The sequence below is a fragment of the Musa acuminata genome, chromosome BXJ3-10 (genome assembly GCF_036884655.1).
Source record: "Musa acuminata AAA Group cultivar baxijiao chromosome BXJ3-10, Cavendish_Baxijiao_AAA, whole genome shotgun sequence".
Taxonomy (NCBI): Eukaryota; Viridiplantae; Streptophyta; class Magnoliopsida; order Zingiberales; family Musaceae; genus Musa; species Musa acuminata.
In genome coordinates, this window is record NC_088358.1 from 28309478 (window position 1) to 28377862 (window position 68385).

Genomic DNA, 68385 nt, shown 5'->3' on the forward strand with positions numbered 1-68385 from the left:
CACGACACAGATCGACCTGCATAGTTCTGTGCTGTATGACATTGTTTTGTGTGTTCTCGAACAGTTCCATGTTGTGTGACGCCATCTCATACGGCCCCGAGTGACACGGCACGATCCGTCGTCTCATAGGAGTTCGAGGTGCCACGTTGGCACGCATGTGCCACATCGACTCCAAGGCTCTACGCTGGTTTTGATGTGACTCCTAACCAATGATTAGAGGATGGTACTTGAATATATCCTATCGGATACCACCGTTTCTGTCCGGCTCAGATGATTCAGAAACTCCCGGTGGCAAAAGATGATGTAGTTTGAGGCATCAAGAAATCAAAGTTGAAGGTATCATATAGCCACAACACATGGTTTGCTCACCAACAAGAGATACAAAGCTACAGCAAGGTCGCCATATATGAGTTACAAGCTACTCCCAGTGTAACAAAAAGAAGCAGCATGAAAAAAGCACCATTGTTTTGCGAAAGCAAAGATCCTTGTAAGTGTGAAAACCTATTAACCTGTAAAATACAAAAATAAAAAAGCCATAAAAGACAACACCATTACCATGCGATAGCAAAGATTCTCTTAGATATGAAGAATTAGATGGTACATAAAGAAAGAATGTAAAGCGATGAAAATTGTTTATATCCAAAATGAAAGAAAAATGATCCATTATGTGTTGATTGAAAACTTGTGTCTGCATTGCGGACAGTCGTAAAAGACCATCTGCTCTTCATCAGCTGAACGTAGCTGCAAATTTAGATGATAAGTGATTGAGAAGCATGAACATAAAAACAAACATATTTGCAAACAACAGATGATCGACAAAATAACTTGTCAGAGAAAGACATGATCAACAAAAAGAACAACTTGGACATATAATCATATGAACAAAATCAATAAGGTGGAAATTTACCTGTTTGGTATAGTATTCAACAGATGATCGACAAAATCAATAAGGATGATGACACTGGGGACACTCTTCGTTAACCTTATCACACAAGAGTGAATCATGGTTTACATGTGACATTCAAATGAAGACACACGGTTGGTCTTAAGTTGCAATGCACAGGATGAATCTTCAGGTGCTGTCTTTGGAACACTTCATTATCAACAGGTGCTGTCTCAAGGAGTACAAAGGGTCAATCTTCAGTTCTCTTCTAATATCCTGAAAAAGTAAAGTTGAAAATAGATGATATATGTTTTAGTTAAAGGTACAAAAATGTTGCAACCCTTCAAACATATTTATGAACAAAATCTGTATTAGAAATATCATTTGTAAATCACAAGTGGATTATAATTTTAAATACAAGCTTAACCATTATACTGACAAGTACAAACAGGGTTGGGTGGGTTTTGGGGGGTGGACCTACGTATCACGAGTACTGACTACCATCTTACTGCAAAAATATGAAAATTACATGGCAAATCTGAAAATTGTAGGGTATGAGATGGTATAGAGTATAGATACAACAATGAAGAATATAGAAAAAGGTGACAAAATTTTGTGATGAAAGAAAATGAAATTATCACCATAGATATCTGTGATCCTCATTTGATGGTTGGCATATGCAGCATAAATCATGTACATAATAAAGAACCATACTAAGCGTAAACAGAAAAGAGAGCTGAGTACGTACAAGATCCAACTCGAATTCATTCGATTATGAACCTTATCTTAAAACCAGTAAATGGTGAAGGTAAAAAACCTGAATGGAATAGGTGTGCTTTAACTACATGGATAAGATACATGGGCATCAAGAATAACATAGCATGAATGGGAGAGTAGGGGAAAAGATCATTACATGGCCGTACCACTAATTTGAAAAATCTGCAGTTTATGAGACATGCCTCAGCTTTTATAGTGTTCCATGTTTCCCTCCCTTCAATCTCTTGCAGACAACTTTGGATTTATAAGTTTGTATTGAAATTAAAAAAAAAAAATCTGACATTAGTATCTCCATCTTTACTCATTCCACAATGCTATGCATAAGTATGAACACACCACAGAAGAGAAGAAGGAAGAAAGAAATAATTTACGGTCTCCAGAAAATAATTCTCAGAATTACTAAACATAAGAAAAATATTGTAGACAGGAAAACTGAACAATGCAGCACAGAAGAACAAATTTCACCTAATTAGGAGGGAAAACAGATTGAACTAAGTCCGTTGGTTGTTTGTGCCTTTAAGACGAAAATTACTCCTAATAGTGAAGGTTGCCATTCCCCTAAATCTTTAGAAATTTGAAAAGATGACCCAATGGTTGCTTTAAATTGAAACTCCTCTCTGTCACTAGACTTTTAGGATTTTTGGCAAGTCCTTATTTGTCTGGATAAAGATTTGCACCAACTCTAGAGGAATAATGTCAGACCAATAATGATAATGAAACTTCAGTAAATTATATGATGAGTTAGCTAGATGTCCTACTTGTGGCATTTTAACAGCAGTAAAGAAAAAAATCTAGATAGCTAGATGTCATCTTTGAACAGACAATCAGATGACAATTGTCCTAATTGTGGCATTTTAATCATAACTCATCAGAACAAGTTATCTGAAAATTGGCAAGAATATCTGCAGAAATATTATGATGAATGGTTACGTATTTCAATGAGAAGGTAAACCCCTAATTACCAACTACCTTTTCACGTACTCCAGCAAAATTGATGGATGCTACAAATTTACATGCCAATCAAGCAATTGTTCGTCGAAGACGGACAAATTAAGTTACGCAAAGCAGATTCAACGAGTTCATCTATTTATTACAGGTTCCATCGGAAGCCGATGTGCAAGCAGGACGGCCCCGATTTCGGGATTAGAAGAAGGAAAAGCGGAAAGAGAAGCATAGAATTACTTATGGCGTCGCGCTCGAAGCCACGGAGAGGGTATCTGTCGAAGTGGAGGGAATCGAAGGAGCGGAGGGTGCCACGCATGCTGAAGAACAGGAAATCGCGGGCGTGGCAGAACGACACCCTCTTTCTTCTCTTCTCCTCCTCCTGGTTGCAGCGGCGAAGAGATGGATGGCGGTGACGGTCACCTGAGGGGCCGCTTCGAGGTTGCAGGCGCAGGAGGGTCGAGGGGGGCGGAGCGCGGAGACTTCACGAGGTGTGGGAGCCACTTGGGTGTACGCTTCATGTAAGTACAAAATGACGGGTATTTATGCATATTTACCCTATCATTTTCAACATTTGTATAAGTAACCTCCATGAAATCATTAACTTATAATTTTTTTCTTTTATGTTCCAAATACTATATATTTTTTCGGTAAGTCGTATTGGATATCTTTTTTTATAACATTGGACAAAATTAGGAACTCAATTATTTTTGAACGATTTTGCAGAAAAATCCTAGTTTTTTTTTTGTTTTTCCTAAAACACTCCATTCATTTAAGTTTTTTCTTCTAACGGTGCTCATAAGTCAAAAGAATATTCAAACCGTCCCTCTCCTGTACTGTCACCTCCTCCTCCTTATTGCTTGTCAATCTCCTTTACTCCTCCTTTGAGATCATTCTTCCTTTCTATCATTCCTCTCCATCGATGATAGGGTCTCGCTGTCGATGGATCAAACAAACCAACTAAATATAAGTTAAACCCTCTAGAATGTCATTGATTGATCCTTAAATGTTGCAATTAATCTTGCATCCGAATACAACAGTGAAGCGTCTATTATATAATTGCATATCTTATTATGTCTATAAAAACAAGCTTGCACTAATCCTGATTATATATATACATACTAAAGAAGGTGAAAGCGGAGTACAAACACACTTACGTATACAATTGAAGACAAGATCACCGAATAAGTGCATTGCTACGAGGACCCGAGTTCTTGAAAGCTTCTTCTCGATAAATTTCACTCGTCATCATCACCGATGATAGGATGATAGGGAAAGTAATAACGTAAGTATTGATTTGCTGACTCGTAACTATCATAAAGATGATGATATGGGTAGGAAAACCCATATGCCTCTCTTCTCTATGATCGACGATAGGGATACAATCTTCTGTTGTCTATCATCTATGATCACATGAGCCAACCATAAGGGGCATTAATCTCTGGCCGCGAAGCCCATTTTCCCTTCTTTTGATCGTCTGGCATAGGTGGCTGTCATATATTTATCCCGGACAGATATCAATCATGACAAATGACGCTCCTACAATTATCCTTTGCTGATAACACACAACAGGGAGATATACCAGCCAACAATCTACATAAATGAGCTCCTAAAAGATGTACGAGATGACCCTAATTAGCCATCAACTCGGTGTACAAGCTAACACATTGGGATTGGTTTGCCCTGCCCCGCTCCAACCAATATCCGAGAGCGTGAGTTTTCAAGCTGAGGTTGTCGTTCAGGACGGACCAAGCCATGTTGATTTCCTAGTGAACGGTATCGAGGTTGTAACAACTGGATCTTAAGAGGATGGAAATGAAAAAGAAAGGAAGAGGAAGAAGGAAGGAGATGCTTCAGGTGACTAGTTATTGTGCAGTGGAGTAATTGGTTGCGTCTGTGGCATCATCTTCTTCCCCTGCATGTGCAGGATTTTGCAACAACCAATCTATCCACCTCCTTCAACTGTCCCCAACCCCCAACCTCCGCCTGTCCTCATCACTTGAGCCACTGCAACATAGATACCGTCTCCATTAATGATGTGATGCAGAGAGGATTGGATTGCGAGAGATCAGCAAAGGGAAGTCACGGCCAGCTACAGCTCCAGGTATGAACACCCTTTCTTAGCACTCTCCTCATGTAGAACACCCCATCCGCCCCCATTCATTGCCCTCTCTCCAACTCTTCTTTATATTCTCTCCTTCCCATTCCCTGCCATGAGCAATCAGAGCCATATACTTCCTGTTTCCGACCTCCTCCTTTTGTCTACATCTCCCACTCAGGGAAGATAGACAGAAGAAGATGCCGAGGGCACCTTTTCCGGAGTTGTCGAGCTCGGTTAGGCTCAAGTATGTTAAGCTTGGCTACCAGTACCTTGTGAACAACTTCGTGGCCTTCTTGTTGATCCCGGTGATGATAGCCGTGTCTTTGGTGCTGGTCCGGCGCGGGCCGGACGAGATCATGGCCTTATGGCACTCCTTGCAGCTCGATCTCACCCAGGTCCTCTTTTCTGTCTTCCTTTTAGTCTTCGTCGCCGCTGTCTACTTCGTGTCTCGTCCTCGGCCGGTGTACTTGGTGGACTACGCTTGCTTCAAGCCGCCGACCACCTGCCGCGTGCCTTTCGCTACGTTCATGGAGCACGCGTGGCTCATCAACTGGGACGAGAAGAGCGTCCAGTTCCAGACGCGCATCCTGGAGCGCTCCGGCCTCGGCGAGGAGACCTGCCTCCCCCCGGCCAGCCACTACATACCCCCCAATCCCACTATGGAGGCTTCCCGTGCCGAGGCCCAGCTCGTCATCTTCTCCGCCATTGACGACCTCCTCAAGAAGACCGGCCTGTGGCCCAAGAACATCGATATCCTCGTAGTCAACTGCAGCCTCTTCTCGCCGACGCCATCGCTCTCCTCGATGATCATTAACAAGTACGAGCTCCGCAGCAACATCCGCAGCTTTATCTCTCCGGCATGGGCTGCAGCGCCGGGCTCATCTCTATCGACCTGGCCCGCGATCTGCTTCAGGTGCACCCGAGGTCCAACGCGCTCGTCATCTCCACCGAGATCATCACCCCCAACTCATACACCGGCAACCAGCGGTCGATGCTTCTTCCCAACTGCCTCTTCCGCATGGGAGCCGCCGCGATCCTCCTATCGAACCGCCGCCGAGACGCCCGCCGCGCCAAGTACCGCCTCCTGCACGTGGTCCGCACGCACAAGGGCGCCGACGACCGCGCCTACCGCTGTGTCTACCAGGAGGAAGACGCCGAGGGCCACACGGGCATCTCCCTCTCCAAGAACCTCATGGCTATCGCCGGGGAGGCGCTCAAATCGAATATCACCACCATCGGCCCGCTGGTGCTCCCCATGTCGGAGCAGCTCCTCTTCTTCCTCACGCTGGTGGGCCGGAAGCTCATCAACCACAAGTGGAAGCCGTACGTCCCCGACTTCAAGCTGGCGTTCGAGCACTTCTGCATCCACGCCGGAGGGCGGGCGGTGATCGACGAGCTGCAGAACAACCTGCAGCTGACGGCGGAGCACGTGGAGGCGTCGCGCATGACATTGCACCGCTTCGGCAACACCTCCAGCAGCTCCCTCTGGTACGAGCTCAGCTACATTGAATCCAAGGGGCGGATGCGGCGCGGCCACCGGGTGTGGCAAATCGGCTTCGGCAGCGGGTTCAAGTGCAATAGCGCGGTGTGGAAATGCCTGCGCACCGTCGAGACCCTGGTCGATGGCCCCTGGGCCGACTGCATCAACCGTTGCCCTGTTGACATCCCGGATGTCGTCAAGCCATGAGGTCATCGTCACTCCACGGTTGACGATAGTCAAATATATCAAACTTGTGGGTCTCAAATAATCATTGTGATCATTATGATAGACGTAAATATAAAAATGATGATATTATATTTCTTATATATTTTAATCTTCAATTTGAGGATCAATCATCATAATATATGTGGAAATCCTCTCTCTCAATAAATTCTTTATTCATGGTATCAAAGTCTAATATTTCCTCCCTCTTCTATTCTTCTCATGACCGTTGCAACCAACGCCTGTGTCCATGACTAGTGCTTAGAGTCGATCGCGACCTGCTCTTCATGTTGATGGTCTCTGCTCATATTTGTTCTTTGTTATTCTGCTCGACAATCTTCCTCACAAGTTGGATTTGCCGAGACTACTTCAGTAGATCTGATTTGTTTGATCTCTTCCAGATCTGATCTATTTATGATTTGCTCCACCTCATCTATCATATCCCATCGAATTTGATCATAAGAAAACACCCACTATAGATCTCTTCCTCCAAATATCAACAGTATTTGACCAACGACCGTTGTTATTTCATTTAGAAATAATAGTTCTTCTTAATTTACTAGGCTTATATTCATTAGTTGTAATTCCTTTCAAGTTATCTAAACACAGTAATTATACATCTCGACAGATATAGTTTACTAACCTTCTCTTTGGATATGATACACTGGGCAATATCGATGGCTCCCTCAATTATCTACCCGAAAATATTCAAATACTAAAAGAACTAATATTAATGATAAATCTTAATCATAAATTATGATTATATTAAGATCATCTTATTATATAAGTTATTCAAGCATAGCATCACTAATTTGTTTGTGCAGTACTACAACAAAAGTATGATATGAGTTATAAACCGTATTCATCAATCACTCTTATACTTATATGTTAAGTCTTTTATTTATCATGATGAAAACAAGAAGTATCATTATTGATTATATGTAAAATCTAAAATTTATTATATATGACTTAACTTTAAATAGATCATTCCATTAATGATGAATAAGTTATTGTCCATACTCCCAAATGACTTAGGAGACAAATATAAGGAATTGAGGTAGCAATTCGAATATATGACTAACTAATACTATTTGAAAAACTATATGACAAGCTGATTGTTCATGAAATGTATATGAAATGAGAAGAGAGGATGATAAGATCAACTATCATAGCTTAATTTAATTTAAAAAATCTAAAGACAATAATAATCAAAGTAACAAAAGTTTTAATAAAAGATCAAACAAGATGTTTTTTCGATGCATGAGTAATATAGAGAGTTATCATCCTCCATTATACTATCAACTCTCCAACTATGATAACAACTTTAACCCAAATAATTCAGGAAATAACTTCAACAATAATTACTATAACTATCAGTAATTCTAATTTTTTAATAATAATAATCAATAAAAAAGTCTTCTATTAGCTCTGTGATAAAATTGGACATATAATAAAAATTTGTTGAACCTACTGTTACACCCAACCGGCCTTAAGCAAACATCACGACTACTCTGATCGCTCATCTAAGCTATTGAATTGTTGACTATAGTGCTTTTTATCATATCACTTTTGATCTATAGAATTGATTCATCTATTTTGACTATGAAGCAAGGAATGTATTATCATTGGTGATGATAATGGGATCCATATCACTCACATGATATTTTATGTGCATCACAAATCAAAAAGAATTTTATTTTTATCTCTCAATTCTATAAACAAAATAACACAGTTATTTTCTGACTCGTTTCTTATAAAAAAATCTAAGCATGAGGCATCATTGATTCAATGTCGAATAAAAAAAAAATTTATGAGTGGTCATCAACTTGACATTGCCACTTTAGTCATCCATCATCTTTCATTAAATAATAGTTAATTTTTTATTACTCTCTTTTAACTTTCTAGTTAAGTGAAATTATTACTCATTTTGATGTTTGTATTAGTAATAAAAGTGACTTACTATCTTTTAGAATGTCTTCCATATCTTACTCTAAACTACTTGAAATTATTTATATTGATGTTTGAGGATTTTTCCCAATCATTTTTTATGATAATTTTAGATTTTATATTATTTTTATATATTACTTCATTAAATATGTATAGTTCTATCCTCTTAAACATATATCTGAAGTTACTATAATCTTTACTCATTTTAGAAAAATGATCAGAAATATTTTTAGTCTACCATTAAAACAGTCTGCTCTAATGGACAAGGTGAATTCTAAGCTCTAACAACTTACCTAAGTATACAACATCTCGAGTCACCATCGTACATACCTTAATTAGTTAGCTTCATCGAATGAAAACATTGACACATAGTTGAAATTATTCTTACCCTTATACATTAAGTTTTTATGCTACTAATCTTTTAGTCAATACTCTTTCAAACCATAGTCTACCTCATTAACCATATGTTTATCTTAATTTACAATATTGGTATATATATATATATATATATATATATATATATATATATATATATTCAAGATAGTAGACAAATTTCACTTATATGAATCTATTAATATAACAGGGCCATGACGCATCAAGATTTGCGTCCATCGCGCTTCGAGACGTCGCAGAATTCAGATCGAACGGTAGAGGATTTTCTGGGCCAGTTCGGTCTTCTTAAGGACCGAGCCGAGCCTCGTCCATCTCAGGCCCACGAATCTTGGCTACATTGAACGCCCGCTCCCGTTTAAGCTGGCACGGCATCTCCGACCAAGCGAGCGGCGAACAAACACAGTTCCTCACCTTTGTCACCAGCCCGTCGGTTCCGAGCCGGAAGAAATGGAGGATGGCGGCGCCGCGAGGGAGCAGCGAGGCCGGGAAACCCTGGAGGCGGTGCGGTCGGTGGTGTTCAAGCCCTCCATATCCTAGAAGCGGTTCCCGAGGGTCGCCGTCTACGGCTTCAACGGGGAGCTCGACCTCATCGGCCTCCTGGACTCCATGTCCTTCACCGGGTTCCAAGCTTCCAACCTCGGCGACGCCATCGACATCGTCAGCCAGATGGTGAGTCCCCTCCCGTAGTCCCTCTCTCGGTTCTTGTAGTTTGTTGGACGGTTGCCGCAAGATTCCTTTATCTCTGGGAGGAGATTCAAGATTGATTGGAGGCTCTCCCACGAGGCGCCTGCTGATGATTGCAACGAAGGCGAGCGCGATCCCGCCTACAGGAATTCGGTCGAGTGCAAGATCTTTCTGGGCTTCACTTCGAACCTCGTATCCTCCGGCATTAGGCAGATAATTCGGTTTCTTGTACGGCACTGAATGGTGAGTGATATGTCATCAGCCCTATTTTCCATATTCTTGAAGGATTCTTTGGCTATTATCGATTCTTGTCGCATCTCAAGATATTCCACAACAACATCTGCAGTTACTCATCTTTTGACGTGATTCTCTATGTGCGACTCTGTTTATCTGGATAGAGAAGCCCCCAGGGAATAAGTTTGTACTGCAGATTCTTGAAGTAAACACGAGCACTGACCATAAAATTGTGTTCTACGTATGGCTTTATCGGTTACAATTGTGAAGTTTTATTGGAGGTAGAAGACCTACGTTGAGTGTAATATGTACTTTGCATTATCCCCAAGTAGGATGCTCATATTTTATGAGTGAGAGGCTTTGTGCTATAGGCATACCACTAACGTCATCTATACCCTAATATGATGGCCAAGCTCATTTGGCTAATATGCAAGCAGGATAATAAAAAAAATATAGTTCCATGGTGAAGAAATATTATACTGTGTTGGATGAGATGAATCAAGCTGAACCATTGTTGTGGGGTTATTGCCACTTGGTCCAGTGTTTCAAAACATAGTTCTTGTTTTCAGTTGGGGTGTAAGTTTCTAGTTGTGCAATCTTTGCTTTGGTCTACAATTTTTTTTAAACATCAAATGAAATGAAAAAGTTGGGGAAAAAATGGGAACATAGCAAATTTATGTTCGTTCCAAATTAGTATAAACCCAAAAATTTATTGACAGTAACCCAATGTTTCTGAGCTGAAGACCCCCTATCTATCAGATGACACCCATGTGGCTCAGACACAGATATTTCGTATTGTATAATGAAAATCCACCGATAACCTTCTGCAGTTAACTTGAATTGAAATGGGTCTTTGAACTGTAGCAGACAAGGCTTTTCATGATTTCATTTGATTTAAGTCTAATTTGCCTGAACCATTTTTATTTATTTGATTCAGACTGAAACAAAGCTATTCTATATCCAGTTTGATTGGGCTTTAAACTATCTGAACTCAGTTTATAATTAACCAAGGGATCATATTTTATTAGTTTTACTCTTCTTTTATTCTGATATTCTTGTCGATTCTTTTTCCTACCTTTTTTTTCTCAGAAGAAATGGAACCGGGATGTAAACTTGCAAGCCAACAGGAATCTGACTTTGTCATCTTATCAGGATAATAATCTTTGCATTACTTTACTTGAATATTTTGTCTGCCTCTTTATTTAAAAATTGTTAGTATGATTAGAGGCTTTCTTTAAACCCATTCATTAATGTCTGTTTGCTTTAATAGCAGTGTGTCATGTGTAGGTAGAAGTTTTGGTTACAACTGCTGGTGGTGTAGAAGAAGATCTAATCAAATGTCTTGCGCCAACATATAAGGGTGACTTTTCTTTGCCTGGAGATTATGTGTTCAGAAGGATTGAATAAGATAGGAAACCTGCTAGTGCCTAATGACAAATTGACAATTACTGCAAATTTGAGGACTGGATTATGCCAAATATGTACCAGATGTTACATGAACAGCGTACAGAGGTAGGGCTGATCATTTTAAAGGTTTCTACTCTGTGCTTTTCAAATGTTTGTAAATAAATGGTTGAAGCTTTGGCACACAATTCCCTACTTAGTGGCTCATATTCTTATTTGACCTAATCAATCTCTAGTGGTTTCATGTGATTTTTTGCATGCATTGATTACTCATTAGCTATCCAATGTATGCAATTTCTTCTTAATTCCATTCCTGTTAAAGTTTTGACACGGTTTGATAGTGAGGACGTCATTGTTTTGTAACAATGCCACCGTAGAAGGAATATTCTACACCTTCTTTGCGTGTATATGTGCACACATGTGAAGACCATTCTGATAAACTTTTTAGAGTGAAGTTTGCTTACATCTGAGCTTTCCCAGACCTCACAAATGAGGAGCCCTAGTGCAATAGACTACCTTTGACTATTGACACTTACGAGCCACCTGTTGTACATGAATGCATAACACCTTCATCTTAGCCTTTCTATAGTTACAGTGATAAAGGAGTTATCTGCTGCACTGGTGCTAACAGTCAAAACTCCTGTGGCATAGTGAAACCATTGTTATAAAACCTGTGATATTAATGTCTAATGTTAGATCATCTGAAGTTTGAAACCTTTATATGCCAATTTAACAATAAATGTTATGTTACTAGGAGCCGATAAGTAAATCCAGCACATGGTTTTCTATTCTTTTTCTCTCTGCCTGGATGACTGGATGCACAAGTTGTATTTGTTTACGGCCTACAATGGGTTTAGCTTATGAAAATGCATGGACAGAATGATGATGTTATTGTAGACCAGAGCTTAGATTCCAAAAGTTGTTTGTTTGGAGGATTCTATTCAAACGTAAATGACGGCAAACTTCTTTTCTTTAGGTGGGGATTGACCTGCTTGCTTTGCAATTCTGTTCCTTGGATATGTTTAATCACTAGCAATTGTTGCCTATCTAATGGAATGAAAACTTATGCTTGATTTTCTACGTACATCATTACACTGTTTCCTTTATTATGATTTATGAACAATTGTTCTTTTCAATGAGTGGATCTTCTCTTATGATCGGCTACCATTAATTATACTATGCATTAGGCAGTATGCAGAACTTGCACATATCCTAGATCATTTTGTAACTCAATCAATCGCATTTAACATCATTTTTGGAAATTAGCATATACCTATTGCTGCTAGTGTTAAGTGGTAATCAAAACACATTACACTCTGTTAGGACTTACGATTTTGTTATTGTTATTGTAAACTATTGTTTGCAATTATGCTACTCTGTGGCATGCTTGCTTATTCAGGTAATATTATAGATAAGTTAAAGCTCCAACATGGTAGTTTGTAGTTTTCTCAAATATCATTTTTCTCACAGAATGTGATATTTGTTATTGCTGACAGAATATAGTTTGGACTCCATCAAAAGTGATTGTGCACCTTGGCAAAGAAATAAATGATGAAAGTTCATACCTGTATTGGGCATACAAGGTATTAGTAGTTGTTAATGATAATTTACAACAGATTCGCTTATTAGCATGTGTCTGTTGTTCATTAAGGATGGCATACCCTATAGCTTTGGTCTTTAGCTATATTGACATGCACGCATTGAGTGCTTATATGCCTTTATACTGAGCAATAAATGGTGAATGGTGTTTTGATAACCTTCTGTCTTAAGCTCATGTTATATTTTTCTACATGCTTCTCTTCTCTACATGCTTGGACCATTATGGTACTGAAAATTGTTTGTTCCTTCATTAATAGGTTAGAGATGCTAGCTAATCTCTTGTTATTGATCACCATGATATATAAATAAAATATTATTGTTGTTGCTATTTCCTTTTGTTCTCAAGATGTGTTCACATATTTGTGTCGTGTTGTTTCAGTATTCCACCTTGTATTCATGTTTGACGTTGTTTTTGGGTAATCTAGTGAAACTTTTATTGAACATTCAGGATATGTCTTATGCCAGACAGTCTATGCCACCAAACAGTGTTTTGTTTGTCTTATGACTCTCTAGACCTTGGCAATTTTCAACAAAGAATCTATAGTAAGACAACCGAATAATTTTAGATTGAGACAAACCATTATATGTACAGAGAATAATAGTTCTCTATTTACATTATCACATGGTTTATTTCAGTATTTTAATAATATTTAAATCAAGGTTCGTAATATCGTATCATATCGATATTTCGACTTGAGTTCGGTATCGGTACGGTACGGTATACCGAGCGGTACACCCAGGTGTACCAAGTACTGTAGCAGTGCTACAGTGCTACAGTACACTCGGACCGGTAATAGGCGATCCGCGTATCAGCAACCGGGTAGTACAGTTCGGTACTGCAGACCTTGCTTTAAACCATGTTGGAACTTGAGTTGAACAAAATTTCTGTCTATTGGTAGTCCAGTCTATGTTAAGAAAATAATGATATTTCTCTATGTACTTAATCACATGGTTTATATCAGTATCCTACTCTATTCATTCCTAAACCATGTTGGGACTTCATTAGAATGGTGTTTCTCTCTATTGCCCGGCTTGACTGATGGATATATGCTCCTGCTGTATTCCATAATTGCTAATGCGAGGAAAGTGCAATGAGTTATTTCTTTGCTTGAGACTTCCAATGAGTTATGTATACGAGGAAAGTGCAATGAGTTATTTCTTTGCTTGAGACTTCCAATGAGTTATGTATACGAGGAAAGTACACATTGGAAGGCTGCAGAAACCCCTTTTGTTTTTCATGCCTCACTCAAGACCACTAAGGAAATTGTAGAGCATAAAAGTGCCCTGATGAGAGAAGCTTATCAAAATTAACAAGAAGGTAGAACTAACAACTGATTGCTGCAGAAAATAATCTCCTTCAAAGATATCTTTCGTGCGGCGGGATCATGCAGAATGGAATTCCATTTCCCACCACATGGACGGACAGCATTGAACATCAAGACTACCCAACCTTGAGCGACGGGCCAACGCACCCATCTCAGCAACCCAAGTCGCTGCTTAGTGTGGCTCCGGATGAGGCAGAGCCACTTGGTAGGATAAATGAATTCTTGGCCTGCCATGGCCGGAGCCACTCTTCGGGGCACGCAGGTCGGATGGTTTTCACTTGCGTTGTTTGTGTTGCAGGAGCATGCGAACACTTGCGACTTCCGTCATCGCAGCCAGCAAAGCCTTCGCCTTCCACGTCGTAAGGTTAACAGGATCCGTTGATTCTATTGTTCCTCCTCTATCCACCGTTCATTGCATATAACCGCTACTTCTGTTGGTTTGCTTTGACACGGTTCTCCCCTTTCGCATTACCTTTTCCGGCATGTCCAATTCTTCCCCACAAGAACTTTTCGCGATGCGACGCCGCGTGATCCCCTTCGCCCTTCTCCACCTCCTCTCCCTCGCTCTTCTCGCATCGTCACAACGTCGGCTGGTCATCCTCAGGGAAGACTACGCCGACTTCTTTTCCACCCCCGCCGCCTTAGGCACGGCCGATGACTCCCACGGCTCTGAAGACTCCGCTAAGTGGGACGAGTTCGGAGACCTGGAGTCATCCCTCACCGCCGCTGGAGATTACGACCCGGGCTCATGGCTTCCCATCATCGAGTCCGCCTCCTCACCTCTCTCTTTCGTCAACTCCTCCTCTGACCCACGCGAGGCTCTCTACTACTCCGGCGTCCGCCACATGATCTCCGCCTCCGCCGCCTTCTCCGACCCCGCGGACATGGAAGCTGCCGCTGCCGAGATCGAGGCCGCGGCCTCCGCTGGCCTCCCCCACGCCCAGTCCGCTCTTGGCTTCCTCTACGGTACCGGCCTCATGCGCCCCCAGAGCCGCCCCAAGTCCTTCCTCTACCACCACTTCGCCGCCAAGGGCGGCAACATGCAGTCCAAGATGGTCCTCGCCTACACCTATTTCCGACAGGACGTGAGCCCTAATCTTTCTCTTCCCTTTTCTTTTACCGTTCTCTCTGATCCACTGGAGAAGAATCTGTTATTTTTCTTTCATTTAATGCAGATGCACGAGGAGGCAGTGAAGCTCTATGCGGAACTCGCGGAGGTGGCCATCGCGAGCTTTCGAATATCGAAGGAACCGCCTATGATCGAGCCTATCCGGATCCACAGTGGTACCGAAGAGAATAAAGAGGCACTGAGGAAGTCACGAGGGGAGGCAGATGAGAATTTTCAGATAATCGAGTACCAGGCATTGAAGGGCAATTCATTTGCCATGTACCAGATCGGGTTGCTGTACTATTATGGGTTGAGGGGAGTGAGGAGGGACAACACCAAGGCACTGCATTGGTTGTTGAAGGCCGTGGAGAAGGGGGATCCGAGAGCAATGGAGTTTCTAGGGGAGATGTATACCCGAGGGGCTGGAGTGGAGAGGAATTACACCAAGGCTTTCAAATTGCTAACTCTTGCATCCAAGCATAAGCTCTACTCTGCCTATAATGGTTTGGGATACCTCTATGCTAAAGGTTATGGAGTAGAGAAAAAAAACTACACTAAGGTACAGTCCTGAGCTTTAATCCCTTGGCATACATACATTCCTTTGTTCTCATTTTCAGTCACTAATTTGGAAAAGGAGATTAGGCACCTAATATTTTGCTGGAATTGGAAGAGAGTGGTGCAGAACTCTTGTTCCAAGAACTTGAGTTCCCATGCAGGTGTTTGTTTTTTGTTTGTAGATCACAAAATCTAAAAGTTTTGTTGTTTTTGTTAAGCTAGTTGAAAAGTAGCAAAAATGCATTGTAGTGATTTTCGTAGTTCTTTGTGGATAAATTACAAAACTCTAAAGTTGGGTTGTGGCATTGTGCTGGTTGGGCCGTGTTAAATTATCATGGTTCAGGTTGATTCTTTATCTTTGTCATATCTGTGTGTATTACATTAGTTGAAAATCTTGTCTTGAATTGGATAGTCTATGATAAGGTATGCAAAATCGTACCGTACCGATGTTTCGAGATTGGCTCGGTACGGTACGGTACCGTGTACCGAGCGATACACCAGGGCATACCGAGCGGTTTTATATATTTCTTCTTCTTACTGTAGCAATGTAGCACTGCTACAGTGTAGTACGTTCCGTCCGGTAGTGGGCGGTCCGCGTACCGGTATATCGTCGGACCGGTACGTACCGCCCGTACCGGGCGGTACCATTCGAAATTGCATACCATGGTCTGTGGTATGTTCATGTTGCTATAACTGTATCTTTTGCTTTCCATAACTGCGTTTTTTTTGTGATGAGTTGGTCTGATTAAATTACCAAGCTTTTGAGATCCTTCTCCACTGAAGTCAAGTTGTACAACTGGGCTTGAGTTCAAGAATATTAATTTGACAAGGCATCTTGGTTTACTATGTTCTAGTGCTTATTAACCTTTTTTAATTGAATTTTACTGATAGTCATTATCATTCTTAAATTTTAACTTATTCTTGCAGGCAAAGGAATATTTTGAGAAAGCTGTGGAAAATAAGGAGCCTGGTGGTTATTATAACCTAGGTGTGTTGTATCTTAAGGGCATTGGTGTGAAAAGGGATTTAGAGACAGCCTGCAAATTATTTCTTGTTGCAGCTAATGCTGGTCAGCCAAAGGCTGTCTACCAAGTTGCAAGATTGTTCCAGACAGGCATAGGCCTCAAGAAGAATCTTCAAATAGTACTATTTTTTAGTTGTATCTCTTCTATTTTTTGATTTATGCATCACTATTGTCCTTATTTTATTTTCTATTTTACTCATTAATTAGCTGAATGCTATCGTTAGATTTTTGAATTGAATGTTGCATGATACTTAGGCTTTAAATATTATGTTTTTTTTTCTTCTGGAGTATGAATTTTTTGTCAATAATAACTTATGTGTCAATATGTCTCATTTTTATATAAGTTCCATAGAAATTAAATTTATTTTTTATTTACGTTTCGTCCATGTATGCTATGCAAAGCTTTCAGTTTCATGAATATCCTTATTGTGGAACATTTTTTGATACTTGATATTTTTTATAAACATCAATTATCTTTGGGTGTATTTTTGGTTTTACATGAGTGTCACTTTTATATCTGAAAAACATGCCATGTATGTCACTTTCATATTTTGCATATGCATGTAAAATAATTAGAATCACTAGACTACCGATTATCGTCATTGAGGTTGCATCTAAGTTTAAACATATGTTTAGCATATGTTTGTCTACATATAAGGTTGTAACAAAGAATTATTAAAATGTTAAAATCAGGGTTTGCCTTACTGGTCTGAACTGGTGTACCAACTAATCGATGGTATGGTATGTACCACCCTATACCAATGTACCGTATGTCAGTACACAGTAGGGCATACCGATGGCACAAGAAAATGGCAAAAATAGCTCTAAAAATTTCTGAAAAATAGAATAAAAAGTTATAGTAGGGGTTTTAAGTTAGAAATAAATATAAATTTAGCAAAAATAATCTAAATTAGGAAAGAATAGTGGCACATATCTTTTTCAGGTTTTGAGAAGCAGTTTTGTGGTATGTTTCAGGTCGTCTTTACGTTGATATTGAATTATCCATAAAGAAATAATTTGAATTGTTAGATTATGAGTTAAGCAACTTAAACTTTAAGATTCAAATGAATCAAGTAATCGATCGATGGATATACTTGGTTCTACCACCAAAAAGAACGACGGGATTCCACGGGCGATGAATCTGAGTCCTCAATCCTATGTATCTGTAGATTAATTTGATATGTTTGTCGGATCCAATCATGAAATTGATCCCATGACATAGTATACTGATATGTCATATGTTATTGGTGTATCAATGTGGTGATGGTTGTAGCCTGATCGTCGTGAACAACACGTGTTTGAGGCGGCTTCTAAGGCAAGTACGATTGTAGCATGTATTGGTATGAAGGTTGAAGAATCCCAGAACTTTTACTTTCGCCACTGATTTGCTGCTCTGTATCATAATATCGATCACCGTATTATTGTTCGGAGAAGAATGATCAACTATCATCATACCGCTCTGTGTCTACATTGTTGAGGCTTTGTTGCATCTGCTCAAAATCATCCAATGTTTTTTCTTTTCGTGTATAAACTTGACCAGTACCTCATCAAGCTCCATGATCTAAATCTTGGATGATACGCATAAAATATTGCTCCTTGGTCCATGTGCACCACTTTTAAACTATGTAGACAGGACCATTGACTCCCTAGAGTTGTTGCCATCATCGGTCGAGGCACTACTGTCCATATTGCTGCCATGTTTTTGGATTGAGCGGGTTGCTAAATGCGATTGAAAATGTGTCTCGTCATCTTACTCGATTCTTTCTAATGGTGTAGTTGATGTTATTGTTTTCCCCTTTGCCTTTGCATGTTGGGTTAACGATTGTGATGGTTGGGTGTCCATAATTCTTCGAATAGTCTAACTCAATGTTGTGCGGCTCCTTTCATCACGTTCTGATCAAGGGGGATCTTCCTCTTGTTGTGTATGTGCTTCCTCTCTTTCTATTGCCTCGGTAATAAGACACAAAGGACGTGGAGGATCTCCTGCCTCATCAAGTAGAGGATCCTCTTGGTTCTTCATTGCTTCGACCCACTCTAACATCGACTATGAATCTTCGTTGTAGTATTGGAGTTCGATGGGATCAACTATGGTTCCTCTGACTCCTTGTCTAGCTCGGCACATCGTAACCTTAGCTGCATATTGTAGTAGACATATATCAGTTTATCCAATTGTCTATATGATAGTTTGTTGTGGACCTTTGTGTGAATCAATACAAACGTTGAAAAATCGTGTTCGCAACCACTCGATATCGTTGTCTGCGAAAGTACATGGACAACCTTCCTTAAATTTGGTATATCCCCTCTGAATTGTAGCCTCCACTCAATTGCAAAAAAATATAAATAGGACTTTATTAGCATAACAGATAATTAATGTCAAATATAGTTTATAATCAACCTGTGTGTAACTTTCCTTTATTAGGATTCATATTGTAACGACATGATATAGCTACACTATCAAAGAAGCCGTCGATAGTATTTGGCAAGAGTTGATATATAACATTTCTTAGTGTCAATAATAAATTTGATCGCGTTCCAAGACTATACCAAAATTAAATGGTCGGATTTAGATAATACACTATAAGACAAATAATTTCGTTAGTAAGAATTTTTTATATATTAAAAAATTATGAATTAAATTACACTGAATATGAATTTACTTGCATTATGGATATTTTGGTTCATATAAACTTCGGTCCTACAATCGATGATCTGTAAGTATTGCTCATCCTTAAAATCATCTGTGAATGCTTTCTTGACCTCTAATCTTGTTGTAATTAATATATGTCTAAGATAAGGCATTTAGGGATGTTTGTTCATACTTGTCTTATAAAGGACATTATAAAGTGGTTCCACTCTTGTTATAATTTCATTACGGCATCCTAAAATCTAGAAGAAAAAATGGTCTTTTATACCTTTTTTCCATTACTCGATCTCGAATACTTGGAATCGAACCTTTCTTATAAGGTGATAATTGTCTTTAGACCCTGTCTCTTTTGTTGTATTGACTTTAAGACAATGAAATTTATAGCAAATCGATTTGGCGCCACCCTCCCTCGACGATCCCGATCCAGGAGATAACAGCTAGGAGGCGACTAGAGTAGCGGAAGAGGCGGTCTCCTTCATCGCCTCGTCTGTGATTCTGTGGCTTCTTCTTCGCCGCATTCTTCACTGAAGGCCGGAGATGTCTACGGCCTTCGTCGCGTTCTTTGTCGAAGGCCGAAGACGTCTGCGGCCTTCGACGTCTTCACCGCCTTCTTCGCCAAACGCCACAGGTGAGGAGATGAAGGAGACCACATTCGTCTCCTCGTCTAAGGCGATGAGGAGAAAAGGAGGAGGCAACATCACCGAGGTAGCATACGCCTCCTTTTTAATTTTTTTTTAATTTTAAATGTTTTATATTTTATATATTAATTTTTATATAAAAATATATTTTTATATTTTTTTTATATATTATATATATTTTTTAGATGTACCGCTCGGTACAATGGTCCGTACCATACCGAACAAAGCTCGGTACACCGATACGATACGAAATTTCAATCCTTGTTAATTACAACATTAAAAAACTTAATTTAACCCTAATTAGTTCTATTTTACCACTATAAATATGTCAAACACCCTAAGAGTCATTAAATACATAAATTTTATCCGAATATAGGTCAAATTATGATGAAATCATCATTAAATACACTAATCACACCATTAACATAGTTAATTATTCTCTAATTATTCCTATTACACCACTATAAACATGTTATATACTTTAGTAGACATTAAAGATATTTAATTGATCCAATATGGGTCAAATTTTAATTAAATCAATATTAAATACATTAATCACAGCATTAACATAGTTAATTAATTCATAATTAGTCCTCTTTCATCATTATAAACATGTCAAACATTGTAATGAGTATTAAAGATATTGAAATGACCCAATATGAATCAAATTTTGATTAAATTATCATTAAAGCCACTAATCATAATATTAAAAAAATTAATTAAAACCTAATTAAACCTATTATATCATCACAAACATGTAAATCACTTTAATATACATGAAATACAAAGATTTGACCCATCAAATGTCTAATTTCAAAAAAAATAGACTAAACACACTAATCACAACATTAAAGGCCTTAATTACTCCATAATTAATACTATTCTACTATCATCAAGACCTCAAACAACATATTAGATATTAAGAACATAGGATAGGCTTAATCATCTCATAAATCATTAAAAATCAAGAAAAAAACCAATACAGTTGATCAGAGAGTTCCTCTAACCTAGGTTTTAATTTCTAGCTGACACAAATTTAGGCAATAGAGGATCTTGTTGAAAAAGCCTAAAAGCTTCTTGGAAGTCACCTTTTATATCTCGCTCCAATATATCATATCTTTTCGTTTGCTGTACCCTTTTCTTACATGCCATAGAAAACAATTAGTATGAAGAACTTACTACAACATGTTCTGACTTTGGCATTTTTTGTTGTTTTAAAATTTGTTTTAGTTGTTTCTTTTTAAATTTCAAGTCATTTCATACTCAAGCAACTGTCAAAAGCTACATAAATAACCAGCACATCTGTTTGTCGAGACCTTTCAGCTTCTTAATTTTCTCGTTCTTAAACAGATCGCACCTATTACCTAGAAGTATTACCTTTTTAATTCTTTCTTGTCTGTGAAAGTCACTTTTACTTATTTGTAACATGTCTCTGAGTACTGTGCAAGCCTTTTTAAAGATCTGCAACCAAAGGAGGCAAACTGATATTGCTATAGCATATACCTTAAAAAACACTAATGAATTAGGAAATGTACCCTAAAAATAGTGATGAAAACATTTTTTAAAAAAATTACTGTTTCATATGATTGTAATATTGTATCCATTTCACAATTATTTGATTCCGGTGCTTCCGTCCTTCCAGTAGTAATTATAGCATATTGGAAATTAGTTGTAAGGGATCATGAAGAATTTGTAAATCTGGTTTCAAATTTTTTTTCTATTTGAATTTAGGTAATGAGTCTGTATATAGCTGTGGATATCTTCTAGTTATTACTTATTATAGCAGTTCTGTATGTATTTTCTTGAGACATGCGCTTTTCTTATATTTGTTATGTTAATAATCAGTTATTATGTTGATTCAGGCTACACATTTGTACAAAACAGTGGCAGAGAGGGGTCCTTGGAGCTCCTTATCAAGTTGCGCTCTGGAGTCTTATCTGAAAGGAGATGTGGGTAAGTCACTTCTGTTATATTCCAGAATGGCAGAGCTGGGATATGAGGTGGCACAAAGTAATGCTGCTTGGATCCTTGATAAATATGGAGAACAAAGCATTTGCATGGGCGAATCTGGCTTTTGCACAAACACAGAAAGGCATCTTCGTGCCCACACTTTGTGGTGGCAAGCATCAGAGCAGGGTAATGAACATGCGGCTTTGTTGATTGGCGATGCTTACTACTATGGCCGGGTAATGATATTTTCATGAAAGACTGAACTTTGTTGAACAGTTCCGATATGAATCTCTTTTTTTGCAACACCTTGAGCAAACTGTCATGTAAAATGACATCACTTCTGTATCTTTGAATTCTGTCCACCATGCAGAGATCACGTCTAATGTGAATCTTAAAAATACACCTTGAACAAACTGTTGTGTAAAATGACCACTTCAGTATCTTTAAATTCTTTCCACCATGCAGATATCACTTCTCATGTGAATCTTAAAAGGACACTTGGAATAAGTTTAGCTGCTACTGTGCTTGTATGTCTTGCCAATGAATGATCATGATTGACAAGTTCTTTAGCTTATAAATTTGTGAGATTCTTTAGATGTCATTACACAAAAGGTATATGTAAAAATTTACATCTTTTGTTGATTGGTACTATTAAGTATTTTGAAATGCATTTAGTTCTGTTATGGTATATGCAAAGTTATCTATCTTGTTGGTTGGTACTACTATAATTTGCACTTAGTTTGGTTACAGTTGATTAACTAGCTTTATATAGGTTTGTCATGTGTCCAGGTTTGGAAATGTTCATTTCTGTTATTAATCATGCTTATGCTGATGCTATTGTTTTATTTTGTGAAAGCTATAGTAGACAGGAAATACACTCAATTGAACATACTTTGAAGCAGATTGAGCTTTTTCCAGTATGTGCAATGTCATTTTGTGATGTTGAATAGACATTTTACGTTCTTTAGCTTCAAAGTATGACTGTTTTCCATGAGATAGAATCATTTTGGATGACACTGAAACAGCAGCATTCCCTGTGACTGTTTATCCTTTCACTTCTGATATAAACATATGCATCATGTTTGTAGATGCAGCAGTTGCTATCATTAGAGTTGTATATAGAAAAAATGATTTTCAATGAGACATTTACTGCATTGTTTGCAATAAAATTATTAGTTACACTTTTTATGTAAATGCTACATCAACTTTGACCATGACAAAATTGATTTTCATTTGTTGTCGCTCACTGTCTGTATCACAGGGAATTGCTAGAGACTATGAACGAGCCGCAGAGGCATACATGCATGCTCGGTCGCAATCGAATGCTCAGGCCATCTTTAATATAGGATACATGCATGAACATGGTCAAGGACTTCCACTTGATCTTCATCTGGCTAAAAGGTACTATGATCAGGCCCTTGCAGTTGATCCTGCAGCACAATTACCAGTTAAGCTGGCGCTCATGGGCTTGTGGATAAGGATGAACTATGCTGACAGCTCCCTGGTAAGATATTTTACTTTTATTCTGTGAAGACTCCTAAAATGATGGGTTATATATTGTTTTTATCATACTAATTACTTTCAAATGAAGATTTACGGTTGGTCAAAGATGTAAGTTGTCTACTTGTTCGATTTGATGGTCATCTAAGCTTTTCTGTTCATGAAATTGTAAAATACTAATTTTTTTCTTTTCAAGAGGCCGAAGGACCTGATGTTTTCTGAGTCTATAGTCTGAGAAAACTAGAGAACGTTTGACGTTTTAGAACTAATACTCAGATTTTTCTGTTTAACAAGTTACCGGTGAGAATACAAAGGGGAGTTAGGGGTGCATAAGGTGGCATCTCCATGCACTTTGTGGTTTAGACATTTGTTTTAGAAAACTCAACGGTACTTTATCCAAAATTAAGTGCTTATCTGGACCGACCCATATCATTAGATAACATAGAACATTTGGTAAGCTCTCTGATTGATTGGAATCTCTATTATCAATCTGTAAAAGAGACACTTTAATGTGAATCTCTTTGGTTACCTGCCTATCTGACATTGCAAGCTGCTTGTCTTGTTATTTGATGGTATATTCCCTTTATTATTATGCTCGTATGATGAAGTGTTCTGATGTTTCAGGTTAAGGTGATTGATTCACTTCCAAAACTATTTCCAAGATTAGAGGCATGGGTGGACGAAGTACTGATGGACGAAGGAAATGCAACCATATTAACTCTGTTTGCTTGCCTCTTGGCTGTACTTTACCTCCGAGAACGGCAGAGGCGGCAAGCTGAGGCCCCTCAACGTGATAATGCACCCAATTAGGTATGGTCAAAAGAAAAGGCTATTCTATTCAGTTTCTTCTGTGCAAAAAAAGAACTCTGATGACGAGTCACTGCACAAACACAAAAAGAGTTTATTCAGGGGAACACTGAAAGCTCAGTCAGAGTTGTGACTTACAGATCATCAGATTTCTTATCTACTTAACAACATTTGCTTCGTCTTTGGACGCTGCGCATACCCTCCACGGCTGCATGCGGTTTATAGTGCATCGATTTGCTCTCATCCCAGCAATCGAAGAAGCATCGACTCCTTAAGCAAAATCGGCTTATCGTTTTATTGCTCGTGTTGTATTTTCTATAGACAATATGATTTCTCATGTCGAGTCCTTTTTATCGTTTTTACCCCGACGGTCTGTAAGCTGTAGTACATACTCTTCCAGCATGTCCCTAGCCGTGTGTTTACTGTTTGTAGTCGTCACGATGCGTGTCATGGACAAGAAGACTACGAACTCGTAGAGCAACTTATTACAGCCTCACTGGATCACAAAAGTCAGGAACCTGTTGGTTGACTTTCCGTTGGATTTCGGTTGGCCCTCGGCTCACAAGAAAAAGCAAGCACCCACTCAAGCTGCGGTCATCGACCATAAGCCATACAAAAAGGAAAGGCTGTGTTTGCTTTGTTGCTCGACGGAAGAATCCATGGGTTGACAGTTTGCAGCGAACAAAGTAAAGTTAGAACTGGGAAATTGAAGTCAGACCAAGGATTCATATTTTGAACAGGGAATACATAGACTGCAAACCATGCGACCAGCTTCAAAAAACAAGATCGATAAATCCCACGGAACGAAGGCGAATGGAACACCGACTCCTACCTGGACCATGTTTATTACAGCAACCAGAAAGCATCAAAACACGACCTTTGTTCGTCGTCACAGCACTTCCCTCAGAATCAGGCTTATCCCGAAGGCCCCCGTCAGGATTTTAAGCCCAAACAACGCCACGAAGTTGAGTCCTCTGCCCACAAACAGAAGAAAAAAATAGATGGATCATTGATGCGTGCGGAAGGAATCAAAGCACAGAAAGAGAGATCAGAAACGAATACCCAATCTTGAGGCGGTTCTCGGGGACGCCGGAGGAGTATCCCTTGAAGTAGAAGAAGCGAGCGACCGTGTAGAACGCGCCGAGCCCAGCGGCGATGAGGGGGTACTGGAGCCCGCCCACCAGCAGAGTGGCGAAGAACACCGGCATCATCTCCAGCGAGTTCTGATGCCCCCTCTGCCCAAACCACCGCCCCCAAAAAAAAGCAAGAAAGAAAGATTCAGATCAAGACGTTAACCAGTTTCCTTCCATGTCTAGATTCGTACCTGGACGCAGTTGAAGAGCTTGGCGTCCTTGTTCTCGGACTCCACCGCGTACAGAGCGGGATAGAAAACCTTGTACCTTTCGATGAAGAAGAACAGGGAGATCAGACAAAGAGAGATGGTCGGGGATGGGCTCTTCGACCCCGAGAGAGAGAGAGAGAGAGAGAGAGAGGATTACTTCTTGCGAGCCTTGCCGACCTGGAAGGACATCCACAGGTTGAAGAACATGTAGAGAACCAGCACCACCACGACATAGCCGTACTCGCTTGGGATATCCAAGGTGACCGCCATACCCTCTTTATCTCTTCTTCTTCTTCTACCCCTCTCCCTTTCCCTCACCCTTTCCTCGCAGCTATTTAAGGATCTAACGAAACGGAGAATCGGGTGCCTTCCCCCGATTAGTACCCAACCGCTTTATACCATGACGAAGGCTTTTGTTTAAAGGAAATGAGTGGCGCCGGACTAGAAGGTTCCTCAGGTGTAGGGCACGCCCGGTGTGGTTTACGGCCCAAGAAAAGTATGGTCTGCAAATTGCACGAGATTTAACAGAGTCCAGACAACATTAGGGGAGTGGAGGTCCGGCCCGAACACTGCACTTAAAGCCCACTTGGCAATTGTTTTAAGTGGAAGGCTAAGATGTGCCGAGATTTGGGTGAGTGGGTGACGTGTTGAACGCAGCGAAGAAGCCAAGAAAAATATAAATTAACTCATGTAGGTAATGGAAACATGGTTTGGGTCCACAGTGTCAGAGAAGCCTTTATTATGTATGACTCCACTGTGTCTCCATCCAGTGTTCATCGAGTAAATCGTCTTTTCACCGCTTCCCTTTCTTCTTCGCCGCTTTGCTTATCTGGAACAATGGGATCCTTCGCCAAACGAGAAGACTACCGTAACGGAGAACTCAAAGCTTGAATGTCAACAACAACATACAACTGACATTAGCGATACGCCATTGGCCGAAGCTTGCATACAACGACGTTCATGGCCACTGAGCGTTTTTTATTCAGTACCATCATCACCCCTAGCCTAAGCTTTTTTTCTTGTACACCTGCCTTCTTAACGCTTCTACTTGCTTCATACATATCACTCGATGTTAAGCAGCAACGATCGCCATCTTCATCCCGGACTGGCAGTGGCCGACGGAGTTGCAGATGAAGTAGTTCCTCCCCCTGGCGAGCGTGACGCGATCTTTGCCGGAGGTCAAGACCCTGGAGCCCCGCGGAGTCGAGCAGCCGTTGTAGCCGGCGGCGTTCACGGCTACCACATTGTGCACCAACGGGTTGTACTTGAACACTGCACCGCCCCGCCCGTCACCCCCAAAAAGAAAAAAAGCAAGAGGCACTGGATTGATTCACAGCGGCAAAAGGAGATCACTCACCGAGCACGTCGCCGGCGCGGAAACGCTTTCCGCGAGGCCAGCTGTCCATGTTGAAGGACCAGCCGCGGGTGTCCCCGACGGTGTAGGTTGCGGCCTCCGCGACCTGAGCAAGCAGGAGGCAGAGCACTGCCACCCCGAGAACCACGGTCACCTGGCCACCAGCACTGCCTCTTCCCTGAGCCATCTGAGCCACAGCAAGAAGAACAGCGAGGGAAGGGGAAAGTGATGGGCGTTCAAAGGTCTGCTGCTTCGAGTTATATGGGCAACCGGTGAAGGTAAAACCGTAGTGGGGGGTGGGGAAGGAATGGGACCGAAGAGCTCGCAGAGTTGCTGGCCCTCTCTACTTTAACCTGTCGGTCGAGTAATTGCCACCCACCCATATCACTGCAGCACTGCCATGACTTTGCGAAAGAGGGGTCAGATTCCTGCAGCAGCTTTGATGGCATGCTCGGAGAGGCTGACGAGGCCGTAGGTGCATGTGAAGACGTTAGGTCGGCTTCGAATCGAGCAATGCACCTCGTGATTCCATCGCCTTCGGCCTGTCCGACAACGCTGCCGTGGTGGCATGTTGATGATGTTGAGACGTGGTGAAGTTGTCGCGTGCTGTGATGCCGGTGTGAGCCGTAGGGGAGATCACGTGAGAAGGTTTTGGGACATGGATCACCGGATAGCGACTCAAGTCTTCACCGATAGATAATCGATTTATAAGTAATGTCATATTAATTGAAAAGTTAAAATATAATCCCTTTCATAGATATATAACGATGACTAACATGCATATTATCTGATGACGTCCACCGTAGGCCATGATGTTAGTGTGATATTTCATATTGGAATGGATATTTAGATGACGAATGGCTTGAAAATCTTTCATCAAATAATTTTTATTCTTGATAAAATCATATATTTCATCATATTATTTGAAAAACCGACGTGATCAAAATCAAAGGTGAATCCGCTTTAGGAGATATTTAGATATCCTTATGGGTGCATCCAGTTACGTCAAAATCTCGAGAAGATCATAAATATCAATCATATAAATCTTTCATAATTTTATTTTTATTAAAATATTATTATTTTTATCACGAAAATGAGTCATTGATATTTAGTTAGCCCAACGTGATTCGAACCCGTATGTATAGGGTTATCTTAGGTGAAAACATTGAACTCCCGAGGTACCACCTACACAAGAATCGAGTTCAAGAGAGGTTTTTTGACTTGATCCCTTCAACATCCAAGTTAGTACAAAAGATAATCCTCATTTTTATTGTGTTGAAGATGAGTTTTTATAATTGATCGTAAATAAATATAAAATATTCTATGAGGAGACAGTCTCTAACCACCTCTAATAGTCTCCCCTTGACGTCTTATCAACACAGGCGATAAGGGGGGAATAGCCCATAATTGCTTGTCTTAAACCCTTATCTACATGGACAGATGAGTGGAGGTTGGCTTCTATCTTCTCTGGCATATCAAGCTTATGCCTCTTCGATTGGTTCTCCAATTTCGTGCATTAGGCAAACGTCGACAAAGTTGAGGGTGTCCACGTCTTGAATTGATGACCCTTAACCCTTAGCAAGTGGTCTCTCCTTGTTGATGAGCCTTCTAAGTAGAGGCTCGGATTGATGCTAATCTAGCAAATGCATCGGCTTGGGCATTCTCTACAAGGGGCCTGTAACACATTAAGTCAAGGTTAACTATGAGTTAATTTTTGCACCTCGATAAGGTACTTTGCCATGATTGGATCTCGAGCATTGTAGTTTTTCTTCACTTGGTTCATGACTAATTGTGAGTCGTTAAACACAGTCAAATTCTAAACTTGAAGCTCTTAGGTGAGCCAAAGCCCCAAAAGAAGTGCCTCATACTTGGCTTCAGAGATTTTGAACCTGAACCAAAGAGCTTGCTCGTACACTTGTTTGTTCAGGCCTTTCAAGATGAGTCTGACACTACCTCCAACCAAGGTGGTGGAACCATCCATAAATAGCATCTATACGATGGGGTGTGCTTATTAATCTCGGGCGAAAGAGTTAGTTCTGAAATAAAGTATCTTGGTTCTCGAGCCTAAATAATAGTCCTTAGCACATATCGGATATTAAACTCACCCAGTTCTACTGACCACCTCGACAACCGACCAGAGATATCAAACCAAGGAAGAACTTGCTTAAGTCGTTGATCGGTGACGATCTACATAGTATATACTTAAAAATAGGAGCGGAGCTTTATTGCCACTAAGACTAGCACAAATATGAGCCTCTTAATCGGGGGGTATTGTTCCTTAGGTCCGCTCAAAATATGACTAACATAGTAGATAGGATTCTGAACTCTCGATTCATATTCAGTACCAACACGGAGCTGACAGTTAAGTCGATGACAATGAGGTAGAAGCTTAGAGTTTCACCAAAATTAGAGGAGAAAAGCTACGACAATTTGGCAAGGTGGTCTTTTAACCTTTGGAAAGCCTCTTGACACTCTTCGATCTATAGGAAACCCTTTGAGTTCTTTAATATTCGAAAGAAAGTTAGACACATATTCCTATATTGGGATAAAAATCGATTGAGCACTGCTATCCGACACGTTTACTTTTGAACTTTCCTGATTGACGAAGGTTTGCATCTATTATCCTCTGGTACATAATGAACTCAAAGAACTTTTCTGAATTAACTTTGAAGGCGCATTTGGTTAAATTAAAGCATATGTTTGAACTTCATTAGAAGTTAAAATGTCTTAGCCAAATCTACCAAAGATGAGTCAATCGTCTTACTTTTCACTATGTTTATGCTTCAATTTTTTTTTTTAATCTGTTGCTTGAAGATCTTATTCATCATTCTTTAGTGCGTAGCCTCCGTATTTTTTAACCCTAAGAGTATGATTCAATAGTAATATATGCCTCGACCGATGATAAAGGAAGTAATATATACCTTGAGAATGTATCCATGAAGGTGAGGAGCTCATGATCCAAGATAGCGTCAACTAACTAATTAATCCGAAAAAGAAGGCAACTATCCTTCGGGCATGTTATTAGTGAGTACAACGTTAGTGAGTGATTGGGAGTGATGCACCTCGACAATAAACCCTACTCCTAATAGCTTGCCTACCTCATCACTAATTATTTGTCAATGATTTTGAGCAAACTTGTGAGACCTTTACTTTAATGGTCATGCCTTGGGAGAAATATTTAAGTGTAGTTAAGCTACATTAAGGTCGATTCTCGACATATCTCACGGTGACCACCCAAACACCTCAGTGTCCTCTCGAAGAAAGTTGATGAGTTGCACCCGTCTCTCTTCAGGAAGTGCTACCCTAATTTTGACAACTCAATCAGGGCAGGCCTTGTATAGGGGTGCTTCAATCAACGACTCCATCGGCTTAGAATGTGAGACAAACTTTGTAAAGTCTCAAGAGGCCAAGTCTTGGGTTGTTTCTCAGCTCTCCGATGTTAGTTCTCATCAGAAATTCAATTCTTCATCGATAAATGATTAAAATATATTTAATCTCATATTAATTAAAAAAATTAAAATATAATCCCTCTCATGAATATATATATATATATATATATATATATATATATATATATATATATCCCTCCGATATCTATCTAATAATTCTTCGAGTAGACTAACATGAATATTATCAAATGATGTCCACCGTATGACATGGAGTTAGTGTGACATTTGATTTTGTGATGGATATTTAGACAATAAGCCAAAAAAATTTTATCAAATAATTCTTCACTCTCGATAAGATCATATATTCGATCATACTAATTAAAAAATTGATGTGATCAAAGTTGAAGGTTGAATCCACTCCGCGAGATATGTTCATGCGTACATTGCATGAGGTCAAAATCTCATGGAATTCGATCATATTAATCTTTCATAATTTTATTTTTAATTAAAATATCATAATTTCTAAAGAAACGATTACAATATGAACCGAATTGGGTTTGAGCAAGTTATATTATTGAACATAAGCATTTTCAATAATACCAAAAAATCTTAATTAAGAGGTGAGTTAAACTGTTGGCATTCTCATCAATGTGATTCCATTTAAGAACGATGTCAGACAATGCTAAATCAAAAGTAGTCATTGAAAATATTCCGAGTCAGATCCAACACGAACGTTGTAAAAGCTCATCACGTACACCTCTGTGTGGATCATTTCTGTAAGGTAGTTCACAAACTCATTCATGGCCTTCGCCTGTGCTCGAAATCCTGAACTGCGGTATCCTATGTTGATGTGATGTGGAATCGATCGATGGCATAATGATGCTACATATGTGATGGGGTAAAATTCTATTCACTATGTACTGTTGTATAACCCTCGTCATGACATGACATGAGATGACATGACATGTATTCCCCTACCCTCTTCTTCTTCTTCTTACCCAACCAAACTCCAAATAACTCTCATCCTTTCACTTGGGATATACTCTTATGCATGTATTTCACGAAGACAGTATTGTTGGATACCTTAGTATGAACTATCATCAAATCTTGTTCGGAAGAAGGATTGGCCACCCGACCATGTTGATGTTTTTGGTTCCCTCCGATTGATGGTTTAATTGTTCTTACTTTCGTTTTACTTAATTAAATGCCAAAAGACAAAATCATGATCATCACATGTCGTATTATTTTTCTCTTAACCGATAGCAATTTAACGCGGATACTATCTATCGAGCTACACCCAATAAGCAGTATGCTTACTAGAATCATCATGAACAGTCCAAAGAGAAGAAAAATAATAAATATATGAATCATTATGGATTAAGTAAGAATTGATTCTTCTATAAGTTATCCGGTGATAAAATATGAAATATAATTACAAAAGTATGTTTGAGATAATGAACTTGATGATTATTTATACATGTTAGCAAAGAGGATTTTGCTTAGAGGAATTATTGGAAGAATGAATGTAGTTTTGGTTTCATTTTACCGAATGAGGATGCAAATACAAGATAATTTTTAATAGATGCAAGAAAAAAAAAATCTCGAATTGCACGAGATAGAGAGTCCGTAGAAGAGAATCGAGGCCCATAACTTGAGACACATTCCTAGCTAAGTTGGGCCATGACCATCTAAGGCCGAATGATAGATTTGTGCTCCTCGATTTATAGTACGAAAAACCCCATTAAATACAATTGCAATTTTGATTTGGATATGATATGATCATTATTTCGATCGATCAAAATTCCACACAAGGAATCCGATCAGAGCTCACTAAATACGCTACGTTCGTCGGCTATACATGACAGTGAAGAACCTACCGAGGCATGCCACATCATCAAAATATATTAAAGAATATATTTTCTCATCAAGTCGATAGGTAAAAAAATGATGATAGATAAAGTGGTCTTATCAAGTATATGATTATTCGAAACGAACTAAATAAGTTCTTACGAGATTTAGATGTTTGCATAAATATATTAACTTGATCACCGTAGGGGTTTTGCATACAAACTTGTAGCACAATCTTCTTTCGTAAGAAACGAGAATAAAGACATAGATATATTTTTGCATACAAGCGGGACGAGTGACATGAATATAAATATTTTTCGCATTCAAAAAAATTTCTCTTTCATAGATATTTTATTTTAGTAATCCTTCTTTATTGGATGCAATGATACTTGAAAATATGAATTAATCTCAATCAAATCTAATTTCATCAATTGATAAGATCGTATGAGTCTCGAGAATGAATATTGAATATTGATAAAGATGATCGAAATTTGGATCTAAAAATGGTGGTAAAATATGTTAAGGAACTTTGATGCTCGATTGGCTCATCCCTTACCTTCACTCGGATCAAAAGTCATGGACATTCAAGATAGAATTGTCCAATTTACGATCAACTTGCTCGATGTATCCCTCTACTAGAACAAGTGTGTTAGAGTGCAACCCCCATGTCTTAGTTTCTAAGATGAATCGGTAGTGATCGAGATCAAACCAGCTAAAGTACGATAAGAACTAAATCTTGTGAGCTATATTTTAATCATCTAATGGATATTAAGGATCTAATTGATATTGATGCTTCCATCGATTGAATATTATGATAGTAAGAATACTAAAGATATCTAAGGTTATTTTATATTTTTAAAATTTAAACTTAGTAGTTATTAGTTTGAAATTTTTCCAAAAAAAATTGGAAGGGTAAACTTGGTAAGAAAAGATATATAAAGCAGCTTACTATTCATAACTCTTTCTATACTATTTATAATCCCTTATTATTGATAACCTTTTTAAAAATAATAAAAAATATTAATTTACTATTTATAGTCTCAATATTAATAATTTTATCTTTTTCTTCCCCACAATATCTTATTTCATCCTCGTCATTTTAAATGATGTCATTCATCACTCCCTAAACCTTATCCTGTAAGGAGGAAGAAGAAGAAGAATAGTGTTTTTATATCCAGATGCAAAGAGATATTTTAGAAATATTAAATAGTTCTAAAATAAAATTGTGAATGATAAAAAAATGATTATAAATAGTAATATTATATTTAAAATCTATTAAATAAATAATTAAGATTATTAAATAGTATAGAAGACGTTTATATATCAACTTGTGTTAAGAAAAGAAGTAGTTGATATTTTGATCAACACGTGGCTTTGATTTGTGTGCATAGAAAGGTCGGGGTGTGATCGTGGCACCCCTAGATGAAAATTTTATGCTCATCATAATGAAAATTTCTTGACCTGATTTCTTCGATGTCCAAATTAATTCGAGATCGAGGACGAAAATGATAAATATAATAAAAAAGTAAGATCCTCGTGTTACTATATTAAAAATAATTTCTTATAACTTATGAGAGGAGAAATATTTTATGGGACTTTCTAAGAGGAAACAGTTTAAAATCGCTTTCTTTGACCTATTGTTCACTTAATTATTGTCTTAAACTTTCGTCCATATAGATAGAAAAAAAAAAAAAAAAGAAAGGGTCTTACGTTGATCGAACTATGACGGGTTAGTCTCGTAACTTTGAAAGTTTTTGTCCTCAGACTGCTCAGCTCACCCTTAGAAGACTAATTAGCCCTTTGTCGGTTCCTCGTGTAGTAGACTTGGAATAATTAACAGCAAAGTGACTGTCCTTTATCTCCTTCAAAGTTCCTAAACTTGGGCAGTAATAAACGAGAGAGAGAGAGAGAGAGAGAGAGAGCAGAGCATGCATGCTATGATTGCATAGGGAGAGAATTGACGTAGTTCTCGAAAGCTTTGCTCTGAATCTGACGAGGACCAGCAGACATAACGCTGCTGCTGCTGCTGCTGCTGCCGTATTCATGAGTGGTGTCTTGTTGGGTTTTAATATGCGTGATTGAGAGCAGCAGTAGTAGACGAGCATTTGCTTGATAACAGTAAGAATGGATGCCCTGCCCTCGTTTAGTCCTACGTGGAGACTGGAAGGTGACTTTAATGGATTAATAAGGATTCGATTGATAAGGAAGGATACGAGGAAATTATTTCCGGATATCATAATTATAAAGATATATATATTTTTATATAATTAATGATAAAAAAATGTACTGAATATAATTAATGACAAAATGGTTAAAATCATAATTATAAAACTATATTTTTTTATTATAATAGGATTGTGATGAACAAATATTCCCAACTATTTCCCAACAGTCGGAAGCATCAAAAAGCTGCTCTTCTTCGTCCCCCCCACCCCCCACACACAAAAAAAAAAAGAACAAAAAAAAGCAAGCAATTAGCGGCACCCATCATGCGCAGGCGAAGGCATCGCTTTTCTCTACTTTCTATAAGCTTTACACAGCCCGTCTTTGTATTATTAGCACGACTATTCTACTCGGCATAGCCCTATCATCAACCTTAGATAACACTCTCTCTCTGAGCCGATCGATGAGACTGCCTCCTCCTCCTCCTCCTCCTCGGACCTAGCACTCAAAAAGCAAAAGAACGGCGAGATGAGCTCATGAGCTGCTGCTTTTGAGACTCCCCATGGAGTACCGCTGCGCCTCCTGCCACCGGCAACGCGTGCTCCGATGTCGGCCCCTTCGTGTATGGAGAGGGGGGGGGACTCATGCACACATGACCTCACCATGTGCCCCTTCCTAAAGACGCCTTTGTCGGCACTTCGCGAGCGCAAAAGTAAGCCCCGTTCCTCCTCCCAAAGAAACCGACCGATTCCGTTGCGTTGTTAAGGCATGTATGCTCGTCTCGTTGCTTGTTTTCAGTGAAGTGCTCATATTTTAGGGTTTAATGGCTCGTTTTCAGTGCTGCAGTTGAAGTGCTTGTGAGAATGCCGCTGTGATTGGAATTTATGTATGTGGGGTGGGCCCATTCCCCTGTTCCGAGTAAACAAACCTCAGCACCGATTCATGATGATCATGGTATACGTGGTATGCGTCGGATCATCACATGATCACCGTAAGTTGCCTCTGAAACATGAAAGATTAATCAGGTATCATTGCATCATGAACTGTTCCAGGAATAAAGGCTTTACTGCAACAAAGTCGAGAAACCTATAGTGTCTTTGAACTCATCCACTTGGAGGTTGTCTGACCAAAGTAGTATTCATATGAATTATGGATATATCATTATTCTTTTTCCCACCCATACAAGCTGTACGCTAACATGGTTCCTAGTTATGCCATAATTGATTGTTGTTATTCATGAAGAAGATGGCTCAAACAAAAAGAAGAATTCACGAGTGCTGGTGAGAAAAGAAAATGAGCTAATGGATGGTAGATTGACCATATATGATGTGTTTCGTACACACCATCCTTTCATGCTGCTGATACTTCTAAAGGTGCTCTCTTGTCTCTTTGGCCATCAACTTCACTACTACCGCACCATCTCACATCCTTGTTTCTCACATTTTTGCCCATATAACAAAGACAAGTTTTGTCACAACGCAGTGTAGACACAGAGACAGCGAATGATCTACATGCTGGGACAACTGGTTGTGGTTTTGGCACGAATGGTTTGGTTCTCCTGGTTGTTGATTCTGTGGAGTATTACCGCATATAATTCTCCGGCACGGCATATATTACGTAGGCATTCTTATTTTACTTCTGCCTTATGTAGGAGTTGTCTGGGGCATCTTTTCCCTCATGCACCTGAAATGCAAAGGCAAAGTGCATTGGGATTTGTTTGGCATGCCTGCGGAGCCTACTAAATTATTCTGTGGGAGCGTGTTGACGGAACCTTAAATACTTCATAGCTCAGCAGATTGGGAATGAGAAGATTGTTGTTTGTCTTCTGTCGTCCAAGGCAGGTAGTAGCAGAGAAGAAGCAGAGTTTCCCGCTGAAGCAGCTGCGTAGCCTGTTTCTCTGATAGACAATCACAGGTCATACTCTATATCACTCTTTGCTGCAGTGCTGCTCTTCTTTTGTCAGTCATGAGCTCTGCATATCTTCCTTAGCTTTCTTTGATTGCTTTCGTTTATGGTGATACTTGATTTTAGTATGAAGAATCTTGAGCCAATCTGGAATCCGTTGCATCCTATTCATATTTATTGCTTTAAGCATGTAAAGAAACATATGCTATGAGCATCCTGCACTGGGACCTTGGAGCTCTGTTTGTAAATTTATGAGCCTAAGTCCGAGTGGAAAAAGCTTTGCATTGTGATATCTAATATGAATTTGTCTCCTGCAGCTACTTATACAGATTCTAACAAGTAGTTTGTTGTTTCATTTTTTTTCCCTGATTCAGACAGGAGAAGGGCACTAGTCAGGCTAAATTATGTGCCATACTTCCTCTTATGACTCATCATATCTGCATCTGCAAAGTTTCTCTTCTTTTCTAAAGATGAATCATTTATGCTTCTCTGATGTTATCTGCTTATATTGTCTGATTTGAAGAACTCCTTTAATGTATATATATGTATCTATATAAATGTTGAAAAAGAGAAACCATGAAAAAGAAACAACAATACATCTGATCCTTGGTTATAGGCCATCAATATCAGAATCATATGTCTGTATACCTGCAAGGCACCGTTAAAACATCTTTGCACATCTTCACAACAACTTTAGCCCTGGTGTTCTACACTAGGAGAAGTAATTGTTGCAAGGTCCCTTTGTCAAAGATGGTTATGCGATGAAATGTAATGAAATACCATTTAAAAGAGTTGGGTTGCTGTCAGCAAAATTTTGTTTCTAGTTTGACATCACTAGCAGAAACAGTGTGAACTCAACTTTTCATGAGGAAAAAAAACAAGTTTAGCATACTATTAGTATTTGTTTTCAATATATGAATGTGAAATAGTTTTTTTTCTTTTCAATATATGAATGTGAGATTTCTTTTACTTTGGTACTATTAGAAAGTCGTCTTAAATATCCTATGGTACCCACTGGATGAAGTTGTTTGGATAACACTGAATTGGATGCCATTCTCATGTCAACAGGATGCATGCCCTACCTTGGTTATGGTTCTCCATTTATCCTGTGATATGCTTTTACATGTCATCTGTAATATTATTATAGTTATGATTGGAAGGGTTCAATTTTGTTTGTTTGTTATGCTGTATATACCATGATGGTATACCTAATCATGATTTAGTAGCCAAAATCCTGCTAAATATGATCAGAAGCTCATCAAAATTCACTACAAGCACACTGTCATTGAAGTGACTTATATGTGTTTAACAGTTTGTATGCCAACCTTGTACTTCCTCTGCTCAGACGTCAGATAGAAGTACAACTTTCCTTTTTGCTATCTGCTGTAGACAATAATAAGAGTGATTATGAGGCATCTAATGATGAAATATTCTCTATAAAATATCAACCAAAAATAGCCCTTGATGTGAAATCCGGATATGTGCAGGGATCTGATAGATTCTGACGAGTGCAACGGGAAGCAATCAACATCAGTACCCAACAAATTGTCAGCAGACAGAGGACAGCCCAATTTCTTTCCTTGCGGTTCCAAACCAACAGGTCTGGTCGGTCCAATCAATCTCAGAAAACGCTAATGGAGATGTTTCTGAGGAAGGATGACAAAGAATGCATGAAGATGATGATGCTGAAGCATGAAGAGACCTTCAGGCAACAGGTAGTCTCCCAGCTTCAGATCCTTCCTCCCTCTTCGTCATTCCTTTCACAAGCACGCATATTCAAGTTTGTTTCCCTATCAGGTCCATGAACTCCATCGCTTATATAGAGTTCAGAAGTTTCTGATGAGAGACATGAAGAACAATGAGCTGAAGAGACAGAGGCTCGTCAACCGCACTCGGTTTAACCTTGGTGATCGAGACGCTGGCACAGTCTCGTGCCTACTGAGTGAAAGACACCGTGAACGGAGGCCACGGCGTCGGGTACTTGATCTCGAACTTCCAGCAGATGAATACATAGAAAGAGCAGAAGAAGATACGACATTGGAGTTGGAACAAGAGAGTGACATAGAACTGACGCTGACGGTGGGAAGCAGCTGGAGGAAGAGGGAAGAGGCATCCTTCACTTCTGATTCTGGAGCAAGCTTTTCCTCATCATCAGCCGAGTCTGGAGGGCTAAAGGTGAGTGCACATAGATGGGAAACACGGCAGACGGAAGATGCCAACATTAGCTACGACAATGGCATTAAGGATTGCCACGAGTTGGAAGGCCCGAGAGATGAAAGACTAAAGCAGCCGTCTTGGCACTTCCAGTGTTTGAGTCTTAGGATGACTTGATGTAAGCTTTTTTAGATGCGCTCGTATGTCTCTAATTAAAGGAGTCGGTGGAAATGGGTTGATGCCTGAGAACCCCAAGATATAGTGTGCTCGAATGCCAACATTATCGTCGCTGATGCTGAGCCCATAAGCTACCTTGCAATTAGCACAACCAATAGAAGACGAATCAATCTAATGATGGTGATGAAACATAATGATATCGATGATGATAACCGTGGTAATGTAGCATAGGAATAATAAATATGATATTCATTTTTGTTAGGAAAAGTTATGATGATGATGTTGATGATAATAATAACGCATGCATATGGTAATACAGCGCAATGACGGCCATAAGAATACAACGTGTTTATTAAACGAATAAACTATATTGTGCGGATCCTAATTCCTATTCTACCCCTAACAACTATAGGATTGCCCTCCCCAAAACCCTTCTCAAAGCCCAGGAAGTGCCGTTTCCCGTCCTCTTATCCACTCGCTCTCTCCCCCTCTCCCTCGGTGACGCTCCCCATTCTCCCACCTATGGCGGCGACCATCCCCTCGAACGGCCTCGGCGCTTCCGCCTTCCTCACCGCCGATCATCCCCTCCGCCGCCGCCTCGCGGCCTCCGTCGCGTTCCCTCTCCACCGGAGGGCCGCGTCGGCGACGGCGGTGCGAGCGGCCTCTTCCTCCAAGCCTGCCTCGGGGGCGGGAGCGAGGCCAGCGAGGGGCATCACCAAGCCCCGTCCCGTCTCCCCTGCAATGCAGGCCCTCGTCGGCGTGCCGGAGATCCCCCGCACCCAGGCGCTCAAGCTCATCTGGGCCTATATTAAGGAGCACAACCTCCAGGTTACCCCTACCTTTCTGTTTCTGGCCTCCCCCTTTTCCTTTTCTTCAACTAGTGATACACGTTTCCTTCTGTTTCAGTTTTGGCCTCTAAGCTTAAGGCGTCCTCGATCTATGTATACCCTTGATTTGTGTTGTGATGAGAAAGATTAATCCTACATCGTGGTCGCTCGTCCTCGATCTTTTTCCTCCTTTCATTGTATTCATGGCGTGTATGGTTGTCTCTTTCTTTATCTTTTCCTTTTTATGTGGCAAGGAACGCAAGAACATAGCATGAAGTTCTCGCTTTAAGATGATAGGCGAATTTTAGTAGAATGCATGGATGCTTTTGTACTGATTTCATGAATTGTTTCCATTTAACTTTGAGAAATTATATTATATTGGTTTATGGCCTTCGAATGAGGGGATTTTTGGATGAACTGAGTGTTGATAAGATTATGGTTTTCTTTTTATATCTGCAAATCTGGAGAGACATGATTACAAGTGAAAGCTTAGTACAAATATGTGATTATCATAACTGTAAAGATGAATAGATTGAATGGTCTTTTAGTAGATTGAAATGATATGAACATATGCTTTAGTTAATTCCTTGTGTCATAGAGACCGCTGTATAGGATACAGAATTGCACGTGTTTTAAACTTTATGGGAGCATAGGGAAGTTGAAGTTAGGTTACTGAATTAATGGTTTGCAGGAAAATGCATTCACTTAGAATTAATGGTAAATGCCTTATGGGAAGGATTACAAGAAAAAAATGCCCTTAATGATATGTATTATTTTGGGGGAGGTGCTATAAGTCTATGTTTCTGAGAGACTGAAACTTTGTGTGGATCATCAGAGCATTTGGAGGTCATTTTGCAATGATTTTAACATGCACAAAACAGAGAAGTTGAAGTACAAAAGAGTATGGAGAGCTTGGTTGAGTATATTGAAGGATGGTGTAGAAACAAAATTTTTTATGCCCTCCATGTATTTGATATTGGAATCAGTAGGTTTGACATATTGTTGTAAAATGATATCAGCTGAACAAAGTTCTAACTATGTTGAACATTTATGAACCAGTAGGAGCTGAACAGGATGATATCTTGAATATTGGTTCAGGCAAAGATGTCGATTTAGTCTTTTCCATTCTAAGTTGTAATTATTTGAATTCTAAGGGGGCTTTCAGCCATGTTTTATAATAGTTAAAGGCTGTTTAATCATTGTCATATGTGTCTGTCTTTAGAACTATTATTATGGAGCCTTGGTTATAAAATTAAAAATCTGGGCCCTGATTTTTCCCTTAATCTTGTTGAGTTAGCTTCTGCAGTTTCTGTTATAATTGTGCAAGTAGTCTGAATTTCTGTACACTTGATCCTATATTTTATTGGAGTTCACAAGGTATTTTCTTTTAGATTCAACTATATCTGTTTATTGTGCCATTCTTCTACTAAGAACAGGAAACTAACATTTGCTATGTTTGATCAAACTAAGATTCTTCTGCAATCATAAATGTGGCTAGCGTTGATTCTATCTTCTGCATGTATCTACCTTCATACAATTTGTAATACTAAATAGGAACTTTTCATGACTCCTGTAAAATCTGAGTAGATGTTAACAGTGAGTGTGCATGTGTATGCACAACTTTTGTTACTGATGCATTTGACATTGACTTGCCCTACCACTAAAGTTGACTTTGCTTGAGTCTGCTATCAGTCTAGCCTTTTTTTTATTGGTGTCAACTTACCGTGTAATACTTTAGGCTCTGTATATGTCTCTTCCGTGTCAAGTGTCATTTTATCTTTGTTATGTGCTCTTCCGTTGCAGGATCCAGAGAACAAAAAGATAATTGTTTGTGATGAGAAGCTCAAAGCCATTTTTGGTGGGAGAGACCGTGTTGGGTTTCTCGAAATATCAGGCTTGATTAATCCTCACTTTTCAAAGTGATTATGTCATACGCAAGAAGGTAGATTTTGGTGTATAGATAACTGTAGGCTTATGACAAGCTTCTTGTTGGACCACGCAAGATGTGATGTCTTTTTTGTCTGATAGCATGTATCTGTGGCGTATCAATGACCTAAAATGTAGTATTTGTTCTTCAGAATTAAGTTGAACTGCTTAACAATTTTCTACTGTTGGGTCCTATGTTGTTTAGGGTTCTAAGTGCTCTCTGTTGGTTTGTTGGTGTTACAAGTTTTTGCTTGAGAACACTTTGTACAACCTCAATCCTTTCTCTGTAGTGATTATGCCTTTGGTTTACCATGCTCAAGGATTGTGCTGATAGCTGACAGATCTTCAGGTTGGTTATCTTGTTTTTGGATTCTCCAATGTGTTGTCTCATCACAGCATCAGACAAACAAGCACCAAGGTGTGAAAAGGACCAAGGCCGTGGCTAATCCTGCTCGCATTACAATCTGTAAGAAATTGACTAAAGCTTATTTCGGCTATGCTGGTAGTTACATGATACTTGTATGAAACTCGAATTTTATTTGCCATGATGACCTTGATGTAATTGTTGCGTTTGTGTGAATAACATGTTCATTTTTTTGTTTGTTGGATATCTTTTTCTTCAATGATTTGATTGTTTAAAGAAATATGTTTGACTTTATCCGGAGTCTACTTTTTCTTAGCAGACCATGAGTGTTTGTGGTAAGCATCTTCTTTTTTAATTTTTTTCCTCATTCAAGTTATCCAAGTATTAATATATGTTTTGTTAGAAATGCACATCAAAATTGTTGATAAAGTTGGAAGTTGATCATTCGTCTGTGATAAAAGAGAGTATTCTCAATGCTGCTGCTGCTGCTGTCTTCTCGTGGCTGGGCATTATGCCTCCCGAGTTTGATCGATCTTGCAGATCGGTCTGTGGGATGCATGTTTGGATCCTTCATCTGAGCCTGGAGACATGGAAAGCGATGGATCAAAGAACGGAACCAGAGCCTGAGAACAAGGTGTACATCTTGTGAGCTATTTATTCTCCCACATGTTCTCTTTATGATGGCATTTCTGATGTCCAGCATCAACTTTTTTGTGCGGATTGAGGACAAGGTTCTTGTGCCCATCTTGTAGGTTTAGAATCAAGTTTATTTCTACAACAAGCGGAGCATGATAGGTCGCTTTGACGCTTCAGCTAATAAGATGATCCTGAATGCTAGTGGACGTTTTAAAGCCTCCAGGGAACCACCATCTTCCAGGAACCAAACGAGGTTAGTTTATTTTCGTGCTGGACCACATCAACATCTTGAAGAACTTCCTGTCTTTTTTTTGAAGCTTTTAAGCAACCGCAACATGCAGGAAAGTGTGATTGCCTCAAGGGTCAGATTCTTCATGGCTGGCTCAAGTATCATCAAGAGCTGATATATTTTGCAAGGGGACAGTGAGCATTGGATACCTACTTATTGTGTCTGTTCTCATTGAGCCACTGGAAAAAGGGTAGTAGCATAGACATCAACGAGAAACCACAGTGAGGAAGCTTCTGAGAACCATGGCCGAGTGTCCCTCCAAAACAAAATAAAGAATGAACAGTTCCACCACAGGTATCAATACCTTTCTCTCACCACCTGTACCAAATGTGATGGATTACCCATACGGGGGACCTTAAGCCTCCCATGTCCTTGGCTGCACACACACCCTGCAGCTGGAGGCAATGAATGAAGCCCAGGCCCCATCTATCACATTACCTGACGCTGTCTAAACCCACCATAAATAACATCCCCATTTTAACCCCTTTAATTGATGTTCAACAACAATGATGCTGTCCCACAAAAAAGTAGCATCGCAGAAAGATGACACGTGCATCCACTACATCTAGAGTGTGCAATAACCAGTGATATCAGACGGAGCAGAGAAGTGTGGTTCGCACACCCATATATGATCGCAGTAGGTAAGGAAAAGTTTTATATCCCAACCCTCGTTTCGGATTGATGATTACATTTTACTAATTACCTGCATCCTCAACAGTTGCCGCACCAACCCAGCCAACAAACAAACACACAAGAACACATAAAATCTTGGGAACTCCGAACAGGCACCGTGAAGTCCGCGTTGCTGCGATTGGTAAGAACATACATGGTTGGTTCATCTTTGTTTTCGTGCATGGAAGGCAGCACCCTGGTGTAGGAGAAGAAAAAGTAAAAAGTAAACAGGACTTCAACCAGCAAGCGTGACAAACCAAAGTAAACAAACCAGCCAAGCCTTCAGGAATTCTACAACAAGGCTATATTGCAGGTGGCAGACCCAGGAATAAAAATGCTGCTATACACACAGGATTGTTGAAGTAGCAGACCCCAAATCTGTGAAGTTTGCTCTGCTATTCTGTAGTTTTTGGTGAGTCAGTCGGTTAAAGCTAAAGAACCATGATCATCGACAGGTTCACTTCTCGGCCCTCCATCGGATGTTACCATCAGGCTTGTCCAGAGCTGCAACCTTAGCCCGATGACTTCCGGCCATGCTGCTTCTACCCCTCTCCGATTGAGGTAGTTCGCAGGCCTCACTGACTGTTCCACGTTTGACATCAGCCGGCGGAATGAAACAGTCGACTGAGAGGCCGGCAACATTAAAAGCCACTTCCTCGATGGTCCACACCTCCTCCATCCTGGTCTTGGTGTGGCTCATGGCCACCTCGCCAAACCGGAAAAGGTTGACCGCTGATCGCCCGGAGTGGGCAATCATCACACCTTCCACAGGGCGGTAATCTTCTATGGAGGAGTTAATGGAGGTCTCCCAGTAGACTGCATCGCCTCCAACGCTCGACTGGATTCGAGTCAGATGGGAGTCCTCTATGTACGTAAGAAGCCCCGTCTTTTGGCTGAAGTAACCAAACAAGACATGCCTTATGATCTCGGCAGGGCCTTCGCTCCGAGCCTTGAGCGTCTGTGGGTCTGCACAAAGCTTGAGGATGAAGCAATCCTCTCCGTTGACCTTCTTCTCCCCGATGCACTGTGCATCAGAGAACATGCTGGCCGTGGTCAATGGATCAAGACCCTGCACGGTTCGATTGGGTACAATAAGAATTTCAAGCAGACAACAGAGATCGAGCGCCCAAAAGAAGGCGAGATGGTGGCTCATGCTGCACCTTCCGTCTCTGTACCTGCAGAGCTCGACGAAGGGGACGAACAGGGCCCTTGGCGGCGTGGGCGCCGAGCCATGGCGTGTGACGCCAGACGAGCTTGCCGTTGCAACCGGCACGGACCTTGCTACCACCGACGGCCAGCTCGACGTACCACATGCCCGGCGCCATCTGCCAGAGAACAAAGCCCCCGGGCTCTGCATCCTTCGTCACACTGTGGTTCTTGATGACCCTTGTGGCCGTCTCAAACTCCGAGGCCACCATCCTCACCTTCCCCATCGCGTACGCGTTCCTGATGGAGCTCAGCAGTTTCAGCCCTCCCGAGGCCGCTGTGTACTGCTGCAGTATGTATTGGGCTGACGACGTTTCCTACCATGAAAAATCAACAGCTTTTCTCAATGTCTATCCAAATTGGGCAATTAACGCAAGCAAAGATGCAAGGAGATGGAAATCAGATGCATTCATTGCAGGATATTGCAGGCATTTATGAGGAATTCGAGCATTCACTCAAAGCAGAGAAACCAGAGATGATAATAACTGCGCTTAAATCCACAAAAAATGAGTCTTGCTGATATTTTCTACCGACGACATGGTAGCAGAAGGCAAGGAAGAGAAGGCCGATGCAGGTTGTCATAGAAAAGCAGGCGAACAGGGTGCTCACAATGGGAGTGTCCTTGATGCTGAGGTGGGGGAGCGCGTATGTCGGGGAAACGTGGACGGGGGCCAGCGGCGCCCCCATGACGCCGAGGAGGAGGCGGAGGTCCGAGCGGTGGCAGGAGGCGGCAGCGCCGGACACGGACGGCGCCCGGGAGAGCCGCCCCTTCATCCACTGCCCCCACCCCCCCTTCCCCGGGCCGCTCCCCTCCCCCTCCGGCCCCTCAGCCAGCGGCGCCAGGCTCCCAGACGCCGGCACCAGCAGCTCCGCCGGAAACCCCCGCGGCTGCTGCCGCTTCCACCGCGTCGGAAGCAGCAGGTCCGCCACCGGCGACGCGCCTCGCCGCGGGCTCTCCGACCTCGACCTCGACCGCGCAGGTGACAGCCCCCGCGCCACCTCCTCCCGCAGCGCCGAGAAGAACCCTTGCTTCTTCTCCATCCCCCTCCCTAAACGCAGACCACAAAGCTATGGGCTCGAACGTGAATCCTAAAAGGAAGTCGAAAACATGCACCGATTCGCTTAGAAGGTTTCCAAACAGGGATTCGCTTACAAGTTTTCCAAACACGGAGAGGGAAGCCAGAGGCGAGGCGGGATTATAAATACGATTATTCTTCTTCGAAGGATAGAGGAGAGAGAAAAAAGGAAGACTGCGAGCGTGCGACAGTGTGAGAGCGAAGGCGAAAAGAAAGAAGAGAGCAAAGCTGGAGGGGGTAAAAAAGAAAAAGCATATTTAAAGGAAAAAAAGATAAAGGTAAATAATATCAATAATAACCCAAAAAGAAGCGGCGGTTGCCAACCAATGGTCAAGGAGAGCGCATCGAAGTCCGATCACTCTCGGTGCCCTCACCTTCGACTCGGTCTTGCGATCCTTTGCCTCGTTAGGGAATTCTGAGGTCGTATGAGGCGAGCGGTGAGACGATGACGACGACGACGACGACGACGATCACGTGACGTGCAGGCGGTCTCCTCGCTTCGTTTAATTAAGCCTTATCTATTTAGGACTATCTAAAATATTATTCATGCTGCTGCTGCTTCTTCTTCTTCTTCTTCTTTTCCTTGCACTGTTTCTGCACCAAAAAGAAGCAGAACGTGGAACTCTGCAGCAGACGACAACGATGTTTCTGCCACCCATTCACGTAGGGCCTCGCGATTCGCGTGAGCCCGACATCTACACTGGCGGTCCGATCACGATCCAACGGATGACAACGTGGATTGCCTCATGCAGTAGGGGGCTCGACCGAACTGGTCTCCTCACGTCACGTCCCCATCGCGCCATTGATTATTCCATGTGACGAGGTCTCGATCGCCAATCGGTAGTCAATTCATCGGAACAGGGCGTGGCCTCATTAGGTGGACGGACGTCGTCGTCGTCTTCACCACTTGGAAATCGAGTTATTACTCGGAGGATTAGGTGGTTCCATGTGCTGTCTCACACCGCGACGAGCTAACCCTCTTCGACCCATTTATTGGTGGTCTCTGGAGGACCCGTGTTTCCCTGCGAACGGTGGCGATGGGCGTACGTGAGTTTGGCGAGTGTATGTGCGTGCAATCTTCTCAGTTAGCGTCAGATGGATGCACTACGTATGGGGCGTTTTCAACTTGTAGACGTTGTATTGCTTTGATGCCCTTTTAGAGGAAGGGGTTTTACATTTACGGAGTGAGGCGATGAGGACAGGAAAAGGGGACCAAATGACAAGCTTCGGAAGAGTTGAAGGCTGAGAACCTTTCCTTCTCGAGGTGGCCTCACCCCCGATATTTGAGATTGGGAACGAGGAAGACAATTCAATCCAGAATAGGTTATGGACCATTTGGATTCCATGGTTGATATTATTTTTTATTTTCCAAAAATAAGCGATGATGGTGAAATTGGAGTTCAGGATCTTACCATAATGTATTAAGTCTTTTTTTCTTAGATAAACTAGTCGACGTCTTTAAATATATATATCTGATATGATTTTGAACCCTCAACCTTTGATGAATGGATTTGATACATCACCGTCAGACCAATATTTAAGGTCTCAATCTATATTTTCCGATATAGTTTACATGAAAAAAGAATAATGATAATAATAATTTCCAAAATATAAATTTATATTCAAAAATTAGAAGGAAAAGAACTATATATCTGTTTAAATTAGATCAAGATTCAGAATTGTATGGTGATTCAGAATTGTATTGTTATAAATTTAACTCACGGATATGGTAACCTAATTAGATAGTACAGAAAATACTAGCATGGAAAGATCCTCTCTCTAATTTTCATTGATGGGGAGAATAAAACATCTGCCTAATCAGGCAAGTTTGCATATTTCTTGTGGTCATTCAGCAAGTTGATAACAATCTGAGATCAGAGCTACATGTCATTTAAGCAAGTTTGACAATGTGCCAAAGGGTAGGCCTAATCAATCCCTGCAGCTTGTTCTTCAAGGCAGGCATCCAATCAAAAAAAGAGAAGCTTGTGATTTAGGTAGCATGTCTAATCTGACCACAATGGGACCAGTTTGATCTTTAGACCATACTGCTTTCTACAATATGAATACAGCGCAGATGCTGAGTTTTCCTCTTCTTTTGTGCTTTTGTGATCCATGTTGTCAACCTGAAAAAGTACCTTTTTTCTTTTTTTGATTGCCTTTATCTGAAGATGCTTGGTGACAAAGCTTGATTGCTGTTCTTTGACATCTCCTGTTTCCAGACTTCTTTGGCTTGGTTTCAGATAAATGCAGCCTAACAAGTACTGAATCATATCCAATTGTCCAACCATTCAGCTGGATACTGTGATTGTTGCCTTGTTAATTTATTCTAAGGATCAACATGAACAGTGTGCTAATGAACTGAAATCCTGAATCCACCATCTGCTGTTGCTCATGAAAGGAAGTTTGGCATTCATTCATCCAACTTCGACATGGACAAGATTTATGTATGAATGAGCACAGAGTAGACTCTTGTCAAAAGTATGTTCAGAGAAAAAAGTGCTGCATTGGCTTTTGTTTTGGGGGCCAACAAGTCAATAATGGGCGCCTTTAGAAAACCATAGCTGTCCCCAATGCTGTTCATATAGATAGTGTCCGAAAGGTAGTTGAAGTATCTCGCCATGGATTGCGGGAGAGGCTGTTGTGCTGCCTTGTCAACACACTTCTTCTTCTTCTTCCTCTTCTTCTTCCACCAATATCCTAATTTATTAGTAGTAGTTGTGTATCAGAAACTATAACTTATGACCTTAAATTTCCACACCAGAGTGGAAGATTACAGCTTGATGCACAAACTTTGAATGCTTGTCTCCTTTTTCTGATCCTATGTTTCACCAATTCATATTTATAATTAATTGTCTTTGACCTGTGTTGTCTTTCTCTCTTTGTTGCTCCACTGCCTAACTTTTTGTGTTTCTTCTGCAAGAAAATTCAACGCAATCCTTCTTAATTAGTTCTCTCCAAAATAATAAAAAGCAGAAAAGAATTTGCATAGGAAAAATATCGATCTGAGGTAAAATATTGCCATCTTTTGTCGATGAAGGAAGCTATAGCAATGATCGAGAATTGCTGTTCTGTGGAGGCCATCTTTTCCGTGATGAATTAATGATAACAAAGATGTTGTTGTTCTATTGATCCCAGCTTGCCCACCAAAATAGCAACACTGATGATAATTACCATGGTCAAAAAGTTAGTACAGAAAAATCACAGAAACAAAGATGGAAGGAGGGAAGAGAAGATGAGTATGCTTGTGGGTAGCAGCACCAAGGAATTTATGTAGCCTATTCTTTTAATTCTCTACTATATCTTATCCCACCAAAATGATTTCCATGTCCTTACAAACCTAAAAATATTTCATGCATCTTGATGTCCCTGTTTTGTGGAAGATTTACTAATATAATTTTCAAAACTATATATTGTCATCCATGCATGTATGCATGCCTCCAAAAAGAAACAAACAATGAAGAGGTTCATGCATTCTGGTTCTCCCTTGTTCTTGGAAGCCAAGTCTACTTTCCAAAACTCAATTTTTCTATGCATGCTCAGATTCTATTTGGCCATACAGTTGTTAGAAATTGAATATTAATTATCAATTAAACCAGTCATAGAATTAACATATATCAGATTTAATTTTAATTCAACCCAAACTCAACTCAATATCTTGGTTCATTATTGTACTCCTCTTCACTTTTATTTTTTTCTTTTTTATGTTGGAAGAGAAAAAAAACTCCACACACACACACACACATAGCTGATACTTTCTATTTATATTTATTTGCACACAATCTAATTTGGAGTTTAAGAAGCTCAAAATTTTTAGGGACGTTCCTATCTTAACTCTAAATTTGGGCCATCTGAAAAAGGAAGCCTCGAGAATTAGCTCTTCGATGCTTGTTGGGCTATTTGATTGAGGAACGCATGGAGACACCATCACATATAATTCGAATAATTGATTGAGCAACGAATAAGGTAACCCTATTTGATCGAGCAACGCACAATAAATAGTGGCTAATAAGTGCCTCTTTGTTGTCTCTTGATCTTCTTCCTCCTCTCACCATTGTTTTCTTCTTATGTTTTCCTCTGCAAGAAAAATCAGTTTGATCCTTTTTTCAGTTCCCCAAAATCTAAAAAAAAAGGAAAGAAACTGCATATGAAAAATAATATTATTCTAAGGTAAAACATTACCACCTACTAGAAGGAGCTACAGGAATATTCTGAGTGGACAAACTCGCTGAAGTCCATGGCTTACGATGCCTACTTGGCCTCTTTTGATCCCAACTCGTCCACCAAAATAGTATGATTCATGATGATCGCCATGACCAATAAGTTAGTATGCAAAAATTCGAAAAATCAAAGGTGATAATTTGTTGAGTAATCCTTTTGATTCTCCACGTTAGTCGATTACGAGTGGGATGAATCTTATCCTCGCAAATTCATCGACGAAGGATATAATTTCCAAAAGATTCATATCGAGATGTAATTTCCGAAACTTTCTATTCTCATGCATCCATTTTATGGGTGTTTTTGAGGTCTTTCTTTCATCTCTCTTTCCCATCACGCATACATTCGTGGATTCTACGTGGCTCTAATCATCCTCCAGATCTAAGCAAAAACAAAGAATTATAGTTTCTTTAGAGGCCTTGTACCGATGCAGATGCAGGATGTAGACAATCAAACTTTTCCTTCACTGTGGGCTATTCTCGTCGGTCTGGCATGGCCAAGTTGACCCATCATTCCATTTGATTTGCCCATTGGAATTAACAATCGGATGATGTGTTAGTGAACAAATATATCGTGGCTGATAAGTCAGCATGGCTTGGTCTATCAGTCGATGTCAGGAGCCTTCTGTCAAATGAGCTGGATGATGAGGTAGTTGTGACTTCGGGAAAGAGTGCTTGTCGGCGTTTGTCGGTCTCTGGGCCGATTGGTAGCTCACCCTTGCACGTTGGATGACGACCCGTGGGTTAAGGCGCTTGCGGCTCGCTGGAGGTCGTTCGCCTGCAAAAATGATTCTCGTTGGGTGATCCCCGACTTTGGTCCCTCCGACGAGCAAGTCAGTAGTAGGTTGAATTATTTTTCTATTTCCCTCCCTCCCTGGCCGGATGCCGGCCATGGGCCTTTATACTATTGTACGAGGGTCGGTTGCATGCCAATTCGACGTGGCCGCTGACCCTCGAGGGATGGGATAGCACTTCTGATCGGTCGTCGTCTCGAGACGTGCTTAGCGACGTCAGACAACATCGTCCCGACCTCCGGGATAGGACATGTCGAATAGCATCTCGGTACGGAATCTAACTTGACGTGTGGCGTCGACTGTGACGTGTCTTGAACCCTTATAAAGTGGTATATTCGATTCGAGTCGATTAAGACAATCCAAACATAGATGGATCTGATGATCCAATCTGACCACTCCATGTCCATCGAGATGAGTGGCATGAGGTTGTTAGCAACATGATCTTAGGATTCCAGGCGCGCAGACCGATTCTTCTGGATGTGGAAGCAGAATGTTGCAGGGTCCCTCAGGAGACTCCCTCTTTAATGACTGCACGCACCATCACGCCCACCTCGACTGGCCAATACCCTCTTGGGAGTCCGAACATGGTAGATTTCAAGGCAAGCAAACCCCATTCACGTGCCTCCCTCCTATCGACGACATGCAGCAAAGCTCCCACCGACGCAGCAATGAATGAGCACAACTCCATCGGGCCATCCCAAGCTAAAAGGAAGTCCTACCCCGCTCTCCATGGAGGTATGGCATCCCTCCACCTGTCCCCATATTCGCCATTAGTGGACGCCCCCTTACTGGATGCCAGCCCAAAAGGTCCTGCCGTCTTCATTACTGATGCTTCTCATACTTCACCCACCTGCAACCTCTCCCCTTTACTACCCTTCTATAAGTAGCCAGCCAAGCCTCTTCTGGAAGTCCCCGCATCGCTTCGACCACATACCACCGTGTGAGCATTCCGTAGCCTGGTCCAGATATGAAGCCCCTCCACGCCATCGTAGCTCTTCTGCTCATCCTCTTCACCGCTTCCTATCTGCAAGCCACCATGGCAGGCTCAGGTAGATATAATCAAACACAAGTCTTCTGTGTCACCATTTCTCATGCATGGATTTTGATCGTTTCATGTCGTTGTTTTGGGTTTCAGCGTTCTGCGGGTCCAAGTGCAAGGTGAGGTGCTCCAAGGCGAGCGTTAAGGACCGATGCCTCAAGTACTGCGGGCTGTGCTGCGAGCAGTGCCGGTGCGTGCCATCGGGGACCTACGGGCACAAGGACGAGTGCCCCTGTTACAGGGACAAGTACACCGGCAGCGGGAAGAGGAGGAGACCCAAATGCCCCTGATCGAACACCTTGAGGTCATCCGGCGTCGAATGGTGTGTGTTTTATAGCGTATATGAATGAGCGTGGGGGTCGCATGTATCGACGTGACTATGGGCAGTGGTGAAAATAAATGTTGTGCTACTCGGTTTACTACTATGTTTGATGGGAGAGAGAGAGAGAGAGAGAGAGAGAGAGAGAGAGAGAGAGAGAGAGAGAGAGGGAGTGGCGTTGGATCTTTGGAGATTTTGGGTGAAAAAGTAGATTTGGGCTAAATATTTCATATATATATTCTGCCTACTTTGATGCACCATTTTTTTTGCGTGTGAGATTAATTCAATTCCAACTCGATGTACTAACTATAATAGACGAACATGCGCTGCACGTGACTGCCTTTTTTATTGTGAAAAGAGAGTTAAAGTCGGTTTCATAAGAAAATGAAGAATAAAAAGATGGGATTTTTCTTTCTGTTTTTAGAAAAGGGGGATTTTTCTTTCTGTTTTTAGAGAGAGAGAGAGAGAGAGAGAGAGAGAGAGAGAGAGAGAGGTGTTTATGTCCAACCTTTTGTGAAGCATGTATTGGGCAAGACTGTAGCTAAAGCAAGAATGGTTCTGTGCAAAATGGATTGATGATTTGAACTCTGACTGCTATGTATTCGTGAAAAGATAACATTCTCATTAGAAATGCCTACAATTTTCAGTGATATAAAATTAAATATAAAAATTATTTTTTTAAAAAAATCGAAGTCTCATCCAATATATTTTTCGAAAGATTTATCCTGAGTTCAAATATTATCTTCGTCACCTAAAGAATTATATGAAATATTATATGAAATGCAAACTGGTTCTAATCTTGATAGGCCTAAAAAGGTTGAAGCTTAGTGAAACAGAAACCAGAAAAAGACCACGAAGAAAGCCATTCATTGTACTACGCGTGAGTCACGTGAACTTTTACCTGTTGGGAACTTGAAAAGGAAGCATAGGAGTACAAAGCTCATGTGGCATTACTCTGGTTGTGCACCCACTTGCCTTGGCCAAGAAGCATGTAAAAAAAGGTTGAACAGTAACCAAGCTTGCTTCGCTTTAGCTACGACAGCTGGTTACCAGAGAGGCCATTCGTGTTATGCCATGACCATGACCGACCGACCATGGTGATGTCAGGAATAACTTTGCAGATCCTACATAGGTAGATGCATGGCATTAATACTCCACAATAAACCTGCTTTTACTGAATGACTTGGGCAAGTGGCAATGAGATCGATAAGAACTGAAAGAAGACGACGAAGAATAAGATCAACAAGAAATGTAGCAAGATGGATAAGGTTGCAACAATCTGAAGAAAAATAAGCGCCTGGAAACTGATCTCGAGTGAACAAACATTCATGGAAGTGAAACGAAAATTTGGAAGAACTCAAGTACTTCGGGAAAACCTTCGAGAAATCGAATCTATACTACATGGACTAACGTCCTCAGAATGCCACGAAAACCTGACCTTTTCAGTCAAAAGCTATGGATTAATTCCAGATGAATGGATGAGTGGAGGCACATAATTAAGAGTACATCCTTCATAATGCAAACTTATGAATTATGGTTTTAGAACGGTATAGTGGTACCTTATGGTACAATAAGATCGACTTACCAAGACGTAGACCATCATACAGAATTGCTTTCGCACAACAGAAATGTAAATTGACCGAAAAAAGACGCAGACCATCATACAGAAATTGCCTTCGCACGACTAGAAATGATAGTTGAATCATTTCAAGGACCAAAAAATTGATGCTATCTTCCTTGCTCCGGGAAACAAATTGTAAGGGAAATACTTAAACATATGGGAAAATTATCACGCATCCTCTACAGCAACTTTTCAGCAATCTGGATAGCATTTAGAGCTGCCCCTTTACGTATCTGATCACCACACACAAATATGTCCAACCTGTTGTGAAACTTCAGTTAGTACATGGTGTAAATTGATAACACTAGTAGTATTACCAGTATTCTTTTGTCAATGTCAATGATAACAATGGCAGCGGCAACCATATGGGTTTTAAGGAGCTTATTACCCTAGGTTGCCATCTTGAGATAGATCCTGTCGTATGCGTCCCACAGCCACATCATCTTTATTTGACACCTGCGGACAGGAGGTCTCCTCTCTGATTAAAATTATCATCAAGATTTCGATTGAAACGTGAAAGATAATGCATCCTGACATTTGGGTGACTTGAATCAAGTCGCTTTAGTTTATGTGGTGTCTCTCTGTTATCACACAATAGTATAGGAGAAGTGATCAGAAGTACATGCAATTTTCTATTATGACATCAAGCAAAAATCCAAGAGCATAAGTGATTGGAACTTTATAGGGTTCTGTCACACATTAGTAAATGATATAAGAAGGGAAAAACTAACATCCAAGGGCGTAGGAAAGTGATTGGATTCCCGGTCATCGATAACTGCCACACCAGCAGCTCCCTCCAGAATGCACCTAGCAGTATCCTATATATTCAACATACAAAAATATTTGAAAATTCAGTGAGACTAAGAATCAGTTTTAGTTGAATTCCACTCGGTTAGTGGAGAAGTAGGATAACATTCATAATAAGCAGCAGAAATACTCGAACACTGAATATGTGAGCTAGGAGCTCTGTATGATAAAGGAAGACAAACGTTGAAATAAACCTTGATGATTACTAGCTCCTTAAGAATGACTTGACAAGTCACACACCTCACATGGGCATTTCAAATTACATAAACAGGCATTACAAAATATAGAAAAACCAGCTAATTTCCTTGGGGAATTGAATTAAAACCCAACCAAGTAAATCACAAACTCAGAAGAAAAGTTGATTAATCTTTGTTTCCTTAAACAATTAAGAGCAAAGTGATAAGAACTGCCATTATCTAACAAGGCACTTTGTTTGAAATTTACATGACAAGAGTTAGCTTCAAATGCTTATGCCTTTGCTAAAAAAAATGCTTATTTCTGTACATATACATGTACTAGTTATGGATATATATACTAATATTGAAGATATACCTAAACATATCTATTCCAATCAGAATAGTGACAATGATTCATGAAGTGAACATATTAAGTTAAACAGCTCTGAAATGTACTAAAAATGTCTGAAGGGTGACACACCATAGTAGTGATTACCCTGTATGTAACTTTGCACTCGGATTTAAACAAATCGAGAATGACCTTGATGATGATCAGCATGGGGTATTAACCATAAGAACTTAACTCTTCAGATTATGGTAGGATGCTAGTCTCATTTTCAACTTATCTCATATCACTACACAAATAGAGAATAGCATTGAGATTATCAACATATGGGCATATGGCATTATTCCTTAAAACTGTTTAGATTACCGGTTTGACAATTGCTAAGTTCACTTCTGACCGTGTTCATGTGACTAACCTTATCGCATATTGGTAGCAGTATCATCCATTTGGCAACTTAGATTTATTAAAAATGCATGGCTACGGAGCAAAATAATGACTCTCTTACAATATGAATATATGCCTTAACTGTCAAAAGATCTAAAAATCTAAAAGTTTATGTCAGCAACACCAGCTGCACTTCTTTACTATAACTATTCCAGACAAATATTTCTGAAATTTATTTGGAATGCTATTGACAACATTGCCTTCCTTTCTGAGCATGTTTCTCCAACTGACCTCATCAAGTGGCTTTTCAAATTGAAGGTTAACACTTTCTGCATGTGCACGCATCACAGGAACTCGTATGCAAGTTGCAGTCACTTTGACATCCATGTCATTCTGGAGAAATGCACGATGAGAAATCAAATAAATCATTTATTGTAAAAATCACAAAACATTCAAAAAGATTGGACATTTATATAAAAATGATAAGCAATTACCCAGATTTTTCTAGTTTCCTTCACCAATTTAATTTCTTCCTCATTATAACCATTAGAAAGAACTGCTGCGTTATGCGAGAACAGATTGAAAGCATACTGCATCAAGAGTTAAACAAACTTAAAGTCCGATCATCTGATCATATCTTCAATTCAGGGTGGCTTAGAGAAAATACCTGTTGCTTAAAAATTTTGCATGTAGGTTGCTTCCCATCCAAGACCTATAAAATAACAAAAAAAAAAAAAAATATATATATATATATATATATATAAGGCCATCAGTAGCAAATAGAGACGCAAAAAAATGAAATGAACACCTCATGAGTTTGCTGCAGGAGCTCTTCCATAGCTGCAGCACCTGCGCCGCTGGCTGCTTGATAGGTGCTGACAACCATCCTGACCACCTATAGAATGCAGAAAGTCAGGTAACTTTTGTGACTTAATGTCCATAAGAAATTAATGAAAGAAATTGCGGACATAAGGAGGTTAAATTTCAACATAGTATGTCTGAAAAAGAAAATCTCCTGTCATCAATCAGCTTAAGATTAGAGACAAGCATCATAACCATGTCAATAAGACATGAAAATCAATAAGCTGATTGTTATGCCAAGGGTTTATACTTTTCTTATACATCTAGGTGGTATTTGATTCATATTTAACAGTAATTAAAAACAAGCAGAACAAAAATGCAGAATTTTGTTATAATGAAACTCTAGAAAGATTAAGCGATTCAGTACATGGGGAGGAAATTACGCATCCCCAGTATACCGACTTTCTGCAAGAGCTGCGAATATTAACCGGTGAATTATCTTTACCCTGTACATCTAGCACATGAACAGGCTAAATGCTTAACATTATGTAACAGGTCTAGGGTGAATAAGTTAGCTTTCATCCAAAAAGAAAAATATATATATGGTGTCAATGTCATGAGAAGATCAAAAATTTTGAACAACGCGAATAATAGTCAAGTTTTAAATGCATACTACAAGCATTAAGAAATGTCAAGTAACTGATTATAATTAATTGATTGATTATATATATATATATATATATATAGTCATGCACAAAAATTGCACTCCATTTATATGTGAGGAGATCGCACTGTACAAAGAAATCACTTCATGAAATGCCCTATACCAAGAGTGGATGAGATAGGTGGAAGGCCAACAATGGTGAGATGGCAACAACAGCCAGAAAATCTTATTGCATAATTCATAATTTCTAATAGTTGCATGCTGAACCGGGATCAAGTCCATACATGATGGCAGTCACAAAGTCATGCTTCATGATTTCGATGATAACGCCTAAATAAGACCACTAGTCTCATCCATTCCATCTATCGGTGAGAACAGCAGATCAAAGTATCATATAGATCAAGAAATAAAGCAGAACTCGAAATGCAAAGCCACATAAAGAATTATATGAAGGGAAGAGATAACCTTGGCATGGCGATGGAGAGGCGTAGCGGCCATCAAACAGATAATGGTGGAGCAATTAGGATTCGCGATGAGCGCCCCTTTCCCTGACCTCCCCTTCAGTTTTATATGAGCCATCGCCTCCGGGTTCACCTCCGGGATAACCAGCGGCACCTCCGGAACCATCCGAAACGCCGAACTGTTATCCACCACGATCGATCCCCGTTCGACGGCCACCGGACCGAACTCTTTGCTAATCGACCCACCGGCGCTGAACAGAGCGATGTCGATCCCTTCGAAGCTCTCCGGTCGGAGCTCCTCGATGGTATACTCCCGGTCCTCGAAGGTGAGGCGCTTCCCGGCGGAGCGGCGGCTGGCGAGTAGGCGGATGTTTCTGTACGGGAAGTCGCGGTCGGACAGGACGCGGAGGAACTCCTGTCCGACGGCGCCGGTGACGCCCACTACCGCCACGGAGGGGCCGTCCTCCCGGAGGCCCATGCGGACGGTGGTGGCGGCCGCATTCCGGTTTCGACATCTGCAATGCTTGGCGGAGGGAAGGGACAGCGCGGGGGAGGACAACGGGGAGAAGAGGTGTACACGGTGAGCGGAGGCCGTCACCTGCATCGTAGCTTGGTCAGGCGGCTCGGCGGCGGCAATGGGTGAAGGAGGAGAAGGTTACGGAACCGCGGGTTTAGGTTTTGTGGACACATCGTCAGTGGGGAAACGGGATTCCCATGGTTTTGTGGGCGGATAGCCGCTCGTTTCCCAATACCGTTGGCGACTAAAGGAGCGCACCAGAATATCAATGCGAAGCTTTGTTTAACGACATCCGACTTGCCCTGCATGGTGATTGGGGAATCAGCCTGGGGACTTGGTGGTCCCTCTGTGGGGCCATCATTTTGATACTGGAATTCTATTTTGATACTTGTCAAATATATTGGCAGAAAGTTAACTGTACACAACTGATTCGTGGAGGAACTGCTTCGAATTTCATAACAATTATGTAACTTGATATGCCGAATATTCTCTTGCCATTGACATTATTTGGTAGCTAAGGTCATCTGAGAAAACCTCGAGCGATGGATGATGCAGCACCAAGGTAACTAAGTTCTGAGATGATCTTTGCAGTGGCTTCCAGAGGTAGTCTTTAAGGTCTATCCGAATTGGATTTCGATTTTTTCAATAGGTTTATGCACAAAGATTAGGGAGTTTCTGACCATTCTGATATTTTAGTCAATTTTTTTTTAGGAGGTTGTATAGAATGTAAAAGGTTTTCAGATAAACGGTTCGACCCTTATAATCATTGTCGAGGGTCGACTTTTGTATCTAAATGGTTGAGGAGATTACCTATAATCCTTGTGACAGTATCCTTTGGTCTTTTGTCGACAAGAGTGATAGGCCCGAATAGCCTCTCACGGGTTATCATCCATGAAGATCGACTCGAGGGAAAATAGGTTTGAACGATCGTTCATGAACCATTGTCCATGACAACTAATAAGATAAATTTGAATAACCTCTCATTAATAGTTGTTTATAAGGGTCGAGAGGTAATTATCACCTCCATGTCGCTATCGAGTGGAGGGTAATTTAGCCCTCATTTTTTGTATTGGCATCTCGATGGCGATCAATTATCAGGCTAGTCTGTTTTACCAGAATATCTCCTATTAATTATAAATCATATGAATTTTAATTTAAAATAATTTTTATCCTTAATCTCTCATTTGAAATATTTAGTATTTGATCATAAAAAATATATTTTTATATTGAAAGTCTCCTTTAAGCATCCCGCTTACATAATTTTTTCTAACACTATTTATTAAATATTTTAATTTATAATACCGATAAGCTACTCAAGTTGATTTTATATTTCTTTCATTAGACAATTAAAATATTATATGACATAGGACGATTTTCACTTTTACCTTCGAATATGTCTTTTAATAAACAAATATAACTTAGTGATTGCATGCATAATTATAATATATTTGATGATACAATAGTTGATTATTAAAAAAGGAAAACAATGGATATATAAAACAACATAGAAAATTAGTGGATGAAACAAAAGAAAACTCGAAGTTAAAAGAAAAACTTAAAAACCAAATATCAACAATCAAATAACATATAAAAGTCAATACAAGATTAATGTAATTTAATAATTTGTTTACCTAAATCCATGATATTAATTATTTTTTTTTATCACGTATAAGATCAATTATACCACTTCCAAATTATCTCACTCAAACATATATCCTCATGTATACCCCATATTACTAGTTCACTTTTGTAAAATATAGATTATTCACTCAAACGTGTGAACCAAATGAGGATCGATGACGTGTGAGTTCTTAGCTTGTCGAGGCGTAATCAGATCACGACGTTGTGGTCATACTGGTGAACGATTATCGCATATCACGTGTGATTTAGGATTAACCGTTGATATGATAAACATAATCGGTTTATTTCTGTTCAACTTATCTAGATTTGATGAAGTTGTCACGTCTCGAGAAGAACATTCACTCTATCATAATCTAATCTACAATTCACCGTATGACATTTCAGACCGTATATCTACTTCAACACCTACATAGCTATTTGCAGAAAAGAAAAAAGAAATTAAAACTTTTCTAATGTTACAGTAAAATCGCATATAATATATGGCGGACCAAATCGATTAGCTACTCATGCAAAGTATTCGATGATCCTCCTCCGCATACATCCTCCCTCGAGATGCAATTGCAGGGTCGTCGATACATCGAAATGCGACCACGACGAGATTTAATGTGATCTGGACGCGTTTTAATCGGATCGAGCGGACGAATCGGTTCGTGACGGGCTCGAGCGTGGATCGATTCCGGTCCGATGCAGGTTGGATTTGATTTCACTTAAAACAAAGGGGATGAATTGTTGCCGGTACGGAAACCAAGCGGCGCCATTAGATGCCAAAAATGGATGGAGCGCAGCGAGATTGATTTCCAAGTCTCCGCCAATCCCAACCTCCCAAAAATTTCCCAATTCCGAACGGCTCGCTCCCCATTTCGAACTTTCGAAAGCGAGGGAATCCCCGCGATCGCCGAGCCCTCCTCCCAACCCCGCTCTCTCTCTCGCTCACTCTTTCCAAAGCCAAAACAAACCCCCCTCTTTTCCCCTCTCCCCCCCCCCCCTCTCTCTCTCTCTCGCGTTTTCGAATCGCTTCAAAAAATGGCGGACTCCCTTTCTTTCCCCCTCACTTCTACTCTCCCCTCGCTCCTATACAAACCGCACATTCCCCCACTCTTTCCCCCATTCCCTTCTCTCCTCTCCTCGCGCCCTCACCAAATCCAAGCGCAACTTGGTTAGCGCGAGAGATCGGAATCCATGGCGGACAAGGAGAACGGCGCCCCACGCCTCACCCGTGCTGCCGCCAAGAGGGTAGCCTCCGCCCAGGCCGCGGACCCAGTCGCCCCGCCGCCGGCGAAGAAAAAGCGCGTGGCTCTGAGCGAGCTCCCCACCCTCTCCAACGCCGTCCCTCGGGCGGCGGTAGATCCCACCACCCCTCCTCCTTCTAAGCCCAAGTCGAAGCCCAAGAAGAAGGTGGAAGAGGCGGATGACGAGAAAGTTGACCTCGTGGAGGTCGCCGCCCCGTCGGATGATGATCCGCAGATGTGTGCACATTGCGCGTCTGATATCTATCAATACCTCAATTCAATGGAGGTTTGTCTACTACTAAGGAGTCCTTCCGTGGGAAAGTGTCATGTTTTTAGTTAGAGTTGGTCTCATCTGCTATTTTGCTTCGTTGGATTTCTAGGCGGACGCGAAGCGGAGGCCATCGCCGAACTATGTGGAGACGGTTCAGAGCGACGTCACGGCCAATATGAGGGCGATTCTGGTGGATTGGTTAGTTGAGGTGGCGGAGGAATACAAGCTGGTCTCCGATACCCTTTTCCTCACTGTCTCCTACATCGATCGATTCCTTTCGTTCAATGCGATCAATAGACACCGGTTGCAGCTCCTTGGGGTTTCTTCCATGCTCATTGCTTCGTATGTTACAATCCATTTTCTTTTATCGATGATGATTTTCTTATTTGAACACTGCGCTAATGGAAGTTTTTGGATTGGTATCCGATAACGCAGCAAATATGAAGAGATTAGCCCCCCTAACGCGGAAGATTTTTGTTATATCACGGATAATACCTACACAAAGCAAGAGGTAGCCTTTTCTCTATATCTTCTTTGATCTCATTGTACCGTTTGATGATTTAGAGCTTGTTGATGAACACTTCTTTCTCCATTTATCTATGTCCATATAGGTGGTGAAAATGGAGAGTGACATCCTAAAGTTTCTAAAGTTCGAGATGGGCAATCCAACCATCAAAACTTTCGAAAGGTATGGAATGTTAGCCCCTTTCTCAGGTTCTCCTTGATGTTTCGGTGTAAGCATATACTGATTGGTTTTTGCTTACCAGTTTAGCTCCCCTAATCATAGTGATGCTATTTCATTATTGCAGGCGATTCACACAGGTTGGTCAAGAAGATGGCAAAGTGAGTGTTTATTCCTCTTGCTTGATATGTTCCTCAACTTGTTACAGTAGCCCGACGTGCAATTATGGCTTCATTGCTTAAATATTTTTTTTCTCATTTTGTTTTTTTACTTGATACAGTACCCAAATCTGCAATTAGAATACCTCGGAAGCTACCTTGCTGAGTTAAGTTTACTGGACTATGGTTGCGTTAAATTCTTGCCGTCGGTTGTTGCTGCTGCTGCTGTTTTTGTTGCAAGATTCACAATTGATCCAAAAAGTCATCCTTGGGTAAGACATTGTTACATGAGAATGGATAGAGTGTCTGTCTTCTTGTTTTGTTCTTCTTGATATGCTTAACATCCCTTCTTTACTTTGCAGAACAAAAAATTGGAAGAGTGTACTGGCTATAAGGTGTCTGATCTAAAATACTGCATCTGTGCCATACTTGATTTGCAGTTGAGTAAGAAAGCAGCGTCGCTGGTGGCTATCAGAGATAAATACAAGCAGCACAGGGTAAAAGTCTTATCCATCGAACAGAAGTGCTTTTATGCTTTTGAGATTGCTAGGACGATCTTAGTTCTCTTCATTTGTCTGAACTTTTGTATTCATTTTGACAGTTCGAGTGTGTATCTTCACTGGTTCCTCCCTCTGAGATTCCTGCAACCTACTTCGATGAACCCAAGGAATACCTACCATGACGTGCACCGTGGCTAACTATCACGACTATCGGTAAACGTGATCCCAAGCCGGAATGTGGAGCTAAATGAAGTGTTATCTAGTCTTTGAAATGAGAACGCTGAAGCTCTTTGGATGTTTCTGAAGTCTCTATCTAATCTTTGTGCATGACTGATAACTTCGATGTTAAAGAATGCATCAAAAATTGCTGATTGCAGTTCTGTTCCTACTAAAAAAGTATCATTTGATGAGGGAAGCTGGAAGAGATAATTGCCCCTCGAGATTTACCATGTGCAAGTCTAGGAAATGATGTGTATTATAAATCTCATATGACTATAACTTTGTGGATCAGATATTTTTTTATGGCACGTATAGGCTGCTTTTCTGTAGAAGCTTGCCATGAATTGTGAGAGTGCCAATTAATCTCAAATTCTTTGGAAGTGTATCCTTTTGTAAATATATATGGTTTTCATTGGTCTCCATCCTTGTTTTATTGTCGTGTGATAGACTTGTGATGAAGTTGCTCTACATGTGATTGGATTTCACAGAATGTATATAGAAAACACAAGATCGCTAACTATGATCGCAAAATGAGATCACTACTGCTATTCTTGAATTTATGTATTATATCGAATGCACTTTTCCAGATGAATCTTGGTATTTATAGTTGAGTTAGAAGCAATACCGGACCAAATAACTACCAAAATTGAAGCAATTATGGTATCTGGAGAGTTCAGGACTTCCCCCATAAGAAGTATTGATCCAGCAGTGGTGGCATGAAGATTAGTAGTACATAGAAAGATCCTAGAGTGGACAATAAAGATTGAACATACTAGTCTAGATGGAATCCATAATTTAGCAGATTAACACATACTTTTTGAGAGAATTTATCTAACAAAAGGTCAACAATTCCTGAGAATTTTTTCTCACAAGAAGAATTTTGGGCAGATGAATCCAATAATTTAAATCATCTCGGAAACTATTTTATATGTCATTCTATAAATTACATTTGGTCCTTCGATCATCGCTACCTGCAACCTTCCGTATGTATTGCCCATTGGTCATAGATTTAGTACTGAAAAGGAAAAGAAAAAGGGGGAAAGGAGATGCATCAAACTCCAGTTTGAAGCAACAAGAATGATCACTATATCTGCGAAGAACAAGAAGCAATTAATCCCCAAACGAATCAACCAGAACCCAAGGGAGGAAGTAGCATCACGAGGCCATCCAAAGCATCGCGTAGGAAGAAACAAAGACAGCGCATAACACGATGCCGAATCTCTCCTAAGAACCAAGATACCAGAGATTCACCACCACTACCACCACCACCACCACCACCACCATTAGAAGAAGGAGAAGAAGAGACCTGAAGGCATGGTGGAAGCTCAGGATGATACTGAGCTCGCTTCTTCTGGAGCTCCGACAGCTCCCGTGGAACCCCGAAATCTGAATCCATAACTTCCTATTCTTAGTCTTCTCCTCTCTTTCGCTCAATATATCTTTCTCTGGTGTGCTCAAATCCTCTGATGTCACATCCTTGATATATATATACATACATGTCATTAGCATCATGCTACATACATGACATGGAATGAGGGGGCACGGAGGAGGAGCCGGTGACTCTAACCGGGGGCGACGGGCCGGCCTGCTTTACCACGACCGCGCCTTCGGTTTTGCGGCTTTGTGTCGGGTCACCTCACGCCCGCGACGATGCTTCCTCCAACTGCCGCGATTCTGTACCCTTCAGACGGATTTGCCCTTTCCGCCATCGGATTAATCGGAACCCACGACGTTATGTTGACGATGATTGGAGGGACAACTCGCCAGGTCTTTTGACTTCGTTGCGGAACGTTGGTGAGCGCGTTTGATGGTGATTTTGACTTCGTTGACCATGGGAAACATATGGAATTGGGCGTCTTCTGGAATGGCCAACCCACCTTTAGGACCCGAGGAGGTGGCCAGGTTTGAATTGTCGTTGAATCAAAAGGCCAAGCCGTTCGATCTTATGGTTTGGTGCTGCCTAATTCTTCAAATCAGGCTGCGGTCCGGTCCGACCTTGACTCGGCTCACCGCCTAATGTTCATTGGCGCTGAGACGTCCAACGTCTGAGATAGCAGCGGCGTCGTCACGGCGCGATCAACCTCAACCGCAAACACACGCGTCGTGTTGGGGGCAGGTCGATGGAAGAATCCCGCTGCGCACTGATCTCAAAGCAGCCTCAAGTCGATCCGCCTCGGAGCAGACTGATGTCGGCGGGCTGCACGAGTATCAAAGCGCAGCGAACGCAGATCCCCACCGTGGGACGGATGCATGTGAGTCGCCGGGGATGGGAGATCAATCAAAATTCCATGTGTTAGTGATGATCCACTTTCACGGCTCTCAAAGCGGTCTCAAGTTCCCGCACGCAGCTCAAATCTTTTCGACTCCGCGCAACCTGTGATGCAGGGCGATCTGCACGGATAACAAAGCGTGTCGGAAGCAGATCAGCACCGTGGAAGGAGTGCACGTGATTGGCATGAGGTAAGTGATCCCGCTGCACGGGATTCTTGCAGTATCATTCTATGACAGCAAATGATTCTGTTTCACGGATCTCAAGTTTGATAGTCGGCCACTCCGAGGAGCCTGTGATATCGATGGGCTGCACGACTATCAAAGCGGTTGGCCGTAGATCCCGCAGCAGGGAGGCCCGTGGTATATTTCTATGGCCGCCGGACGGTGAGATCACCCAAACATTAATATCGATGTGTTACTGATGACACAGACACTCTCTCTCTCTCTCTCTCTCTACCAAAACAAAAAAGTTCGAAGCCTCGATTCTCTCTCATGAAAGTCACTTCCTAATGTCTTCTTACCTCACTGCCACAACAGAAGAGCACTATTGAGTTCATCTTCTTCTCAGATCTATTATTATTTAATGGGGTCATTTTAATCTTCCCTTTGTCAGCATCTGTGTTGCCCATCTTCCATTAGCATGGAAGGCATTCCCTGTATCAAGAAATCCTTCTATTAGCAAGCCAGTAAACACTGTATAAGAGTCCTTGCATCACCTAGCAAACAAGGTCATTATTTTTATGCACATTGCTTAGCTTATATAGCAACAATCTTGTCGCCAAAACCCATCTTGCTTCTTCCACCCTTGTTTGACAAACACTAATATTTGCATGTATATATATTGTTGCAGTCATCATCTCGTGATGAGTTCAGGTCTTCTTTAGAAAATGGTTTACCATGGTGTCACACTTGCAATGTGTAAGGACAAGATTAGGGTGGTAGAGTGTTAATTTAGGCCCACTAATTTGGGCTTGAAAAGGTAGGTTTGGATTCTAAATTGTTAATTCTAATTGAGACTTTGATAGCATTCTCACATTGTTTTAGAATTAACAAGTTGAAATGAAAGGAGAACAAACATACTTTAAAATAATTGACACATAAACGTGAGAGATCTAACGAGATTATATTAAGGATAGCTAGGATGTGTCACCATTTTGAGGAAACCGACATTGAGATATAGGGAAAGAAGTTGCTTAAAGGAGTCGACATCTAATATTGTCATTCAGAAAAAATGATCAACCCTTCGCACGAGAGACATCACGAGGACAAGCGAGCTTTGAAGAACGTGTATCACGTAAATGTTGAGATAGTTGAATTTGAGCTATGACATATCATTAACAATCAAACTTAATGGTACTCAAGGCAAGTGAGGTACTTGACAAAGGATAAAACCATGCAGGATGTATGCATTTAAATTTCAAATTATTTCGCTTGTACCGGGTGGTACATATTAGTCCGCCAACAAATTGATATCCGAACCATCTGCTATCGGGCGGTATACTTGATATAGCTTCGTATAAGATGATATGGGGTTGTATCGGGTGGTAATGATCAAAATTTTGACCATTACCGATTGGTACAAGTCGGTAACAGTCAAAATCAATTGTTACCTACTTATAACAGTGTTCCAATGGTCAATTTGACCATTGAAGCTCTTTCTCATATGTTTTAAAACCTATCTTCACCCCTATTTTACTCCATTTCACACTCACCTTCTCTTAAACTATCTTAAACTTATTTTTTTTCTCATATTTTCTTTCTTATTCTTATATTTGCACTTTCCTAAAATTTAGCAAAGTTAGTGGACTTCAGGAGCTATTAAATGTCGAATTGTCTTAGTTAGAGCTTTGCTTCATCTGGGTATAATCCAAAGAATGAGTAGACGAAGGTTGATTGCCAAAGGAGCGAATACAATTAGAGGTGGCGAAGACATTGTAATGTGCTAGTAGAGACAAGGACTATGTATTTAAAGAGTAAATGCCATAATATTATAAAAACAAGTCTTTTATACGTGCATTGAATAAAAATTTTAGTCATCAGGGTTGTATACTATTGAGAAAAAATTCTGAGTGTAATTACTAATGAGTCCTATAGGGGGGCTTGATCATACAGAGGCATGATCAGAGCAGTTGGAGAATTGGACTACTTCAAAGCTCGCACTTAAAAGAGTCTAACAGATAATAAAATTGAGTAAACCACCGTTGTTATTAAAGAAGTAAAATAAAATAAAATCAGCACAAGTCCTAAAATGGCGGAGACCACGTAATTTTGCTTATCTGTTTCGTGGCAAATTAGTTGGATGCCACGTATGTGCACGAGACATGACTCCCATAGACCAACTCGTTAGATGGGTTCCATCGGTAGAACTGTCAGATAGTGTCACCTGGATGCGGAGACGAGAGGGGTGTCCAACTTTGGGATGTAAAACGTTGTCGATGCGACGACCCAAACGCGTGGGGACCGTTGCGGAACCAGTGCCACGAGATCCATACGTGTCCTTCGGACCCGTGGAGTCCTGGCCGACAACGTGCCTTGTGAGATGTGGGACCTGCTGTGTGTGATGTGACGTGGGCACTGCAAGCGGGTCAGGTGTGTACGACGGTGCTGACGGACCGAGTGGCCGGATTGAGTTGGGTGAAGACTTCGACCGCCTGAGCTCATTATCACAATTTTGGTCAAATTTTGACCGAACGAAGAACGTGGGTCATATAATAGACTGGTCTTTATCTCACTCGCAAGCACGTGTGACTCTCGTACTCCGAAGTCGTACACACGCATCATGCACATCTACAAGAAGTTACGTCGAATCCTCCGAGTAGACACCATCAAATTAATTGGTTGGGTGTGATCAAGATCGAAGTTGAAGTCCAACTTGCAAATAAATTACAGAGCACTGAAAATAAATTAATGGATTCACCTCTTATAGATGAATATACGTCGGATAAACATTCACGAGCAGTATAAACTATTTCGTACATATAGATGAAGAACATTAAATGGCAGTGACTGAAAAGTCATATTCCATATAAAGAATCCATATTATTCATCTTTGGGTTGCTTGGCAACCGCTGTGTGTATTTGACGGTTGAGTAAAAGGCAAATAGAAGTTAAAGGCAATGCATGGCCGGAGGAGGCATGGCGGGGACGACGACGTCCTCTTCTACCCGTCGTTTTGCACCTGCGCGGTGAGTTATGAAACTTGTGGGACCCACCTAAAAGTAGAGTGAGACGTCCTCTAGGATGACGAATTTCGAAGCGGTCCACATTATTAAATAATTAAAAATGAAATTTGCAGGCTAACGGGTCGGGTAAATTGAATTTGGGGCGGATCAAGGGCCTTCTTACCCGATCCAACTCGTCCAAGGTCGGTGCGGCTCGACTATATAAACTGGCGTCGAGGCGGTTCTACCTCTTCAGCTCGTTAGTTTGAATCACAGATTAAGACGAGAAGGGTATTGTTCTCTCCCCGCCCTCCTCTCTTTCTCCAAGCCGATGCCGATGAATCTTTCTCTTTAATTTCCGGCGCAAATCCTCTATCTAATTTTCTCTCTTTACCTTTCCCTTTCTTGCATTCGATCTAAGAGGCGATGATGATTGGTGAATGTTGCATTCGATCTAAGTGGCGATGATGATTGGTGAATGTCAATGATGGATTCAATCATCTGCTATTTTGGCTCTTTTGGATCGATCGTCCATTGCGATGGCGAATCCCATATTCCTTGAGTC

The 68385-nt window shown here is 40.8% G+C and overlaps 9 protein-coding genes, 1 long non-coding RNA gene and 2 pseudogenes across 24 annotated transcripts; 7 read left to right on the forward strand and 5 right to left on the reverse strand.

Moving 5' to 3' along the window:
- Positions 1-448: 448 nt before the first annotated feature.
- On the reverse strand, positions 449-3109 carry LOC135650653 (uncharacterized). The gene is made up of 3 exons (XR_010501585.1): positions 2843-3109; positions 908-1159; positions 449-741 (listed from the first exon to the last, which is right to left on the reverse strand). It is a non-coding gene; the product is annotated as an uncharacterized LOC135650653 (long non-coding RNA).
- Positions 3110-4810: 1701 nt separating this feature from the next.
- On the forward strand, positions 4811-6509 carry LOC135650903 (3-ketoacyl-CoA synthase 6-like; annotated as a pseudogene).
- A 2608-nt stretch (positions 6510-9117) lies between these two features.
- On the forward strand, positions 9118-11292 carry LOC103969798 (deoxyhypusine synthase-like; annotated as a pseudogene).
- A 3079-nt stretch (positions 11293-14371) lies between these two features.
- Positions 14372-24710, forward strand: LOC103968551 (ERAD-associated E3 ubiquitin-protein ligase component HRD3). The gene is made up of 6 exons (XM_009381805.3): positions 14372-15076; positions 15167-15658; positions 16582-16797; positions 21823-22146; positions 23172-23414; positions 24035-24710. The coding sequence occupies exons 1-6, from the start codon at positions 14474-14476 to the stop codon at positions 24218-24220; spliced, it is 2064 nt and encodes a 687-aa protein (XP_009380080.2). The 5' UTR covers positions 14372-14473; the 3' UTR covers positions 24221-24710.
- Positions 24711-24923: 213 nt separating this feature from the next.
- On the reverse strand, positions 24924-25940 carry LOC135651626 (uncharacterized). Its single transcript, XM_065171847.1, has 4 exons — positions 25717-25940; positions 25542-25617; positions 25280-25452; positions 24924-25191 (listed from the first exon to the last, which is right to left on the reverse strand). Exons 1-4 carry the CDS (start codon positions 25827-25829, stop codon positions 25107-25109), a joined length of 447 nt encoding a protein of 148 aa, XP_065027919.1. The 5' UTR covers positions 25830-25940; the 3' UTR covers positions 24924-25106.
- Positions 25941-26428: 488 nt separating this feature from the next.
- Positions 26429-27308, reverse strand: LOC135651627 (basic blue protein-like). The gene is made up of 2 exons (XM_065171848.1): positions 26917-27308; positions 26429-26831 (listed from the first exon to the last, which is right to left on the reverse strand). The coding sequence occupies exons 1-2, from the start codon at positions 27098-27100 to the stop codon at positions 26632-26634; spliced, it is 384 nt and encodes a 127-aa protein (XP_065027920.1). The 5' UTR covers positions 27101-27308; the 3' UTR covers positions 26429-26631.
- A 7273-nt stretch (positions 27309-34581) lies between these two features.
- On the forward strand, positions 34582-38627 carry LOC135650931 (uncharacterized). Of its 14 annotated transcripts, none has more exons than XM_065170633.1 (6): positions 34582-35079; positions 35160-35686; positions 35796-35874; positions 35965-36227; positions 37706-37933; positions 38016-38627. In XM_065170633.1, exons 5-6 carry the CDS (start codon positions 37853-37855, stop codon positions 38547-38549), a joined length of 615 nt encoding a protein of 204 aa, XP_065026705.1. In that variant the 5' UTR covers positions 34582-35079; positions 35160-35686; positions 35796-35874; positions 35965-36227; positions 37706-37852; the 3' UTR covers positions 38550-38627. The 14 variants fall into 14 exon arrangements, with proteins under 14 accessions (XP_065026705.1, XP_065026704.1, XP_065026710.1 ...); XM_065170632.1 differs by having other exon boundaries at positions 35796-35860; XM_065170638.1 differs by having other exon boundaries at positions 35152-35276; positions 35366-36227.
- A 359-nt stretch (positions 38628-38986) lies between these two features.
- Positions 38987-41621, forward strand: LOC135650399 (protein TRI1-like). 2 transcript variants are annotated; one of them, XM_065169678.1, is made up of 2 exons: positions 38987-39377; positions 39456-41172. In XM_065169678.1, exons 1-2 carry the CDS (start codon positions 39072-39074, stop codon positions 39525-39527), a joined length of 378 nt encoding a protein of 125 aa, XP_065025750.1. In that variant the 5' UTR covers positions 38987-39071; the 3' UTR covers positions 39528-41172. The 2 variants fall into 2 exon arrangements, with proteins under 2 accessions (XP_065025750.1, XP_065025749.1); XM_065169677.1 differs by lacking the exon at positions 39456-41172 and adding an exon at positions 41180-41621 and having other exon boundaries at positions 38989-39377.
- Positions 41622-43359: 1738 nt separating this feature from the next.
- LOC135650398 (uncharacterized) lies at positions 43360-45767 on the reverse strand. Its single transcript, XM_065169676.1, has 4 exons — positions 45623-45767; positions 45079-45518; positions 44439-44786; positions 43360-44332 (listed from the first exon to the last, which is right to left on the reverse strand). The coding sequence occupies exons 2-4, from the start codon at positions 45508-45510 to the stop codon at positions 43721-43723; spliced, it is 1392 nt and encodes a 463-aa protein (XP_065025748.1). The 5' UTR covers positions 45511-45518; positions 45623-45767; the 3' UTR covers positions 43360-43720.
- Positions 45768-51445: 5678 nt separating this feature from the next.
- On the forward strand, positions 51446-52168 carry LOC103968557 (peamaclein). Its single transcript, XM_009381816.3, has 2 exons — positions 51446-51602; positions 51689-52168. Exons 1-2 carry the CDS (start codon positions 51521-51523, stop codon positions 51880-51882), a joined length of 276 nt encoding a protein of 91 aa, XP_009380091.2. The 5' UTR covers positions 51446-51520; the 3' UTR covers positions 51883-52168.
- A 1257-nt stretch (positions 52169-53425) lies between these two features.
- On the reverse strand, positions 53426-57895 carry LOC135650377 (uncharacterized). Its single transcript, XM_065169635.1, has 8 exons — positions 57176-57895; positions 56054-56140; positions 55913-55957; positions 55740-55835; positions 55537-55638; positions 54264-54350; positions 53921-53988; positions 53426-53793 (listed from the first exon to the last, which is right to left on the reverse strand). Exons 1-8 carry the CDS (start codon positions 57773-57775, stop codon positions 53712-53714), a joined length of 1167 nt encoding a protein of 388 aa, XP_065025707.1. The 5' UTR covers positions 57776-57895; the 3' UTR covers positions 53426-53711.
- A 2454-nt stretch (positions 57896-60349) lies between these two features.
- On the forward strand, positions 60350-62810 carry LOC103968559 (cyclin-A3-1-like). Its single transcript, XM_009381818.3, has 8 exons — positions 60350-60844; positions 60939-61171; positions 61265-61340; positions 61441-61517; positions 61639-61672; positions 61792-61941; positions 62032-62166; positions 62271-62810. The coding sequence occupies exons 1-8, from the start codon at positions 60509-60511 to the stop codon at positions 62349-62351; spliced, it is 1122 nt and encodes a 373-aa protein (XP_009380093.2). The 5' UTR covers positions 60350-60508; the 3' UTR covers positions 62352-62810.
- Positions 62811-68385: the final 5575 nt, after the last annotated feature.

What these genes read in the sequence shown, in the direction of transcription:
- LOC103968551 (XM_009381805.3), top strand. Translation starts at nt 14,474, where the DNA reads ATGTCCAATTCTTCCCCACAAGAACTTTTCGCGATGCGACGCCGCGTG. An exon ending in ACACCTATTTCCGACAGGAC is followed by an intron (nt 15,077 to 15,166) that starts GTGAGCCCTAAT and finishes CATTTAATGCAG; the next exon opens with ATGCACGAGGAGGCAGTGAA. An exon ending in TCAAGAAGAATCTTCAAATA is followed by an intron (nt 16,798 to 21,822) that starts GTACTATTTTTT and finishes ATGTTGATTCAG; the next exon opens with GCTACACATTTGTACAAAAC.
- LOC135651626 (XM_065171847.1), bottom strand. Translation starts at nt 25,829, where the DNA reads ATGGCGGTCACCTTGGATATCCCAAGCGAGTACGGCTATGTCGTGGTG. An exon ending in AGCTCTTCAACTGCGTCCAG is followed by an intron (nt 25,453 to 25,541) that starts GTACGAATCTAG and finishes TGGTTTGGGCAG; the next exon opens with AGGGGGCATCAGAACTCGCT. An exon ending in GAGAACCGCCTCAAGATTGG is followed by an intron (nt 25,192 to 25,279) that starts GTATTCGTTTCT and finishes GTTTGTGGGCAG; the next exon opens with AGGACTCAACTTCGTGGCGT.
- LOC135651627 (XM_065171848.1), bottom strand. Translation starts at nt 27,100, where the DNA reads ATGGCTCAGGGAAGAGGCAGTGCTGGTGGCCAGGTGACCGTGGTTCTC. An exon ending in CCGCGCCGGCGACGTGCTCG is followed by an intron (nt 26,832 to 26,916) that starts GTGAGTGATCTC and finishes GGGGCGGTGCAG; the next exon opens with TGTTCAAGTACAACCCGTTG.
- LOC135650931 (XM_065170628.1), top strand. Translation starts at nt 37,853, where the DNA reads ATGGAGATGTTTCTGAGGAAGGATGACAAAGAATGCATGAAGATGATG. An exon ending in AAGAGACCTTCAGGCAACAG is followed by an intron (nt 37,934 to 38,015) that starts GTAGTCTCCCAG and finishes TTTCCCTATCAG; the next exon opens with GTCCATGAACTCCATCGCTT.
- LOC135650399 (XM_065169677.1), top strand. Translation starts at nt 39,072, where the DNA reads ATGGCGGCGACCATCCCCTCGAACGGCCTCGGCGCTTCCGCCTTCCTC. An exon ending in TTAAGGAGCACAACCTCCAG is followed by an intron (nt 39,378 to 41,179) that starts GTTACCCCTACC and finishes CTTCCGTTGCAG; the next exon opens with GATCCAGAGAACAAAAAGAT.
- LOC135650398 (XM_065169676.1), bottom strand. Translation starts at nt 45,510, where the DNA reads ATGGAGAAGAAGCAAGGGTTCTTCTCGGCGCTGCGGGAGGAGGTGGCG. An exon ending in GCATCAAGGACACTCCCATT is followed by an intron (nt 44,787 to 45,078) that starts GTGAGCACCCTG and finishes TTTTCATGGTAG; the next exon opens with GAAACGTCGTCAGCCCAATA. An exon ending in CCCTTCGTCGAGCTCTGCAG is followed by an intron (nt 44,333 to 44,438) that starts GTACAGAGACGG and finishes CGAACCGTGCAG; the next exon opens with GGTCTTGATCCATTGACCAC.
- LOC103968557 (XM_009381816.3), top strand. Translation starts at nt 51,521, where the DNA reads ATGAAGCCCCTCCACGCCATCGTAGCTCTTCTGCTCATCCTCTTCACC. An exon ending in AGCCACCATGGCAGGCTCAG is followed by an intron (nt 51,603 to 51,688) that starts GTAGATATAATC and finishes TTTGGGTTTCAG; the next exon opens with CGTTCTGCGGGTCCAAGTGC.
- LOC135650377 (XM_065169635.1), bottom strand. Translation starts at nt 57,775, where the DNA reads ATGCAGGTGACGGCCTCCGCTCACCGTGTACACCTCTTCTCCCCGTTG. An exon ending in TCCTGCAGCAAACTCATGAG is followed by an intron (nt 55,958 to 56,053) that starts GTGTTCATTTCA and finishes GTTATTTTATAG; the next exon opens with GTCTTGGATGGGAAGCAACC. An exon ending in ACTTTCCTACGCCCTTGGAT is followed by an intron (nt 53,989 to 54,263) that starts GTTAGTTTTTCC and finishes TCCTGTCCGCAG; the next exon opens with GTGTCAAATAAAGATGATGT.
- LOC103968559 (XM_009381818.3), top strand. Translation starts at nt 60,509, where the DNA reads ATGGCGGACAAGGAGAACGGCGCCCCACGCCTCACCCGTGCTGCCGCC. An exon ending in ACCATCAAAACTTTCGAAAG is followed by an intron (nt 61,518 to 61,638) that starts GTATGGAATGTT and finishes TCATTATTGCAG; the next exon opens with GCGATTCACACAGGTTGGTC. An exon ending in ATCCAAAAAGTCATCCTTGG is followed by an intron (nt 61,942 to 62,031) that starts GTAAGACATTGT and finishes TTTACTTTGCAG; the next exon opens with AACAAAAAATTGGAAGAGTG.